Consider the following 72,089-nt stretch of genomic DNA (forward strand, 5'->3'; position numbering starts at 1 on the left):
GTGCCCTTTCATATAAGTCTTCCAAACTCTGCGATCTATTATCAGTAAATGAATAATGCACATGCTCATTTTGAACTCCATAATGAAGGCATCAATAGCTCATTGGTCCTCCAAATTCTTTGTGTTCAACATGGCTGCATGAAACCGTTTCACATAATCCTGAAAAGATTTTCCATCTCTTTGTTTTACTAAGATTAAACCTATTAAAGTGTTTATTATCATCCTATGAGCATGGAACCTACCCAAAAACATATGACCCAATTGTGAAAAGCTTTGAATGAAACCATGTGGTAAAGATAAATACTAATCTTTTGCGCTTCCCCTAAGAGTTGTCGAGAAAGCCTTACACTTCATCGCATCTGAGGCCCCTAACACATTCATATAATTTTTATATTACATGAGATGTGCTTTGGGATCATTTTTACCTTCAAACATCACTTTCGGTACTTTGAATTTAGATGGTAGATTCGTAGCTGCAATCTCTAGTGATAAATGATTATTAGAACAAAACAACCAGTCAATGTCTTGTATACCAGGGTGCAATGCCTGAACACCTCTATGCAAAGCATCCATCTCGCTTTGCTATGGCTTTGCATATGCTCCTACATCCTACTCCTGAAGAGGCGTGACATTGTTCTAAAATCAAAATGGTCGAATTACATCTTTCTTCTTAATTCCTCGTTCTGTCTTAGTAGCTCCTGGTGAAACAATTGTTGTTGTTCAAACCTAGTACTCTGTTGATTATTCTCTTTTATTAACCTTAGTTGTTCTTGTAAACCAAATAACTATTGCGGCGATGCTACCTGATCAAAAGGAAAGGATGGCTCTTGACCAGAAAGGACATTGAGATCAAAGGAATTAGAAGCACCTCCTTGGCTTGAGTTGCCCAAGTTTTTTGGCCGATCAACAAATTGACCAACGAAAAGATCCATCTCTCATGGTTGATTGTCGGTGTCAGAACCTCCTACTTGGTCTGATGGAAAGTTGTTAGGGAAATTCTCATTAAGGTAAGTTATCTTGATTTTCTGATTTTTTTTTATGGTCAGAAGTTTGTCCACACTCACCACACCAAAATGTTGAGTGTTTTATTTGTTTGTCCTTCAAGGAGGCTAATTTCTCTATTTATATGATACAGTTCCTAGATGTGACGTCCTAGGTAGGCTCACATGCATGCTAACACATACCCTATTCTAATATCTATACATGTTCTCTAGGTGTGAGTTCCCCTGCATGGTGATGGGAACCCATCTTGTGTGAGCTCATGAAAGGATTCGAACTCATCACGTGTGAACCCATGTAAGGATGTGAACGGGTTGCTCCTAGTCATATAATCGAGTAGCGGGTCGGTAATAGCGAACACCATAACATTATTCATAAAAAAAATGCTATAGCTTTTTTATTATAAGTTATTTATAAAATATAAATTTCTAAAGGTATGGAAAAAATATATATTACTTATAAGAATTATTATAAAAGTTTTGGACAATTTATAACTTTTTTATAAAAAAAGGTTGGATAGTACTAACATATGACATATTTCATAACTTCAATCATAAGTAGAATTGAGATAATCCATACTTCAGATATTACATGGAAGAATGAGATCTTGATAATTTTAATGATGTAGCTCAAATTCGATAATAACCCAACAAATATGCACTAGAACAATTAAATAAAATTGCATAAGATGTTTATTTTCCTTACTATTTTTATTAGTAATCGTGTTATCAAGCGCTTTTTAGGCTAACATGACACGTATGATGATTTGATTTTAATTTTTATTACTTATTTAGAAATTATTTTTTCATAACAATAATTTTATATTAATTAATATTTTTAAAAATATAAATGATATAATTGTGTACTTACAATTTGTACTACCAAATATAACATAAACAATTACGATATAATTATAATTTGTCACCAAACACGTTTAAAAATTACAATTTTTGTAATTAAAAAAACCGTTTTCATTCAATTATCTTTTATTATCCGAACAAACTCTTAGTAATTTCAAAAATTATGAGTTAAAAATTAGAATATATTAAAAACCTAAGTTTACATTTATGTATTACTGTTTAATTTTAGAATTTTGAAATTCAACCAGTTGTATGGCGTAAAGAATTTCGAAGCATGCATAGGACAATCGAAATACAAACTTCAGTTTCAAGGGAGATTGGAACCTGAATCACCTAAACAAAACTACCCAAATATGTCAAACATTTCAGCCCATAAAAGTGAAATTTTTTTAAACCAGTTACAACCAAACTATTAAAGGTGGTCGGCCTGAAGACTACTGTATATGAAAAATTCAAGAATTTGTGTGGAACTGATATTTAGCCCCAAAATTTTAAACACGGGCCTCATGATTTGTGAAACACTGTTGGGCCAAAATATCCAATTCTAAACATCAGCTTTAGAAGATGGGAAATGCCAAGAGATATGTTTGAAAAGATAGAAAATGGAGTTGAACGGGTATCCGTATTTACAATTGATGATGACTCAAAGTTAAGAGAATAACTTGATTGAACAACACTCTATTATTCAGTTAGATTTTTGTCAATGATTTCAAGAGGTAAAATGTTCTTTCAAGTAGGAACAGCATAATTTAAATTTAAATGTTTACAAATTTTTCGTTAAAAAAAAATTCAATTTGAACATCAACTTTTTTAAAAGAGAATAATTAATATTTTTTAACAGAAATACTGACTAAAACATTAATTTTTTAAACATGTCAGCTCAAATGATAATTCACGTGTATTTTTTTAATTTTTTGTGAATTTTTGAAATTTTTTTATAATTTTTAATTATTTGTTAACATAATATATAAGAAAAATAGTGTCATGCCAACATGAAGTGTACACGTGGGCTGTCACGCGGCTTACCACACCAACAGTGTTAAAAATTAGTGTTTTATTCATAATTTTCGTTAAAAAATTATTTGACTCTTTTTAAAAGATTAAATATCAAATTTAACTAAAAATAAATGTTAAATTGATAAAAGATGTAAATATTAAAAATTAAATTTATCATTATACCATTTTTTTTTATAACTATAAGTGAGACTAATCATATTTAAGTTGAATAATATTCAAATAAAACCTTCTTTAACGATAACAATATTAAAATTTAAACTAAACCGAAATACTTAATATATATATACACCAACTTCTACTTTTTCCATGCACTTAGCGGATGAAACAACTTCTAACATACTAGCGTCAGATAGGCATAATGAGGAAAAAGAAGAAGAAAAGTTTAGAAGTTGAAACGCAAGTGGAACATAACTACAAGTATAAGGAAGCAATAGTTAATAAAGTGGGGATTGGTGATTAGTTGTAAATAAATAACAAAATTCGGTGCACAATCTTCAATTCATCTTTGTCTGTTTCTTTCGCCTTTTTTAAAATGGAATAAAATAAAATAAAGACAGTGCGACAGCTAAAGAATCGGATCCAATTTGGCTATTTAATAGTATACACTTTTATATATGGTAATAGGGTGAGCATTCGATCGAATCGAATCGAATCGAATAAAAAATTTTCGAGTTAGTCGAGTTTTCGAATCTCATTTTATCATCCTAACTTTATTTGAAGTTTTCTCGAATCGAGTCGAGTGAGATGGAATTCGAATCGAATCGAATCGAATCGAATCGAATATATTTGTTCGAGTTAAATTTTTAAAAAATAATTTTGGGTCCTTATAACCGTTGTCACCTATCATAATAAAATTTGTCTACCTTAATCAAATTTTTTATTAACTTTCATCACCTCATAATTTATTTATTAATTTTTTATATACTGATTAGTTTATTTGCTTGCTTAGTTGTTTCAATTATCTTCAGATTCTTGTCACTATGTATTTTGGAATTAAAAAATATATTAAATGTAAAAATATGATTTTTTAATAAAAGTTATTTCAAAAATAAAATGTGAAATTGATACCAATATAAAATTTTAACACGAATATTTTATGGCATAATTAATAATTCAATTTTAATATAAATATTCAATATGACTAAACAATTCAATAATATAAATAATATAAAATGTGAAATTTAATTTAATAATATAAATAGTAAATATAAATAAAATTATTACTATTTATGTTTAGTGATTTTTGGATAATTTTGATTTTTATTTGAGAGTAAAGAGTGAGAAGTAAAAGTTTAGGGGAAAATAAAAGTTTTGGGGAATAAAAGTTTGAGGAAAAGTAAATAGGGGGGAGTAAAATTTTGGAGGGAAAATATTAAAAAAAAAATTGGAGGGGGGAGGGTTTGGGGTAGATGGGAGGTGGAAGGTGGGATGGAAAGGGAATAAAAGTTTTAGGGGAAAAGTGGGAAGGAGTAAAAATTTTGAGAGAAAATAAAAGGTTTTGAGGGTTTTTGGGAGTAAAATTTTGAGAAAAAGAAAATGGGAGAGTAAAATTTTGGTGGGAAATGTATTTTGGGTAGATTGGGGGGTTAGGAGGGGAGGGGAGTAAAAGTTCTAGGGGGAAAGTGGGAAGGAGTAAAAGTTTTGAGGGAAAAGTAAAAAAGTTTGGGAGTTTAGGGTAAAACTGTCAAATATTATAGCTTGAGATTCGAATTATTCGAATTATTCGAGTTATTCGAATTCGAAAACTTAACTCGATTCGAACTCGAAATTCGAAAAAAAAATTCGAGTTGATTCGAATAACTCGATTCGTTTAACTCGAAATTCAAATTTTTTTCGATTTTTTCGAGTCGAATCGAGTTTTGCTCACCCCTATATGGCAATGTTTGTTTGTTTGATATTTTTTAAGAATATATATGTCAATATTATTAAACATGATTTTAGGAAGAAATTTGGAAAATAAAATAATAAATCAAGTTGTTTTGTCGGTCCTTCCTTATCAAAAATAATATTCTTCACAAACTTGTGTTTACTTATTTTTTCATATTTTTTATATCCATTTTATGGTTTATGTTTGGGGTTTATTACTGTCTCTCCCAACAATATCGTTTTTAAAGTCCGAACTTACATCCATCTTTAAAAATGTAATGTGTCTTACCATTACACCCAATTATGAGTATTTATTTTTAACCCCAAATGAGTTTTTTTCCCTCCCTCCATGGAATGTTTATGCTTTTCGATTTTAAAAAAAAATAAATCTCTATCATTTCATGTATGTATATAAATATCAAGTATTTCACATATGTTGTGTAAATATTAATTCAACATTTATTTTGAATTTTAATAAAAAATAGTATTCCAATTCTACCGTCAAATTAAATCAATCCCCAATAAAAAATTCTAAATTTTAAGTTGGCTTAAGTACTTTTTCCTTTCATTTAACAACTATTTTTTTATTCAAGACATTTTTATTTACATCAAAATATCTATAACCAAAAATGCATTGCACTCATCGTCGGGGAGAATGTGTGTTGCAAGGCGGTGGACGACGGTCACATGCAGGATTCCTCCATGGAACCGGGCATACAACCTGAGGTTCAACAAAAGGTGCAACCGGAAGTGCCTCCGAAAGTACGGGCTTGTAGACTTCCTCCTCTTCGTCATAATCGCCTAAATATGAACCTCGCATGCCCCCTTTAGCAACTGTATCTTCCAGATCGGTAGCGTCATCATCTTCCTCCATGGTTGATTGTTGCGTCGTCCTCATCGCCTATTGTGTATTTTCCAGTCCCGTATCCAGTGGTTGCGACAATGAGTCACCTCGGTAAAACAGTGATGCGCGCAGTGTTTGGGTCACTATACGCATGTAACTATAAGGTGCCTTAAATTTCGGGTACATCGGCATCAACCCGAGCATTGACATAGACATCAATTGATGCATAGGCATCTCCATCGGTATCATCATCGTTGGTGGGGCATATGTCGATATTTGTCCTGATACGGGGTTCGGCATCGTTATCGGCACAATGGGGTAGTATATGGGAGATGTCATTGCCCCAAAATATGGACCTGCTGGAATAGAAGAACTGAACATGTGTGGAGATTGTCCGTAGTGCAGTGGTGCTTAAAAAATACATGGGGTTAGTGAATTGAAAGGGAAAAGGTTGAGAGAATTGACCCAGATGTTGCATAGCAACAGCCAGCGCATCTTGTGCCGGGGTCAATGACGAACCCGTGGTGCAACCGCATCCCCTCCTACACTACTGTGGTGATCGATGTTGCCTATTTGACTGAATTTGCTCACTCCTCGCCTCCAGTGGTAGTAGATACGACTTGTCAGCGGCTCTAAACCATGTATGGTAATCATCGGTTGTTGTCATGTCTATCGAGAAAAATGGTTCGCGGGCAAGTATAAATTTCATCCTATGATCCCAAGCTTGGATGTGCTCCTTATGCTTCTCCGCCTAGTCTTCGTTGTTTTTCCCCCATATGTCCACTTGGTGTAGTTCTTTCATGTCTCGCGATGGCGGTAGAATTCGTTGTCTATACCTGAACAACTGTAGAACCCAGTCCGATTCGTGCATTTCCAACGTCACATACAATATTAATGACACTTTCGCGTCCTACATTTCCCGATTGTCCAACACTTCCAGCTGGATGTAAGATATGATCTCAGGGTTGTTATACAACATTTATTCAAACTAAAAAGCATAATTGTAAATATTGTTACGTACTTATTTTTTAACAAATCATAGCGTTATTTATATAGGTTCAAAAAAGATAGGAAATTAATCTCAGTTTTCGAGTGTTGATCTAACAGTCGCCTAACGTCTTTCAACTCGTTGGGCAATCTGACGTAACTCGGTCCATGGTTCCACTTGTACAAGCTATATATTAGGCGAAACATATAATAAATAAAAATATTTATTACACAAACTACATATTTATTGATAAATGATGTTTTCCTCATCACCAACGTGAACATGTATGAGTAAGTAACTCTAGGACATAGAAACGATATTCACCACCAAGCTCACAACTGCAGCAGCAAGGAACCACCGATTGCGTTACCCGACAAAGCTCCTGGTATAACGTCGATAACACTGCAGATCCCCAACTTAATTTTGCGCATTTACTGAAGTCCATTAGATATATAAGCCACCTTATTGTACACCAAATTTCTAGATTTATCAGGCATTAAAATAACCCCGATTAACCTTATGATGAATATTCAGACGTATTGATGTATGACCTCCTCTATTGGGTCGTCATGAGGCTTATTGAAAAGTTTATCCAACCAATTAATCGATATCCAACCTGCTTTTAACATATTCGGGACCTTCCCCAACTTTGTCGTGTAGAGGTCCACTTTCCCCGGAACCACCGCTAATCTCGTGATGATTGGCCCATCCACTAGCAGACCGAGCTGTAATGCTACGTCCTCGAGTGTGATTGTACACTCGCCGCATGGAAGGTGGAAAGTGTGTGTTTTAGGCCTTCATTTTTCCACCAAAGTGTTGATTAATATGAGATTGAGTTTACAACCCTCTTGCATGTGAGGCGCTTGTAAGAATCCAACCTTTTGCAGGTACCCACAAATTTTAGGGATTGGAGGCTCCTTCATATTATGTATGAACGCCTCGAGTACACGATCGTTTGCCTATTTACAACATAAAAAATTATTTAGATTTATTGAAAAAAATTAACATAATTAAAAATAACGAAAATTTAATAATAATGATTACCATTATTAATTGGGTGGAGGAAATATGGTTGTTGTCGAAGCGGATTAGAGAGGCGTCCATTCTCGAGAAACTGATTCGAACGAATAAAATACGATATTATTAAAAAATAATTATTTTTAAATTAAAATATAAATAAAATTTTGAATAAAATGCTTGAGAGAGTTGAGAGCGTTTGAGAGAAGGATATGAATGAAGAAAATAAAATTTATGGGGTATTTATAAGGTTAAAAAATTTTATTGTTAGGGTTTTAAATTTTTTTTACCGTTTGGTGTGGCAACGGTCAAAAAGCCATTGAAGTTACTGTTGAGGGAAAGCATGACCAGCTGGGTGCATTTTCCTGCCATTTGTCAAAAAGCGCATACAGTTGGATGCGCTTTCAAATTTTTTCTCTTAAAACCAACCTATTTCTTTCATTAAAATTAAAATCGGCCTAAAGGCCCAAATAACAAATAAAAACAACCTAAAAGGCTTATTATTTTTCTTTTTTTTTGTAGAACAACGGTTGGGTTTTATTATTAAAAAATAGCCTAAAGCTGAAAAGGCCCAAAAACACATAAAGGAACAAAGTCCAACAACTAAGTTGATTCAAACACTCAGACAAACAAAATAAAACAATAAAAAATCAATCCAAATCTAAAAAAGATAAAATCAAACTGACAAAGCATTAAATAAATAAAAAAGTAAACTTCACAACCCAACCACCCAAGCAGATTTTTCGTTCCCTAAGCAACTTCAGTTGCTTTCATAGAAGTGTTGGAATCGTCCAAAAAATCTGCATAACACATTTCGAAGCTTCTGGAAGGGACCTTTTAGAATTGACAATGACGCTTTAGTGTTCTGCTTAACCATACCAAACCTGAAAAGACCCAAATAACTCTCTGATCTCGCTACTGATCTGCTTCCTCAATCCCAAATCATTAAATTGTTGACTAAGGTGTCATTAGGAGCTCGATTGTTGTCAATCTACTTTAACTACCTTATGTGGTTAAAAGGGAACCGCTCCAACAAAATAAGTTTCTACATTTATTTTTAGTCCCTTTGTTGCCAAGAGATGTGCAACACCATTTGCATGTTTTGACACATAATGAAAAACACAGTGTTGATACCATTCACTTGTTGTTCTTATGTTACAGACTATTACTGACCTTCCAACTTTCTTTTCTTTCACTTTCTGAATCATAGCCAAGGAGTCACCTTCGATTTCCACACTCGAGAAACCTAGTTGTAAGCCTGTCTTAGCCACTTAGAAACAAGCCATCGCCTCTACTACAAACGGTGAAGGTATGTTGACTTGCATTATAGTTTTTGAACAAAGAATAATACCTAAATTATCCCAAATAATAATCCCCAGACAAGATTTGTTATTTTGTTGACAAAATCCTGCATCAAAGTTTATTTTATTGAAATGTTCTTGTGGCAACTTTAAAGACACTATAGGTACTCTACATACTATTGATTTGTCTCTCTTACCATCAACCTCCTCGAAATAGTACTTGATGAAATATACTGTGTCTATTGCAGTAGAATGTTATCCTTCATGCAATAACTTATTATGCACAGTCCATATAGCCCACATCGCACAACAAAACACATGACAAAAGTACATGGAGTTATGTACAAAAAAAAAAAACTATTGAATCTAATCTTTCATTGGTGTCTCCGATGTTTCTATTTGTCGCATGATCCTTAACTGATGTCATATTTCTTTTGTCTGCAGACATTCTTGGAACACATGTTCCACCACTTCAACACCATTGTGACATCAAGAACAATTTGTTGAACCAACCAATTTCTTGTAATTAAAATTAGCATAAGTAGGTAGAAAATTGTTTGTAATCCTCCAATCAATCTCCTGTTGCTTCTTCACTCCAAGCTCGAAAATCCTCATGTGGAACATTATACAGAGGGATGGCTAAGATTCGCCTTGCATCCTCTTCTATAAAGGTGTAATGTATAAAATCCTCATTCCATTTCCTTGTTTCCAAATCAATTAAATTTGCTACTGTTTGAATTTTCATGTATGGGGGTTTGAATTTTTTTATTTGGGTTCTCAAGTATTCATGCATCCGTTCTCACCAAAACCTATGAGCTTGTACCAATTCTCCAACATAGGCCAGCCTCAAGAATACTTTTAGTGGCCCAAATGATCTTTCAAGTATAAGAAGGTAGTTACCTTAAAACTCGACTCCAAAAAATTCGTAGTCGGGACATATTTTTCCTTAAAAGTCCTTGCTAATAATGAATTCGGATAACTAAGCAAACGCCATCCTTGTTTAGCAGGTATGGCTAAATTGAATTTTGATAAAAAAAAAAAAGAAACCCCAAGCATCCATAATCATTTAATTCACATAAATGTTTCCAATTACATCAATGAATGTCATGTTTATTATTACTTTTACACCACCAAAACTGGCCAATAATACTCCCAAGTTCTGAGCACAAAGTATTTGATAATAAGAAAACATAGCATAGGATAAGTAGGAATACCTTGGAGGACAAATTTTATAAATACCTCATTTCCACCTTGCGAGAGGTGTTGAATACTCCATTCGCTAATTTTATCTTTCATTTTACCTTTAAACTTTGAAAAGCCTATCATTTTCCCCCAGTAATAATATTCGGTAGCCTCAAATATTTCTCTGATTCAGTGGACACCCTTACATTAAGCAGTTGAGAGACCAATTCATTTCCTTCATTCGAGGTGTTGAAGCTAAAAAACATTGTAGATTTATCAAAATTGGTACATTTCCTAGAGATGTCTTTATACTCATTTTGGGTACACTTTAAAACATTAGCTCCGTCTCTTGTTTCATCCCCAAATAGTATACAATCATCAACAAACATCAAATGGGTGATTTGTGGCCCCCCTTTGACAAATTCTCGCTCCTTGCACCAAAACCTCATGATTTGCAAGTCTCATAAGTGTTGAGAGCACTTCTAAACAAAATAATAATAAATAGGGGCTTAAGGGATCCCCCTATCCACAAACCCCATTCAGGCTTAAGAGTCTCACCCGATTCCCTATTTATAATGATTGAATAAGACACCTATTTGATAGAGCCCATAATGAGTTTCACCCATGATCTTGAAAAACCCATTTCTAGCACTATCATCTCAATAAAAGGTCATTCTGCCCGATCATAGGCATTCCTGATATCTAGTTTCAAAGCCATTTGCCTTTTTCTCTCCATCATCTTTTTTATAAAAGTATGCAACACCTTGTAAGCTAGTAGAACATTATCCGTAATAAGTCGACCATGTACAAAAGCAATTTGTGCCTCATCAATACAAGAGTCTAGGATTTTCTGTAATCAGTTCGTTGCCGTCTTCGCAGTAGTCCTGTACAACACCGAACAAAGACTAATGGGCTGAAAATCTTTCAAACCAGTGGGATTTCCAATCTTTAGGATCAATACAATATTAGTCTTATTTATCATCTCCATTAATGTTCCTCTCTTAAGAATATTCAAACAAAAATCACCAACATCCTTTCTTATAATGTGCCCAATATCTTTGATAAAATAGAGCTGGAAAACCATCCTCTCCTGGGGATTTTGTTAGGCCTATAATCTTTAAAGCTTCATACACCTCCTCCGCTTGAAATTCTACCGTCAAAGTACTATTCATACAATCAGCAACACACTTATTTACCCCTAACAGTAAATAGGATGTGTCCCCAATACCTTTAGTGGAAAATAGATTTGTAAAATAACCCCGCACCACACTCTCTAATTCAGCAGCTTCAGTGACCATACGACCTTTTTCATTCTGCAAGCCCATTATCCTTTTAAAATGTCACCTCTGAGAAGCAAACTTATGGGAAAATAAGGTTTTTTTATCATCTAATTTTAACCAGTTGTCTCATGCTCTTTGTTCTCAATAACGTTTTTCTTTCTCTGCCTCGAAATTAAAATTCACCTTAACATCAATTATCTCAGTTTACACTTCATTAGTTCTTTGGTTATCCAAATCCTCAAGATGTTGGTTAAGCTTTTTCGTCAAAGCACGCTTGTTTTATTTTACTTTATTCGCCCAATGTTGAAGACCCACCATTGTCGCATTCAATCTATCAGGTAATGACTAGGCTTTTTAATTTCCACCTCGTAAGAATCCTCCATACACCACCAAGCTTTGAATTTGAAAAGCTTTTACGCCTCCTAAAATTATCATGATCTATTTGAATTAGTAATGGGTAGTATTTAGAAAAAGAATGAGCTAGATGTCCCCACTCGACCATAGCAACACCTTTGTCAAGGCGCTCCCTTATGTTTGTCTCTGGAAAATTTCCATGTTCCCATGTAAACTAATGCCCTGTGTAGCCTATATCTTCCAATTCACAATCTTCCAACACATTATGGAACTCTTCCATTTGTCGTTCATCCCGTAGAATGCCTCCCTTCTTCTCATGGGAAAATAAAATCTTATTAAAGTCACCACTTACGAGCTAAGGTAAATTATGAGATTGTCCTAAACTTCTTAGCCTACTTCATGTCTTCTCTCTGTCTCCACTATGCAGAGATTTATAAAATCTCATCCATTTCCAAGTAGGACTTTCTGGATATTCTTGGGTTTCAACATCAATATGGTTATTTGAATAACTTCGAAGCATCACCGAACAAACTATTTTCCATCCTGAACTTAAACCATCTCTCGATCCTTCAGCCCCTCCATCAATACCACATAAATAACCACACTTCATTCTCACATTTTCCATCCTACTAGCAGAAATTTTTGTCTCCATAAAGAAAGCAGGTTAAGGGTTATATAATTTCAACATGTGCTGAAGACAATGAACATTTCGTGAATTCCTCAAACCGTGAACGTTTCAGCATATTAGTTTCATGGCGTCCAGTTGGCATGCCCCTTGGCAGCCACCGATATCTATTAGGCTTGTACATATTCACCATCATCAATGTTAGCTGAATGGGAACTCGATCCTTTCAAACTTAAATAGGTGGGCTTGAGTCGCTTCTTTTCCTCTCCAATTTGAAAAGGGTTGTCCTCTAAATCATGTTCCTAGAGACTAAGCCCAGCCCAACCCACTAGACAAACCACCTCTAACCAACTCATCTTTTTTAGAAAGTCTTTCTAAATTAAATCCTAAGATATGATTAATATGTTGCCGATTTTCTAGCCATTTGTCCCTTCCATAATCATTCCCTGAATCCCGTCTTGCCAAATTTGCATCGTAAAGCTCACCCTCCACTTTTTCCCGTAGCCAAATGTTGCTCCCCACTAACGCCCTCCTCGACGGCACCCTTAATGACAGATCCTATCCTAGTGGCATCTCCTCACCACCATTATTAAGGCGAACTGGGTAGAAACTATCACCATGACCTAATACACCACAAACAAAACAAAACATAGATAATTTCTCATATTTAAAATTGGCATAAGTATATCGTGTAGGAGAAATTATTAACTTTTTCCTTTTCAAGGGTTTTCACACGTGTAATTAAACACGAATTCTCATAAATTTCTTTTCACCGCCATTCCCCTGCTTTATATCATATTTAATTAAAGTATCGAGAATGCCACCAAATTGCTTCGCCATTCTGTCCAAGAAGAAATCCGGTGATAAGTTATGCACTTGAACTTAGAAGTTCGTAAATAGTAAGGGAATCAAAAATTGATCTTCCTTTTTTTTTTAACCGATGAAGAATCAATAAATGGTTATTGAAGGTCCATGAGGCACCATTTTCCACTCGCTCGATATCCGTTTTGTGGAAAATTTTGAACAAGTAGCACTTATCCCTTAAATTTGAGATTTGGGCCCCTCCTAAAGGGTGCCAAAGGTTTGCCATTATGGTCCGCAAAGCCGGAAAATGAACTACACTAGCAGTTAAGAAACATCCCACCAGACATAAATTGTATGTCGATTGTTGGGGGTTCTGATCTCCATTGTTATTCCAACTCACCTCCTTTTCATCGTCAATTCACAGATTTCCCATATCATTCTCCATATTAAAAACCCAAAAAAAGAGAGCAAAAACTCACTCAGAAGAAAACAAAAAGCAAACACTCAAATTGATTTGAACTAACAAAGGAAATAGACTTTTCTGGAAAAAAAACCTTAAAAAAAATAACATTTCAGAACAACAGAGAAGAGCATGTCAAGAGACAGATATTTAAATTTATCATTTAAATTAGCTCTTTGTTAGCTTGCTAACAGATCTCAACTTCATTTAATCAAACTTTAGTAGTAGATAGATTTTTGTTAATTTTAACTTGCTAAAAGCCTTATTTAGCAGTATATTATGAAAAATATCCCTTTAAGTTTTTAAAGAAAATTTCATTTTAATCAAACTTTCGTAGTAATTAAATTTTTGTTACACGTATGTAATATGTTTAGGCAATTATTATAAATAGTATACGATATTTAAGTGTAGTTGAAATATCTAATTACTTGTTCCATTTTTAGGAAAAAGGTTGGAAATTGAGAAAATTAGACGATAATATTAAACTTCCAGTTTTCTATTTTTAATATGTAAGTACAACTAAATACGATTTCTTATATTTATAAGAAAATATAATTAATAATTTAATATTACATTTACTTTTCAAAATGTCTAAAATAAAAAAATTAAAGTACTTAGTAGGTCACTTAATTATAAGGATAAGATTAAATTCGTCATTTTATTTCTAAAGGAATTAATTTAGTCCTTATACTATTAAAAATAAAGTTAATTAACCACTAAATTATGGGTAAGTTTTTATTTTGGTCATTTAACTAAAAAGTTACAATTTGATTACTAAACTATTCAAAAATTTTCATTTAATTAACTAGGGTGTTAAAATCAATGTTATATAGTTTTCTTTGTTTCCATTGCTTGTACCAATTAGAAGCTTTCTTTCTCTTTCTCTTCTACAATTCATTTATTTTCATTAAACAAATTTAGACGTCACGATCAAAATTCAAACAATTTTTTTCTCTGATCTTCGACACTTACCGACAGATCGACTTGGACCTAAGGTATGTTCTTCGATCGATGGGTATTGATCTATAGTATCAATCGTCGAATCGTCACTTGGAGCTTGCTAGCAGAATTAAAAAAAAAAAATTAACAGTCCAATGACTTAAATAAAAACATTTGAATAGTTCAGTGACTTAAATGAAAACTTTCAAATAGTTTAGTGACCAAATTGTAACTTTTTCATTAAATGATAACAATGAAAATTTACCCATATTTTAATGACTAGTGATATAGTTTACTCTAAATTTTAATAGAATTACCATTTATTGTATATAATGCCAACAATCTCTTAGCCTCTTGGCAAAAGTATTATGTTGTAGGTATAAGAGATTGAGTTCAATCCTTAGCAACCTCATTCTTTACCCTGGTTATCAAAAAAAAAATTATATAAAATATGGACGTTAAAATTATTAGCTTTTAAATAGTAAATGACATTTTTTAAGAGTAAATGTTAATTATGTTATTTTTAATAGTACATACTAAATTGACGTTAAAATTATTAGCTTTTTTGAAAAGTAAATGACATTTTTTAAGGCTAAATGTTAATTGTATTATTTTTAATAGTACATAATAAATTGTATTTAATTATAGAAAGATTAATTTGATAAGATCTCTATAATAAAGGTACCTGCAAGAGATTTTCACCGGAAACGAGTTTTCTACATGGCATGGCACGTTACCCAATACGACTTTTGGACGGGACCCACAAATGTTGCCGGTGACGCTTAATACTAAAAATTTCATCTATCTAAAATCCCAACCGTTGGTACAATCATTTTCGGTCATCCCTTACGTGGCATCCTCATATTGGTTTGTCACTTTGCCCAACTTGATCCTACCACATTACCCGTCCAACTGTCTCACCTATCCATTTCCAGACGATTAAAAGAAAAAACCCTAAATTTGTAAATTATTTTTAAAAAATTAATTCGAAAAAAATCAACGGTTTAATTGAACTGTAATTAGTGACATGGCATCAAATCACTTGCACTAATTTAGGACTCCCCTATTAAGTGGGGCCCACATCCAGACTGTGCTCATTGTTTCTTTGTTTTATAGTTGATGCTTGTGGGCCTTCCAATAGGTTTCATCCAATGGATATTACTGACCCATGTAAACGTGAGGCCCTATTTATTTTACAAACTAGATCTATCTAAAACCTGTCAGTTATTTTGATCACCAAGATATGTCTAACACCCCTAACCCGTATTCGTCTCCAGAATAGAGTTATGGAGTATTACCGAAATAAACAGATTAAATACATATATTTCATATTATTATTTAACATTCATGTTAGATATTATTCATAAAGTACCTTATGAAAGCCCTCAATGCCTAAAACAAACATTAGAAACAAACCGGGACTAAATCGGAGACTCAAAGAATTCTTTGTGAAACTTCAAAATTTTTTAAGGTGCAGGGGTCACACGCCCGTGTGGTCAGGCCGTGTGGTTCACACGGCTAAGTGACACACCCATGTCTTAGGTCGTGTGGTATTTGAAGTAGGGCACATGGTCGTGTCCCCAGCACGTGTAACTCTCTGACTTGCAATATTTTTAAACACAGGGGTCACACGGCTAAGCCACATGCCTGTGTGCCAGGCCGTGTGATCAATTCTGAGCATTCTGTTTTGAAATTTTAAGATGCAGGGGACACACGGCCAGAACACACGCCTATGTGCTAGGCCGTGTGTCACACACGGTTGAGACACACGTCCATGTCTCTGCCCGTGTGGACAAAATAAGGCTATTTCTAAGCCCTATTTCTCACCCAATCTTGTCTTCCACCTACATCAACACTTAAACACATTTCCAATCCAATACAAGACATTTAAATCAAGCCAAAACCAAGTCATATACATGATATTTTCATTACATCTATTCATAAACTCTATCTTACCTAATTGATCAAATTCACATATATGCATATTTTACCAAATATGCTATCTTGATCCATTCATTCATGTACTTATCAAACACATATCAAGTATATTAAGATTATTTACACATCAAAACATGCCAAACATAGCCCTTTAAATGGCTATTTACAACCAAAATATGTATATGCCATCAATGGCCAAGTTAACCTATACATGCCACTATAACCAAAATTAGTTTCATACTTGTACCGAAAATGGGCCAGTGGATAGTGTGAGTGATCTCTGCCAAGCTTCCAACCCAATGAGCCTCCGAGAACTATAAAACAGAGACAATACAACTGAATAAGCACTTAATGCTTAGTAAGTCCGTATAACGGAAAAATTAACTTACCATTTATTTACATTTATAGTAAACATACAAAAATACATCCAAAGCATTTTGGCCATTAGCCTAACACACATAACCTCAACAAACATTTTAGTCATGTATTTCATGTAAATATCAATATTAAGGATGAGCTCATCAAATATCGAGTTTTCAAGTCTTTCATGTATATACAGATAATGATTTCATTTTGATTTCATATGCTCTCATGTCAAAACTTCACCCGTTGAATCATTTGAAATCTCCATGGATACTTTGGTAGTACACACGAAGTGTACAATACTATAAATCCGTCAATTCACATTTGGGAGTGCTTTTACAGGCACATAAACAGAAAGCTCTCTCTCAAGCCTATATAATGTGAACATGTAATGGGAAGCTTATCCGGGCTTAATAACAGGAAGCTCATAAGAGTCATATTCAGAATGCTCATGCGAGCATATAACGGGTAGCTCCAAAGAGCACTTAACGAGTAGCTCCGAAGAGCACTTAATCAGGAAGCACAAGATATTCATATAACGGGAAGTTCAAGCGAGCAATAACATGAAGCTCACAAAGAGCCTATAATCGGGAAGCTTACAAAGAGCCTTATACGGGACGCTCATAAGAGCTGCGATGTGCCCACAACACATGTAGGGTCACGACTGATCGGAATGCTCCGAAGAGCTATTAACAGGAAGCTCGCAAGAACCATTTAAAGGGAAGCTTGAGAGGGCTTATAATGGGACACTCTTTCGAGCTATGGTATGTCCGCAACATATGCAGGACCACTACCATTTCGGGAAACAGAACCCTGTATCCAATCGAATTTCATTCATTCAAACGAGATTTAACATTTATCGAGTATTTTCTAGATATGTGATTAGATTTCATATACATGGCCAATACACAATTCACATAAAATCATTTAATTCAAGCATATAATTACACAATTTAGTTACACGAACTTACCTTGACAAATGTTCGTGAATCGTAATCTACTAATCTGATATTTTTACTTTACTCGATCCAATTTCATATTTTTTTGTTCCGAATCTATATGAGTAAATTTAACTTAATTTAATACAATTCATAATTAATTCAATTCATTTCACATCTTAGGAAAAATTACCATTTTGCCCCATACTTTTAATTAATGACGATTTCATCCTTAGGCTCTGAAAATGAAATTTCATACAATTTAGTCCTTATTCCAAGCCTAGCTGATTTTTACATATAACAATAACAATCCATGAATTTCTCAAAATCAAAATTTTTCCATAAATTTTACAACTTATCAATTTAGTCCTTAAATCATGTTTACATCAAAATTCCCTTAACAAAAGATGTTTATCTATCAACAGCCTTTCATTTTCTACCATAAAAATTCATAATTCAACTATATCATCCATTGAAAAATTCTAGAACTTTGATAACTTTGCAAATTAATCCCCAAAATAGCTAAATTAAGCTATTACGATCGCGGAAACATAAAAATTACAAAAAACGAGACAAGAATTCATACCTAATTAAACCAAGAAAACTTGCTTGAGCTCTTTTCTCTTAGCTAGGGTTTCCATAAAAAAATTGGGAAAGATGATGATAAATGATGATATTTTTGGTTATTTAATTATTTATCATCTTTTCATCTTTTTCTTTCCAACTTCATCATTTTCTTTAATTAAATTTCCATGGATGAATCATCATCCTTACCTACTAACTTCTCTTAATGGTCTATTTGCCATATAAGGACTCCAAACTTTTAATTCCATAGCTATTTGTTACATATAACTACTAGAACTCAACTTTTGCATTTCATGCAATTTGGTCCTTTTCATCTAATTAAGCATCAAATCGGTAAAATTTCCTTAACAAAATTTTCATTAAATTTTCCTATCATAATTCAGACCATGAAATAATATTAAAATAATTTTTTTTGGACTCTAATTTGTGGTCCCGAAACCACTGTTCCAATTCCATTGAAAACAAGCTATTACATTTCCTGTTACCATTTCAACCTCCATCTCAAACAAATAAACATCTGGAAGTTATTTTTGGAACAAAATGGATCATAGTAGCTCGTTTCCTATTGATTTGATCTACATTGTAGTTGCTGGTGTCGGTGGTCAATCACCAAGTGCCACTCCCACTAAAGCACCCCCGGCATCGACTACGCCTTCTACTACACCCGCTACTGCTCCTATGAGTAAATCTAAGTCACTAGCTCCCACTGTTGCTCCAACTGCTTCACCACCAACTTTTTCACCACCAGATGCTGCTCTGTCAAAGTCTGCGGCGATTCTAGCTCCATCAAAATCTTCTCCAGCTTCTTCCCCTCCGACTATTGCTCTAGTGAGTACTCCACCAGCTCCAATTCCTGTGAGCCCTCCTCCAGCCAAATCGCCACTGGCTGTTGCACCAACAACTCCTCCAAAGAGCTTGGCCTCTCCTCCTGCTCCTATTGCGGCTCCAACAACTGCCGAGGTTCCTGCACCAGCTCCAAGCAAGAGCAAGAGCAAGAAGAAGTCAAAGAAACACAGTGCTCCTGTTCCTTCACCTAATATGCTTAGACCTTCTGCTCCACCAACTAGCGCTCTAGGACCTAGCCTTGATGCGTTGTCTCCCGGTCCTTCTGTCACCACCGATGAGGTACATTCTGCTTTCTTTTCTCACATTTCAATCATTTCTTTAAGTTAACCGTACAATAAAACAATGCTGTTCCATATCTGAAATGTTGAGTAGTTACACGGCGTAAGTCAGCACACTTGACTTTATAGCTAGATTTGTGGACCATGAAAATTAGAGTTTAGAATGTGGATTGAGGATTTCAAATTGAGAACTTGTTTCGTTCAAGCGAGTCTGAGTGACGCGCCTCCGAGGAAAGAGGAGTTAGTTCCTTTAAATTTTAAGATAAGCAACGGATACGATGGAACAAAAATAATAATCAGAAGGTTCATATGACATTTTAGTTTAATACATTAATAGCGTGTTTGGTTCAGTGTAATAGGTAATCCATTACGCCTCGATTACACGTCTATTACATTACCGACCTATTCCGGTGTTTGGTTCGCTGCAATCGGTATTACGCGCCTATTACAATACCGACCTAATCCCCAAATTCTCTGATTTTCTATTCCCTTCCCAAATCGACGATTACCCTAGTACGTTCGGATTCCCTTCCCAAGTCTCTGTTTTACCCTCCCTCCCTACCCGAAATCAACCTCCACCCTCTCTTTTTTCTATCCTCATCATTTCTCCTCCCATTTCTTTACCGATTCTCTCATTCGGTCTCTTTTTTCATTTTATCCCTTTCATTTGTTGCAGCACGTTTGAAATCCACTGCTTCATTTTTTCTCTCGGTCTCGGCGTTTGGTTTTTGAATCTTGAGGTGTGGATCTTGAACTTTTCATTTCTTTATCTGTCTTTGCCTTGGATTGTGGCATGTTCATGTTGGTATTTCTAAAGATCAAGTTTTTGGGCTCTGGCATGATTAGAGAGGGTTATAAATCATCATTTTCATTGCATGGGAAGCATCGGTGTGCCCTTTACTTTTGATCTTGAAATATGAGAAAATAATTATATGAGAGGGGCCAACACAGAAGTAAAGAGAAATTACATGGAAAAAGAATAGTAGGAACTTAAGGAGCGGTCTCTGTTCATGCATTTTATGTCAAAAAGTGTGGTTTTCAACATCACGACATAGTTTTAGGATTTATATTTGATGTATTGACAGTCGAAAACTCCTTGACATATCGCAAAACAGCAAAGGCCATTGTGTGTAGTCTTCAACCGGATTCACCAACTGTATTATGTTTGATATGTGGTTTGAAACACTGAAAAAGATAGTAAAACCAAGCATAGGCTTAAACCATAAGCAAAATTGTTTCCAGAAAATCTAGTGGTATGTCAATTAAGATGTTTGGAAATATATACAATATTGCAGGCCATACCAATCATTAAGTTTTTAGGTCTCCTTCTATTTTGCCTCTTCTAATGGAATATATCATAATTTGATTCGGAATCCGACCCAAAAAAATTTCGTTTATGTATACTTCTAAAGACTCTTAAAAAGGGGGTCGGTTCTCTGAAAGCTCTATTTTTTTAGTCTGCTTCTTCACAAGCGAACCCCTTTCTTCTTAATCAGGAAGAAAATGAATTAGTCGATAGAGCTACCAACCAAATCATATGCACCAACACCTCTCTCCCTTGGCTGTACTTAACATATATATTACATGCTCATTTCATTATACTAATGTGACTCAACTACAAATTATAGTTAAATGTTTAAACTTTCACCTTTTTTTACTCTTTTCATAGACTCAATTTTAAGAGGTGACATCTAATTTCGATTTTGAATTTCAATACACACAATCTCTTTTCTTATATTCCCATTACAACTTTATCAGTTTATCAGTTTCCTGCTTCTCCTTATTGGTTGAGCAATTGTTTCGTCCTGCATAAGATTCAATCTTCAATTCTAGTACTTGTTATATGCTGATTATAGCAGATACGATTCCCCTGTCCTCTCTGAAACTAGAACAAAGAGTATAAACTTGTTATGATTAATGTTAATATATTGGATGATAAAAGGCTAATTTCTTCTGGGATTGTACCTATGCACTCAATTTTGTCTTTACACCTTCAATTATTTTTCTTTCAACTGAAAGATTAAAGTATATCAGGTAAAATTGTTAAAATGTGATCCTATTTTATATAAACACAACCACTTACAGCACATTTCTTCTATCATTAAACTGCAGTTAATGATTAGATTAGATATTAGCACACAGATGAAGGATAAGAAACTCTATATTCAATTTTAATTTTGAGCTTTCTTTTTGCCTGAGTTTTTGTGCATGCTGATTTGTGTTTCATGTTGGTACGAGTCCTTTTAATTTAATATTATGGAATGGCATGTTCATGTTGGTAGCCATTCTTCAGATAGACCAGCATTAGAACCAAGGGTAGTAGTTATCAAATCTTCTCTGAAGGCATATGTGAAATGTCTTTTTTCTGCATATAATGTAATGACCAGTTTGTTCTTGTGTGGCTTGAGAAACCACATAGGGTAGGGTACTTGACATTAATCTTTCTGTCTCTCAACACTTAATCGATTTCCCTTTTCTCATTACAGGTTCTTTGTTCCAACACTTCTTCATCGCAGTCGTCCCCGATTTGCTCATTACTGAGTTAGTTTTCCATTGGTATTCATGGTTTTGTTTGTATGTTTTCCCGATTGCATGTTTGTATTGTTGTAGCACTTCATTGTTTCCTTTGTATGGTTTTGTTTGTATGTTTGTATTGCTCATTCTGACTTTTGTTTGTATGGTTATGGTTATTGCATGTTTGTATGGTTTTGTTGGTAAATAAAAAAGCAACGTTTATCCGAAAAAAATCAAGTTCAGCTTTTGTTGCTCATTTGATACTAATATATAATTATGTTCAACCTTTAATTGATATTATTCAAATAATAATAAAATGAGTTTGAAAATGAAATTTAATACAAAAGAAAAATAACAACAGATGATAGATGAATTGATGAAACAAAGGCAAGGCTGTGTAGAAACTTAAGGGTAAGCTTAAGCTTTTGGGGTTTTCCTTTCTGTCGCCCAAAAACAACAAAATGCATTACTGTACGAAGTAAAATGAAAGAAGTGAAATAATAATAATAATAAAAGAAAAAATAAAAAGAGCGGGGAAAAAAGACTGAGGGGAGTAACTGGTTCTTCCCTTTTTATTTTGCTTTACAAATAATTTGAAAGAGGGTTAATTGATGAGTTTGGCGTCTCCCTCACTCATCCACATGCCTGCTTCCCCTACCCCCATCAGTCTCCCTCAAAATAGCTCACTACCTCTAATCCCATCCTTTTGCTTTATGTGACAAAGATTATTAATAATAAAAGTTAGATATGTACTCCGGCATGGATTATTGTAAGCAGGTTTTTGAAATCAATTCAGGTATATCATTAATTTTCAATTTGATTGGTGTTGGATTTAGTTTTAAGATAAATATTAAAACAATAAAAAGAAAAAGTTGAATTCAAGTATTGATAGACATTAATCGATCATTTTTGATTTAATAAGTCCAATGACTAATTCCAACAAATATAATAATAAGAAATTTGATATATTTAAGTAAGATTTTGGATTCGATTTAATATTACAAAAGCTTTATCAAGTAATAAAAGAATTAATTTTCTTTAAATAAGATTTTAAATTCTAATTAGTAGTTATATAGCATGGTATGTATGTGAAAAATGGCGCATTTAGAAGATATGTATGTTTTTTAAAATAATGGGCTTAAATCACAATTATTTGTACATTTAAATACAATACTACATTTCAATCTTTACCAATCATAATTGCAAATACAATACTACTTTTTAATAATTATTTGTACATGTAAATGAGATAAAAGTTATATATATTTTTACAAAATGAAATTTAAATTTAAAATGTTATAAAAGTTTTAAAACTTCAATTTCATTAGTAAACCAAATCCTCATTCTTTATTTTATTTGTTTTAAAATTAGGTCACCTTAATTAAACTAATCATCAATAAATAAACTAATCAATGTTCAAACTTTGAACATGCTTTATAATTTTAAATTATAATGAGTTTAGTTATAATCTAACAAATACCAACAATTAATTTTAGGTCAATTATACATATACCTTTAAATTTTAATATATTTAAAATGTATTTAAATATCTTTTCTTTCATTATTGTTTGGGTGATTGATAAAGAAATGAAATTAAAGTTGCAACAATATCATTTAATAGATACTTTTTTGCTTCGCGTGTTCTAAATTTATGCTGTTTATTTTTATTTGATAATGTGTAATTGCAACTTCAATTCTTTGATAGTGTGTTCTAATTTTAATATGTTACAGTAATGGCTCGTCTACCTTTAATTGCACAAAGTGTGAGGCGTAAAAGAATTGGTATTGCATTGACAATATGGTTGGAAATCTGTAGAATTGCGATTTGGTTCTTATTTAGAATGGGTGCCAGCCTTAGCCTACATACTTATAGACCAAGGATTAGGTCCTATACCTTAGATTTTTATGCAAAACGGGATTATGTGAAAAGGCTTGTATATGCTAGTGACGAGACCTGTATTGAACAAGTTAAGATGAATAGAACTGCCTTTTTTAAACTATGTGAGATGTTAGAATCGATAGGGGGATTGAAGTCGTCAAGGTTTATGCTTGTTGATGAGCAAGTAGCAATGTTTTTACATATCATCTCCCATCACCTGAAAAATCGAGTTATCAAGCATCACTTTAGAAGGTCCAGGGAAATTGTTAGCAGAGCATTCCATAGTGTTTTAAATGCTGTCATACGCTTACAAGATGTGTTATTTAAAAAGCCGGAGCCAATTACAGCCGATTCTTCTGACACAAGGTGGAAATGGTTTAAGGTATTGGACTGAGTTTTATGTATAGCTTGTACAACATTTAGTTTATTTAGATTTAAATTAGTATTCTAACTCAAGGTTTTATATCATGTGATATAGATTGCTTAGGTGCTCTTGATGGAACCCACATCAAGATTAGGGTTCAAATAGTTGATAAACCTAAATATCAAACGCGAAAAGGTGACATAGCAACAAATATGCTAGGTGTTTGTACACCTAAGATGCAATTTGTTTATGTTCTTCCTGGTTGGGAAGGTTCAGTTACCGATGGATGGGTTCTTCGAGATGCCATTAGTAGAAGACATGGACTAAAAGTTCCTCATGGTAAAGTGGATAGTTAGAGGACTTTGATATTGTTCATTAAGATCAAACTTTTTGTGCTGAATTAATCATTTTAAAAAAAAATATTTTATAGGTTGTTATTATCTAGTTGATGCTGGATACACAAATTGTGAGGGATTTCTTGCACCTTTTAGAGGACAACGATATTATTTGAACGAGTTGTGTCAGGGTTATTAGCCAAGTTCTCTGCAAGAGTTTTTTAATATGAAACATGCCTCAGCACGTAATGTTATTGAAATATGCTTTGGGTTATTAAAAGTTAGATGGGGAATACTTAGGAGTCCATCATTCTATCCTGTAAGGGTGCACAATAGAATTATTATTGCATGTTGTTTGCTCCATAATTTTATTTGAACCCATATGAGTATTGATCCTATTGAAGCGGATGTGGGAGAAGGATTACCTAGTAATGTGGTGGATGACGATGAACTGAATATCGCAAATATTCATCCATCGGATGCTTGGGCTACTTGGAGGATGGAACTAGCCAACCAAATGTTCAATGAATGGCAAGCATCTAGAAATTAGTTAGGTTTAGGGACAAATTGAGTTTGACTTAATTTGTTGATGTTATTTTATGTATCTAGTTTGTGCTACTTTGGTGGTGTTTGAATTGATTTCGGTATTGTACTAAACTTGTTGAATTATAATTTAATTTCTTTTCATTCAGCATGTGTTATAATTTTAAATTTAGTATTGAGCTTTTGATTCATGATATTGAACTAACGATATAATTTTATAAACTGTTCACCTTTTGATTCATGATATTAAAAATAGTAGATAATGTTAATTTGTTTTTTTTCTTAAGATAATTATGTCAGGTGTTCCACAATCACATACTTCTTCTCAAGCTTCTCGAGGAACAAAAAGAAAATGGGTTCTAGAAGAAGATGCAGCCTTGGTGTCTTGCATGGTAGGCTTGCACAATGTTGGAACATTTAATGCTGATACCGGGTTCAAAGCCGGTTATTTGAACGAGTTGGAAAAAATGCTAGAAAAGGCTTTACCAAATGCAATGTTGAAGGCAAAACCAAATATTGAATTGAGGATTAGGTTACTAAAAAGGGAATGGTCAATCGTCTATGACATGCTTAATGGCCAAAACAATAGCACTTTTGGTTAGACGAGCATAAATGACTCGTTGTTCTTTGAAGATGCGATTTGAGACTCCTATTTAAAGGTAAAATGTATTTCAAGTCTTTATTATCTTATTTTTACCAAACTTATAACTAATATGATTTCCTCATTTTTTTAGAGTCACAAAGAAGCTGGTCAATTCAGATATCGTACTTTCCCTTACTAGGACCAGCTTACTGCCATATACGCAAGAGATCGAGCGACTGGGAAAGATGCTCAAACAGCTGCTGATGTTCTTGAAGAAATAAATGCTGAGGATGTACCTACTACAGATATGAATGAAGAGAGAAACACATTCTATGACTGCGAGGCTGACGTACCTTTGGACGTCATGGATGTTTCTGATACGGAGCCGTGAGGAGATAGAGACCAAGGGGGTTCCTCATCTTCAAACAAGAAAAAGAAGAAATCTGATGCTCGTGATAATATGCCTTCTTCATTTAATGAGGCTGCCACTTTATTGGCCGAAAACATGTGGGCCATTGGCGATCAAATCAGTAGGAGTATTGCCTCCGATGTGGTAGTTCAGCAGAAGTATGAAGAATTCTAGATCATCCAATAGAAAGCTACAAATTTATATTCAACCTTATGGGAAACTGAAGGTTTAACCGATGATGAGCGATATCAAGCTTTGAGTAAAATCCAGATCATCCAACTCAAATGCTCGTTTTTTTACTTTACCTTATGCTGCGCAAATGGAATGGGTCAGAAGATTTCTTTCTGACCAATAAAAATCAATGTTCAAACTTTTTGATGTTGTAAAACTATATAACATATGGATTATGTTGTAGAATTTTATTTTCTTCTAACATTTTCTTAATATAAGTTAATTATGTTTATGCAGAATATAATTCTCAAGTTATATTATGATTTTAGTAAATTCATATAAGAATATTTATTATTAAGAATTTTATGAATTATATATCATTATTAAATTATATTTAATATTAATTATTTTAAATTATATAAATTCATATAAGAAAATTTATTATCAAGAATTTTATGAAATTATATATCATTATTAAATTATATTTAATATTAATTATTTTAAATTATATAAATTCATATAACAAAATTTATTATCAAGATTTTGATGAAGTTATATATTATTATTAAATTATATTTAATAATAATAATTATTTTAAATTTTATTAAATAATATATTTTAATTAAAATATATTTAATAATAATTATTTCAAATTATATTTTATACTATCATAAATTATGATTTTAGGAAATTCATATAATAATATTGATTATTAAGAATTTTATTAAATCATATATTTTAATTAAAATATATTTAATAATAATTATCTTAAATTATATTTTATAGTATCATATATTATGATTTGAGTAAATTCATATAACAATATTGATTATTAATAATTTTATTAAATTATATATTTTAATTAAAATATATTTAATAATAATTATGTTAAAATATGATTAAATTATTTATTACTGATTTTAATAATCTTATTAAAATTTAATAACAATAACAGTAATCATTTATCTAAACAAATTTCTGCTAAGGGCATTTTAGTCATTCTAGTTTTTTTCCTTATGCTATTACACCTCCATTCCATTCAACCAAACACAAGAATACTATTACGCATCTATTCCATTACATTCAACCAAACAATTGATTTGCTATTACGCCTCTATTCCATTACGCTTTTATTCCAATACAGCGAACCAAACATGCTGTAAGTTTATATACAACGCATTGAATATAGATGTCAGATCGTGCATACACAAGACATGGTATCAATAATTACAAGCTTACACCATGCATTTATGTATTTTTTTTTCTGATGAATTTACATGTATTTTCTATTTCATTATTTAATTAAATGGAATTCTAAAATAATGAAATTTGTGAAACAAATAATGCAGAGTAGAGCAGAGAGCATCAAGGGCTTGCAGAAGGTAATTGGTGGATTGGCTTTAAGATGGGCAGCCATTGGGTTGATCTTCTAGAGAAGAGATTTGGATTCAGTATTTATTATTATTATTTTATTTCCTCTATGTATCACATTTGGTTATCATCATATATTTATTTTACTCCATTTTGCTTCCTTATAAATACTACTACTACTTGCCTTAGTGGTGTGGTTTTTTTTAATCGTAGTTTGAGATTTACATCGTGTTTGCCTTTGTAATTCTTTTGCGAAATTAAGTTTGAGAGGGGAACACTTATTTTTTTAATCATTTTATTTTTCAGTTTTAGTGGAATCCAATGTATAACTAATGAAATTAGAGTTGAGTAGAGATTGATTGAGGCATATTTATGAGGCGTGCTGTGCGTGGGGATAAACGAGCAATGAGTATTGTATGCTTTTGTCTATGGGTCTCACTTTAAACAAATCCCCAAAAAATTACTGCCACAACCCCCCAACTAATAAAATCTCTCCCACACAGTCCCATTTGTTACAGAAAGAAAGAATCGTCAATCCCATTCCGTTCTTGTCATCCACATCTTTAGGAAATTAAGGAGTCCCGGGGATTTATCTGCTCCCATGCATCTTTTTCCCTGAGAAATCAGACACCTTTTTTTTATGTTTCTTTTATTTAATTTTATTTTTTAAGAGAACAAAAGGTTTGTCCAACGATTACAACAATATTCATTAATGGGAAGTGATTATTGTAATAACAGATTTTGCCAGGCCTTAAAAGGGCCCAAATTACAACGGGCCTATGTAGCCCAAAACCCGAAATAGGCAGAGGCCCTAAACAATGGCCCAACATAATATTAGAAACCCTAGGGTTTCTGTGACGAGTCTTACGCCGCAGCCACCTAGCCTCGCCCTCCGAATCTTAGCCCCCGAATCTTCATCTGTGCACAAAAAGGAAATAAACAATATATGGAAAACAAGATCGAAGATTCGCAAATCAAATCAATATAAGTAGATTAGTTTCTTTATATATCTTGAGAATGGCTATAAAAAGCCATTAAACATATTGTAACGGGGATCTGAAAAAAATTTGAAATCAATAAAAAAGGCACGATATTTTACAAACACAGAATCAACCAAAACTCAAAAAGGTTGATATTTTATTTTTGCATCGATTATTTCTTTGTTTTCTTTTATTTTTATTATTATTTTTACTTTACTAAAACATAATAAAACGGAGAAAGAACTTACTTTGGTTTGCTTCTGAATCGCCGTTGGAACGGCCGAGGTTCGTCTCCAAGGATAGACGATCGGAAGTTGAAAGGTTCCGAGGGCTTTTAGGGTATTTTTCGTAAATTTTCGGAGGATTTGGGCCCGGATTCGGTTTAAGGGAGGCCGAAAGAGCCGAATAGGAAGTTTTCCTTTTTCGCCACATGTGATACGGCCAACATGGTGGCAACGACCGGACCACTAATGGACGAAATGGAAGGAGAGAGCTTTTGAAAGTTTTTTTTGTTTTTTTTAAAAGGGGTTTCAAATGAATTTTTTTGGAGAATTGGGGGTATTTAAAGGGTACCAAACAGCGTCGTTTGAGAGCCCCTGACGCCCAAAAGCAGCGTCGTTTAGGAGGCCGACCAGCTCAACCCGACACAGCCTAGGATCGCGTGTTTTTAGCGGAGGGTAAATTGCGCTTTTAGCCCCTCCGCCTTTTAATGTCTTTTGCAATTAAGTTTTTATTTTATTAATTTACTTATTAATTTATTATTGTTTTCAATTTCGTTCTAATGTGAACGATGTCGTTTAGAGGAGAAGGGAAAATTGCCCTTCCAGCCCCTCTACATTATCTACGCGTTCAATGTGGTCCCTTTGGCTTTATTTATTTGCGGATTTGCCCCAAATATTTTATTTAATTCAATTTAGTTCTCTTTTATATCTTTCTTAAAATTGGTTGATTTTTAGGATGTAATTATTATTTTTATGTAATTATTTTTTAATTATATATGTATATTTATTGTTTCCTTATGAACATATTTATTTTCTTTCAGCTAATATTTTTTTATATATATATTCATACTTTTTATGTAAATATTAATTAATCCTTTTAATATATTTTACATGTATACATATATATATATTTGAATATTCTATTATATTTTCATATATCTACGTACATATTTTTTATTTTGAAAATACTAAAATACATGTTTATTTTTTACAAATATATTTATATATTTTTTTCTTTATTTTCATAAAAGCATTATATGAATTTTATAATTAAAATTTTATATGTAAATTATGTACTTTATTTCTCATAATTCCAATGTGTATATTATGTGCCGTTTATCCTTTATTGTTTCTTTCATTTGTTTATTGACTTATGTTTTTTTTCATTTATATTTTGTTTATTTATTTGATATTCTTGTATGTCAATGGTTATTTCTTTTATGTAAGTTAGTTTCATTCATTTATATGTTTACATTATTTCTATGCCATTGTAATATTTATTATTGCATTGTATATTTAATGTAGCATCACATCATTTTTTACTCGATTTCAAACTTTTCAAAATTGAGAGAATACTTGTATTTAGGATTTTCAAGGAAATTGAGCCCTAACGTATTGGGTTCCGATTTTCTTCGTTAAATCTAACAATCAAGCATTTCTCTTTAATCAAAAAAATAAGAACTCATTATTGGGAATTCAACACGTTGTGTCCTAAGATATTGGATGTGACGCATTGATTTCTCGAAATGAATATTTTTTCTAAAAAATAATAAAGGAAATATTCCGAGTTTGAGATTTTAGAGGAATTGTGCCCTAACATATTGGGCCGCGATTTCTTAAATCTTGAATAAATGAATATTCTTTTAAATTTTTATTGCACTAGTATTTTTGGCCTAATTCATTTTTGGGGAAATTTAAAATGTCGTGCCCTAACGCATTGGGTGTGGTATTTTCTTTCTCTGAAATGATAAGGGTCTTAATACGTAACGTTTTTAAGTTTTTGCTAAGGATTACGTTTTTTCAAATTTTCGACATTAAGACATTAATTAATTAACTAGGTACCAATTTTTGGGTGTAATGAGGGTGCTAATCCTTCCTCATAATAACAAACTCCCGCACTGCTTTTCTAAAATTAAGTAGACCAAAGTCATTTTTAGGTGACCCAATCACACCTTAATAGAAGATTGGTGGCGACTCCCAATTTTCATTTTTTAAAGTTGACAACCTAAAATTTTTGTTTTTAAAAAAAAAATCGGTTTCGACAGCTTGGCGACTCCACTGGGGACATTTTTTTAAGGAAAAGAGAGTCGAGCCACAAAGTTGATTAATTTTTATCTTATGGTCGAGAAAAGTATTTTTTTTAAAAAAACTCATGACATCCTTTCGCATTCATTATCTTATTACTTAAATATTGTTTGCATTATACATTTCATGAGTTGAACAATTTTACCCTTTTAAGTGGGAGTGAGAAGCTATGCCTTCGTGAGGTTTTCACCTCCGTGTAGGGTAGTGGATTGCTTCCGGGATACATTCGTACCTATATCTTCGTGAGATTTTCATCTCCGTGTAGCCATAGGGAAATGTATTCCCCTGAACCGAACTCGATCCATATGAGCCTATAATGGGTGAGGATTGAGGAATCTGCTGGTTCGGGTACCTTTACCCTAGAAGCCGAACTTCATATAGTGAACCTTAGGAATCCACCCTAAGTAGAACTATACTAAACCCTAGTAGATATCCAATTAGGAATTTTACTATTTCTTGATTATATCTTATGTTTTTATGTGATACTGACTTTTTGTGTTTTATTTTGATTACATGTCATGGCATTTCATTTCACCATAAAAGGCGTCAGTCTATATTCAGTTGCTAGATAGAAGGCTTATCATGGAAAGAGGGTTTCTTGATAAAGTGGAGGACAATGTGGCTGTCCGAACTTGGTCTGAAACAACGCAGCAAGAAAAGGGTAATAGTTTGGCTGACGGGTATGTATCGGAGTTATGGGACTTTACGCATATCAGTGTAACTCAAAATAATTTGCAAGAATTAAAGGAAATCTGGGGTCAGTGGAGTGATGAGGTTAGACAGTTATTTTATAATAATTATGGGGATTTGCCTTATTTGCTTGATGTAAAGGTAGACAATCATTTGTTTCAAGCCCTCGCCTAGTTCTGGAATCCTGCTTACAGCTGCTTTACGTTTGGGAAGGTTGATTTGGTGCCTACGATAGAGGAATATATGGGTTTACTCCGATGTTCAAAGTTTCAAGTGGACAGGGTCTATTCGAGAGCGGTAAATGTGTCAACCTTTTCAAAGAAGCTGATGAGTGTAACAGGAATGAGTGAGTAGTGGGTTGTCGCATGAATTAAGTAAAAGGGGGATAGTAAGTGCGTTTCTTGGTTAGATGTTTTTGCTTTAAGTATAAACGGTTTGGTTGTCTTCCCTAAAGCCTTAGGGTATGTGGATGAAGCGGTCACTGATTTATTCGACCGGCTCGATAAGAAGGTTACACCGATTCCAGCAATTTTGGAAGAAACTTTCAGGTCATTGAGTGCATGCCGGAAGACGGGCGAAGGTAGATTTATTGGATGTGCACAACTTCTACTCGCATGGTTTCATAGTCATTTTTGGAATGTGGATAAAGTTTCGTATCGGGTTTTTTCTAAAAATTATTCACCACTAAAAGAGATAGTTGCTACGCCAAGGAGAGACGACATTTCGAAGGAGAAGTGGATGGAAATTCTTCAAAATCTTCGAGAGGAGGACATTAAGTGGAGAGCTCCTTGGTTACTTCCAGATGAGATCCTGTATAGGTGTGGTAGTTTTGATTGGGTTCCCTTGCTGGGTATTTGGGGAGCTGCTAGATATGCCCCATTATTGGTACTAAGGCAATATAGGTCAAGGCAATTTATACCTGCGACCCAAGGGATAGTTGATTGTGAATTTTCGTACAATGATGATGGTTATAGAAAGAAGATTCAAGAGATGTCTAGTGCGTGGAAACAGACTCGCCGAATGAAGATGCTAGCTGTGGGTCCTATGACAACTCCTGAGTATCATGAATGGTGGGCTAGGAGGATTAATGATAATACACCTAAGTTAAATCAGGAAGACAACCAGTCAATAGAAGAGCATTTGCGAATCATTCCTTTTGAGTTGGAAATCATAAGGCAAGATTTTGAGAGGAGAAATGCGGATTTGGAGAAAAAGATAGAGCAAATGGAGGCGGAAAAGACGAACTTAAGATTGGATATAGACGTTCAGAAGCTTGAAAATAAGAAGTTAAAGAAAGAGAAAAACAAGGCTGAGGAGGAGCTGGGTAGTCTGAAGACGGATTATAAAAAAATGCGTTTGTCAATGAGAACTGCTGGGCCGGGAAAGACTTCGGAACAGTGGCGAGCAGAAATTCGAGAAGAAAAGGACAAAGACGATAGATGGCAACAGAAATTTCAGGAGATGTAGAGACGAAACGAAGTTTTAGAAAAGAGTTTGTCAGAAAGCCAAAAGGAAAAAGGCGAGCTAAAGGACATGGTGGATGTGTTGGAAGGATGTCTTCCCCAATATCGAAATCAAAATTTGGAAAAAGAGTTGAAAGTTAGCTTGAGCAAGATTGAAGAAATGAAGAAAAAGAATCGAAGAGCTAGAAACGAAGCTGCAAAATTGTGAGATCTAGATCAAGCACTTGAAAGCAAACGAGAGTCGTAATAATGAACAGCTTCACCACTTTCAGAGTCAAGTTAGAAGCAGAGATCATCTTATCGAGGAAACTGTGGTCCAGATTCGAGAAATAGCTGATCATATACAGACTTTAGCAGTACAGGCTGACACGCTGAGTGTGAAGTATGAATTAGAATTGGATCGGGGACAAGAATTAGCTTTGTTACTTAGAAAGATTAGAGTTCTGGGTACTAGGGCAAAGTCTTATTTGTAATTCACTTTATGTAAAGGAATTTAATTTCTAGTAAAGTTTTCTTATATGGAATTGAATCAAAATTGGCGCCTTTCTGCATTCATTTCATTCATTGCATTGTTTCATATGCATAAAGAAATACATCAAGGGATTCTAATTAATTTAAATCATTCATCAGTTAATTTGGAAACCAACCAACCTACCAAACACCACTACGGTACTCGATCGAAAACTAAGGATATGGATCAAAGGATGGAAAGACTAGAACAATCCCAAAAGGAAATGCAGGAGTAGCTTCAAAAGCAAATGAATGAGCAGCAAAAGATGATAGACAAAATGATGGAATCTCAAGGGAGTATGATGGCTCAGTTAACTCAATGGTTCAGCAAAGGAACTGATAAAGGAAAAGGCTCTGTGTTCAATATTGAAGAATGAGACAATGAGGGACCTGTCTATCCTCCGGACTTTACCCCCCAACAAGTTGAGATATACCCGCGTAGGTCCTCTGTTACCATTAATCCTCCGGGTGACGCTGCAATGCTAATGAATCTCCAGACAGGATCAGGCTCTAACCCCGAAGCCAACTTTGTTAATCCTGCTATTCCTGATTTCGATGAGATGGCTGGAAAGGAGAAAATGAATGATGAATTGCCAAAACAACTAGAGGAAAAGTACAAATGGCTGGAAGAGAAATTTAGAGTGATGGAATGTGCAGAAGGCTACTATGGGATGGATGCTAAAGAATTGAGTCTGGTTCCGGATTTAGTGCTCCCTTACAAATTCAAAATACCAGAGTTTGAGAAATATAATGGAACCAGTAGCTCCGAAGCTCATATTACCATGTTCTGCAGACGAATGACCGGTTATGTCAATAATGACCAACTCTTGATTCATTGCTTCTAGGATAGCCTCACAGGGGCAGCATCCAAGTGCTACAATTGATTGAACCGTACCCAGATTAATTCATGGAGAGATTTGGCACAGGCGTTCATAAAGCAGTACAACCATGTGACTGACATGGTACCTGATAGGATCACTCTGCAGAATATGGAAAAGAAACCAGGCGAAAGCTTTAGGCAATACGCGCAGAGATGGAGGGAGGTTCCCGTACAAGTTTAGTCGTCTCTTCTAGAAAGAGATATGACAATACATTTCGTCAACACATTGAAGGCATCATTTATTACACATATGTTAGGAAGTGCTACTAAAAGTTTTCCGACATAGTTATGAATGGCGAGATGATAGAAAATGCTATCAGAAGCAAGAAAATAGATGCTGGAGAAAGTAGCAGAAGGGTGGCCTCGAAGAAGAAAGAGAACGAGGTCAACAACACAAGTTCATATTCGAAGACGAGCACGATGAATCGGTAGGAAAAGTGGTCATTAACCGAAGGATCATCAAAGCAGAGATCTGATACAAGACAAAATACAGAGAAGATTCAATTTACGCCAATTCCAATGACGTATAGGGAGCTATATCAGAATCTATTCAATGCACACGTGGTTTCCCCTTTCTATTTGAAACCTCTGCAGCCTCCATTCCCTAAGTGGTACGATGCAAATGCACAGTGCGACTATCACGGGGGAATTGAGGGGCATTCTATAGAACATTGTACGGTATTCTATAGAACATTGTAAGACTTATAAGCATAGGTGTGGTTAAATTGCATGATTCGCCCAGTACAGAAAATCCGTTACCTAATCATAACGGAGTGAACATGATAGGTGGGAGCATGAGTAGAAAAATCAAGGAAGACATAGCAGAAGTGAAAATTCCTTTGAGGTGGGTCTGGAGAAATATGGTAAAAAGAGGATTGATTGTTCCGAATTCAGAGAGAAGTTTCGAAAGAATGGAAAATTACTGTGAGTTCCATCACGAGAAGGGACATGAAATCCAGGAATGCACTGAATTCAGAGCCCTGGTTCAAGGCCTGATGGATAATAAGGAAATGGAATTTTATTAGGAAGTTAGGGAGGAAAGGAGTATTTGCACATCCGAATCCTCGAAAGTTCCAAGAGTAGCGCAGCCTGTGGTCATCATCTCGCGACCAAAGAAGGATGAAGTGAGAACGACAGTGATGCCAAGAATCATAATAAAGAAACCTGCAACCTTTTCTTACCAGGACAGTAGGAAGGTTTCATGGAGTTACGAGTGCAATACAACTGTCCCTGGAAAAGAGACTACAAAGGACCAGTGTGTGAGTGCCAAACCAGGACCTATGAAAGGGGCCATAATAGGGGAGCAAAAAGGGAAAATAGTTGAGCTAGTGAATGAGGAACAAGCTGTGGAATTCCTTAAATTTCTGAAGCATAGTGAGTATAATGTCGTCGAGCAGTTGCATAAACAATCAGCTCGCATATCTGTACTAGCCTTACTCTTGAATTTAGAAGTACATCGAAATGCACTAATAAAGATGCTAAATGAGACATATGTGTCCAAGGATATTTCTGTCAGCAAACTAGATCGGTTGGTCAATAATATCAGTGCTGATAATTTCTTATTTTTCAATGATGATGAAATACCTCCTGGGGGCATGGGATCTACCAAAGCTTTGTATATCACTGCACGATGCAAGGGGCATATTTTGCTAGGAGTACTGATCGACAATGGATCAGCTTTGAATGTATTGCCATTATTCACACTTAACAGGCTACCCATAGACAGTTCGCACATGAAAACATGTCAAAATCTAGTGAGGGCGTTTGACGGTACAGAAATGAAAGTCATGGGAAGAATTGAAATACCCCTACTGATTGGCCCAACAGTTTATGAGGTAGATTTTATTGTAATGGACATCAAACCTTCCTATAATTGTTTATTAGGAAGACCATGGATACATTCGGCGGGGGCAGTACCGTCATCATTACATCAGATGTTGAAGTTAGTGTCAGATGGTTGGCTAGTGACAATAAAAGCCGAAGAGGATATAATAGCAGCTAGATCCAATGAGACGCCATACGTGGAGGCCAATGACGAGTCAATAGAATGCTCATTTCCATCTTTGGAGTTTGTAAATGCGGCATTTGTTCCTGAAGGGAGTAAAATTTTGGTGTCAAAATTATCTAAAACTACAGAGATGGGTTTACAATTGTTTGTGGGAAAAAGAACTTTACCCGGAAGAGGGCTAGGGAGATATCTTCAAGGGAGGATTGAGGTTCCAATGCTGAAAGAAAAGCAGGATCACTTTGGCTTAGGATACAAGCCAGATAGAGGACAGAGAAGGAAGGAGATAGAAAAAAGGCAGGAAAGGAGAAGGGCGCGTTTAAATGGGGAGGAAGCTAAGTGGGAGCCAATGATAATTCCCCACATATCCAAAACTTTCGTATCTGGAGGAGTTATTCATCATGAGAGAAATAAATCGGTTGAGGAAAGCATCAAGGACACGTTGGGAAATATGCACATTAATGCCATTCATGAGCATGTGAATGAAGAGAAGAGCTGGCTGGACATTCGTCCTTACGAGCCCGGGAATGTTCCAGATAATTGGACTGCGGAAGAAATACCTAAAGTCTTTAGAAATGTCTCAGAGTAATATTCAGAAAAAACTTCTTGTTTTAGCTTAGAAATAACAAGAATTCTTTTGTGAAATAGGCTTATGTTTAAACATCATTATTTTAATAAAATACATCTTTGCAATTGTTTTGAGTAAATATTCTTTCATTCTTTCCATACAAGTAAATATATTCTTTCATTGCACAAATAATGGTACATAAATTCATACATTCTTTTGTAACCATATTAGGTCCTTGTGTATCAACAACGTGAATGACACCACTACGAGCTCAGAGTGCCCTTTTGAACGAAACGTGTGTTTAGAGGGATCGCACGACTTTGAAGGTGACGAAGATAGTGGTTTAACTTTGGACTTGTTGAGGATGGTAGAACAAGAGGAAAAGCAAATCCTACCTCGCAAAGAATCAGTAGAAATAGTGAGCTTGGAAGAAGGAAAAGAGGTGAAAATTGGAACTGAGATTTCTATAAAGACAAAACGAGACCTCATTGAATTACTCTAAAAATTCAAAGATGTCTTCGCATGGTCATACCAGGATATGGCCCGATTGAGTCCTGACATTGTAGTGCATCGTCTACCTATAAAAGAGGATTGCAAACCAGTTCAACAGAAGCTCAGAAGAATGAGGCCTGATATAGTGCTCAAAATAAAAGAAGAGGTTAGGAAACAGTTTGATGCTGGGTTTTTGCAGGAGGTCAAATATTCTGAATGGGTGCCAATATCGTTCCAGTCCCTAAAAAAGATGGAAAAGTACGAATGTGCATGGATTACAGGGATTTGAATAAAGCAAGTCCAAAGGACAATTTCCCATTGCCACATATTGATACTCTGGTGGACAATACGGCAAGATTTTGGCTGTTTTCTTTTATGGATGGGTTCTCAGGATATAATCAGATAAAGATGCATCCAGAAGTTATGGGAAAAACTACGTTCATTACTTTGTGGGGAATATTTTGCTATAAGGTGATTCCATTCGGATTAAAGAATGCGGGGGCAACATATCAGAGAGCCATGGTAGCCTTGTTTCATGATATGATGCTCAAAGAAATTGAAGTATATGTTGATGATATGATTGTCAAATCCAGAACAGAGGATGAACATGTACAGGTCCTGAGAAAATTGTTCTTAAGATTAAGGAGGTTCCAGCTCAAGCTTAATCCGACAAAATGCACTTTTAGAGCCAGGTCAGGAAAGTTGTTAGGCTTCGTAGTCAGCGAAAAGGGAATTGAGATTGATCCAGACAAGTCAAGGCAATACGAGATTTATCGCCACCACGTACCCAAAAAGAAGTTCGAGGCTTCTTAGGAAGACTGAATTACATTGCTCGATTCATTTCACAGTTGACCGAGAAATGTGATCCCATATTTCGCCTTTTGAAGAAACATAATCCTGATGTCTGGAATGAACAATGCTAGAAAGCCTTTGAAAAGATAAAGCAATACTTATCCAATACTCCAGTTCTGTCACCACCTAGTCCAGATAGACCCTTGATTTTGTATTTAACTGTGTTCAACAACTCCATGGGATGCGTTCTGGGTCAACATGATGCGACTGGAAAGAAGGAAAAGGCGATTAACTATCTTAGTAAGAAATTCACTGATTGTGAGATGAGATATTCGCCTATCGAAAAATTGTGTTGCGCCCTGATTTGGATGACCAAGAGGTTGAGGCAATACTTACTCTATCATACGACTTGGCTAATTTCAAAATTAGACCCTTTGAAGTATATGATGGAGTCAACAGCATTGAATGGAAGAATGGCCAGATGGCAAATCTTGCTCTCTGAGTTTGATATCGTATATGTAAGTTAGAAGGCCATCAAGGGGAGTGCGATAGCAGATTTCTTGGCTAGCAGAGCTCTGGAAGATTATGAGCCTCTAGACTTTGATTTCCCGAATGAAGATTTGATGTATGTGGCAAATGCTGAAGAGGATCCCCAAGAAAATCATTCTTGGAGATTAAACTTTGACGGAGCATCGAATGCACTAGGCAATGGGATTGGGGCAGTCTTGGTGTCTCCGAATGGAGATTATCATCCTTTCACCAGTAAATTAGACTTTGATTGCACTAATAACATGGCTGAGTATGAAGCTTGCATCATGGGTATACAGGCAGCCATAGAGCAGAAAATTAAGACATTAGAGGTGTACGGAGACTCAGCATTGGTAATATACCAACTAAGAGGGGAATGGGAGACAAGAGACCCTAAATTGATCCGTTATCAGTGATTGGTTTTGGAATTGATCGAAGAGTTTGACAACATTACCTTCTGTTATCTCCCACGGGAAGAAAATCAGATGGCTGATACTCTTGCTACTTTAGCTTCCATGATTAAAATAAATCTGTTGGAGGACATGAAGCCCATTCAAATTATTATTTATGAGATCCCAACCCACTGTTACAGCATTGAAGAAGTGGAGAATGATAATCGTCCCTGGTACCAAGATATATTGCTATATGTGAAGAATTGCGAATATCCTGATCAGGCAACGGAGAATGATAAGAGGACATTGAGGAGAGTAGTTATTGACTATGTCTTAGATGGGGAGATCTTATACAAAAGGGGAAATGATCGAGTATTGTTGAGGTGCGTGGACGCTGTAGAGGCTAAGGAAATTTTAGAAGAAGTCCATGAGGGTGTTTGTGAAACGCACGCTAATGGATTTACCATGGCTAGACAGATTATGAGATTCGGATATTACTGGTCCACTATGGAAAGAGATTGCATCAATCATGCCAAGAAATGCCATAAATGACAAATTTATGGGGACAAAATGCACGCGCCTCCTTCTCCTCTTTATGTGATGACTTCTCCGTGGCCTTTCTCCATGTGGGGTATGGACGTCATTGGACTAATATCACCAAAGGATTCTAATGGACATCGTTTCATTTTTGTTGTTATTGACTACTTTACTAAATGGGTAGAAGAAGCCTCATATGCTAATGTCACGAAGTCAGCAGTTAGAAAGTTTTTGAAGAAAGAGATCATATGTCGATATGGAATGCATTGAATTTGAACAACAGCACAATAGCAGAAGTCTGTAATCAATTCAATATCAGACACCATAATTCGTCACCGTATCGCCCAAAAATGAATTGTGCAGTAGGGGCGATCAATAAAAACATTAAGAAAATTATGGCGAAAATGGCTGAAACTTACAAGGATTGGCATGAGAAGTTACCACTCGCTCTTTTGGCTTACCGAACATCTGTCAGGACTTCGACTGGGGCAACACCTTTTTCGTTGGTTTATGGAATGGAGGCAGTTTTACCCATTGAGGTTGAAATTCCTTCTCTTCGAGTTTTGGCTGAGTTAAAATTGGATGAGGCCGAATGGATCCAATCTCGGTATGATCAACTGAACCTGATTGAAGAGAAAAGATTAAAAGCCATTCGTCATGGTCAAATGTATCAGAAGCGAATGATGCGAGCTTATAATAAGAAGGTTCGTCCCAGAGAATTTCATGAAGGGGATTTGGTTTTGAAAAAGATCCTCCCTTTACAAAAGGATTTTAGAGGGAAATGGATGCCAAACTGGGAAGGACCTTACGTTGTGAAAAAGGCTTTTTCTAGAGGCGCTTTGATTTTGAGTGAAATGGATGGCAAAAATCTTCCGAATCCTGTAAATTTAGATTCGATCAAGAAATATTTCACTTGAAGGAAGAGAGGAATCAAAGTGAAAACCCGCAAAGGGCACTCTGATTTCCTAAAAAAAAAAAGGAGAGGCCAAGGTGAAAACCCGAAAAGGGCGTCTTGAGACCAAAGGGGGTTTGAGTTGAAAACCCAAAAAGGACGGCTCAAACATTGTCAGATTGGGGCATATGGTGATCTTGCTTCACTTAAGTCAACGATAAAAGGATATACGACGTCTTGGGGCATTGGCAAAGTACTGTAGATCCCCTAAACACATGTTAAATTCAGAATGGTTCTTGGCTTGTACGGAGAAGTTAAAGCGGCGATATCCAAAGCACCTAGTCTTCATATTATTTGTACCAAATTTGTTGGTTCTTGTAAATACTTCATTCTTTGCTGTTCTTGAATACTTTTTCTTTTCAGGACACTTACTATCAATAAACTCTTGAATTAATTCATCTCTTACTCAGTATTTTTTATCTTTGCGCAAGCATGTCGCATCAGAATAATGATTGATGGGCTAATAAAATTTCACAAAAGAAGTTTGGTATATTACTCTGGGAATTTCTAAATAATTTGGTAACCTGAAACATGACTATTGTTTAAAATACCCCGAGTTCAAAAGATAAAGAGCCTAAGAAGGAAAAAGTCTAAATTAAGACTGCTTTTTCGGATTTGGTTGTCTAAATAGTGAATGAGATAGTAAGAAGTCTTGATGGGGTAGGAAGAAGTCCCCTATGGAAAGAAAGCTCCTCATTTGGGCATGAGCATTTGATAGGACACCCTGAGAGTGGTGTAAACAAATTTCATAACTTGTATCCCTGAATTACGATAGGAGAAGATTGAGAAGAGTCAAATTTTCCTACTCTTAAGTCACGGTGGAAGGAATATAGTACAAATTATGTGTCCTAGAGGGTTGATTTTGGAACTGCACAATGGGAGGCAATTAGATTAAGTGTTTCTTCGGAGATATCAGCCAAGCAAAAGGAGCCAGTGTCAAAGCCTTAATAAACTTTAAGAAATGATAATTCTTGAAAAATAACATTCTGCATTCATTCAAACGTCATTTACACATGTCTAGTTAGGAGCATTTGATTCATTTAATGACATCTAATCATTAGGCATAATTAGGTTCATTATACAGGTCATGTTCCCCAGAGAGAAGATCAGTGAAGATAACAGATCGAGTCTTATCTCCTTGAAGTTGCAGTAGAGCGGACTAAGTAAGCAAGTCTTATCCTCCTGAAGTTGCAGTGAGGCAGACTGAAGATGGCAAATCTTAGCTCCCTGAAGTTGCAGTGGAGCAGATTAAAGTCGGTAATCCTATCCCGCTGAAGTTGCAGTGGATGATTAAAACCTTAGATCTTATCTCTCTGAAGTTACAGAGAGCAGATCCCATTTAGTCTTATCCTTCTGAAGTTGCAGTGAGGTAGACTGAAGATGGCAAATCTTATCTCCCTGAAGTTGCAGTGGAGCAGATTAAAGCCGGTAATCCTATCCCGCTAAAGTTACAGTGGGCGGATTAAAACCTTAGATCTTATCTCTCTGAAGTTGTAGAAAGCAGATCGCATCTAGTCTTATCTCTCTGAAGTTGCAGTGGAGCAGACTAAGTAAGCAAGTCTTATCCTCCTGAAGTTACAGTGAGGCAGACTGAAGATGGTAAATCTTATCTCCCTGAAGTTACAGTAGAGCAGATTAAAGCCGGTAATCCTATCCTGCTGAAGTTGCAGTGGGCGGATTAAAACCTTAGATCTTATCTCTCTGAAGTTGCAGAGAGCAGATCCCATTTAGTCTTTATCCTTCTGAAGTTGCAGTGAGGCAGACTGAAGATGACAAATCTTATCTCCCTGAAGTTGCAGTGGAGCAGATTAAAGCCGGTAATCCTATCCCGCTGAAGTTGCAGTGGGCAGATTAAAACCTTAGATCTTATCTCTCTGAAGTTGCAGAAAGCAGATCGCATCTAATCTTATCTCCCTGAAGTTGCAGTGGAACGGACTAAGTAAGCAAGTTTTATCCTCCTGAAGTTGCAGTGAGGCAGACTGAAGATGGCAAATCTTATCTCCCTGAAGTTTCAGTGGAGCAGATTAAAGCCGATAATCCTATCTTCCTGAAGTTGCAGTGGAGTGGATTAAAACCTTGGATCTTATCTCTTTAAAGTTGCAGAGGGCAGATCGTATTTAGTCTTATCTCCCTGAAGTTGCACCATGAGTGGACTAAATCAAGTTGAAGCTATAAAAGTTGCAGTAAAGTAGATTGAAGCATTAGTTCCTATACCTCTGAGGATGCGGTAGGAAGGAATGAGGCTACTTGAAGAAGAAGAAGAGTACCAAGATCCGGCAAGACAGGGCAAAATTGAGAGTTTTAAAGTCTTTGCTCTGTTCTTGTTACCCGACAACAAGCAAAGAGGGGCAGCTGTAATAACAGATTTTGCCCGGCCTTAAAAGGGCCCAAATTACAACGGGCTTATGTAGCCCAAAACCGAAATAAGCAGAGGCCCTAAACAATGGCCCAACACAATATCAGAAACCCTATGGTTTCTGTGACGAGTCTCGCACCGCAGCCACCTAGCCTCGCCCTCCGAATTTCAGCCCCCGAATCTTCATCTGTGCACAAAAAGGAAATAAACAGTATATGGAAAACAAGATCGAAGATTTGCAAATCAAATCAATATAAGCAGATTAGTTTCTTTATATATCTTGAGAATGGCTATAAAAAGCCATTAAACATATTGTAATGGGGATAAAAAAAATTCGAAATCAATAAAAAAGGCACGATATTTTACAAACACAGAATCAACCAAAACTCAAAAAGGTTGATATTTTATTTTTGCATCGATTATTTCTTTGTTTTCTTTTATTTTTTTATTATTATTTTTACTTTACTAAAACATAATAAAACGGAGAAAGAACTTACTTTGGTTTGCTTCTGAATCACTGTTGGAACGGCCGAGGTTCGTCTCCAAGGATAGACGATATGAAGTCGAAAGGTTTCGAGGGCTTTTAGGGTATTTTTCGTAAATTTTCGGAGGATTTGGGCCCAGATTCAGTTTAAGGGAGGTCGAAAGAGCCGAATAGGGAGTTTTCCCTTTTTCTGGCCATCGCATACGGAGGTGCCAGCGCCAGAGATCGGCGGCCAGCACGGTGGCCGATGACCGGACCTCTGGCCGGACGAGCTGGAAGGGGAGAGAGCTTTTGAAAGTTTTTTTTGTTTTTTTTAAAGAGGTTTCAAATGAATTTTTTTTGGAGAATTGGGGGTATTTAAAGGGTACCAAAACGGCGTCGTTTTGGAGAGCCCCCAAACGCCCAAAACGGCGTCGTTTTGGGGAGGCCGACCCTGCTCCGACCCGACCCGACCTAGGATCCGCGTGTTTTTTAGCGGAGGGGTAAATTGCGCTTTTAGCCCCTCCGCCTTTTAATGTCTTTTGCAATTAAGTTTTTATTTTATTAATTTACCCATTAATTTATTATTGTTTTCAATTTCGTCCTAATGTGAACGATGTCGTTTAAAAGAGAAGGGAAAATTGCCCTTCCACCCTCTACATTATCTCAAGCGTTCAATATGGTCCTTTGGCTTTATTTATTTTGGATTTGCCCCAAATATTTTATTTAATTCAATTTAGTTCTCTTTTATATCTTTCTTAAAATTGGTTGATTTTTAGGATGTAATTATTATTTTATGTAATTATTTTTAATTATATATGTATATTTATTGTTTCCTTATGAACATATTTATTTTCTTTCATCTAATATTTTTTATTTATATATTCATACTTTTTTATGTAAATATTAATTAATCCTTTTGATATATTTTACATGTATATATATATATTTTTTTTTGAATATTCTATTATATTTTCATATATCTACGTACATATTTTTTATTTTTGAAAATACTAAAATACATGTTTATTTTTACACATATATTTATATTTTTTCTTTATTTTCATAAAAGCATTATATGAATTTTATAATTAAAATTTTATATGTAAATTATGTACTTTATTTCTCATAATTCCAACGTGTATATTATGTGTTGTTTATCCTTTATTGTTTCTTTTATTTGTTTATTGACTTATGTTTTTTTTCATTTATATTTTGTTCATTTATTTGATATTCTTGTATGTCAATGGTTATTTCTTTTATGTAAGTTAGTTTCATTCATTTATATGTTTACATTATTTCTATGCCATTGTAATATTTATTATTGCATTGTATATTTAATGTAGCATCACATCATTTTTTACTCGATTTCAAACTTTTCAAAATTGAGAGAATGCTTGTATTTAGGATTTTCAAGGAAATTAAGCCCTAACGTATTGGGTTCCGATTTTCTTCGTTAAATCTAACAATCGAGCATTTCTCTTTAATCAAAAAAATAAGAACTCATTATTGGGAATTCAACACGTTGTGTCCTAACGTATGGGATGTGACGCATTGATTTCTCGAAATGAATATTTTTTCTAAAAATAATAAAGGAAATATTCCGAGTTCGGGATTTTAGAGGAATTGTGCCCTAACGTATTGGGCCGTGATTTCTTAAATCTTGAATAAATGGATATTCTTTTAAATTTTTATTGCACTAGTATTTTGGCCTAATTCATTTTTGGGGAAAATTAGAATGTCGTGCCCTAACGCATTTGGTGTAGTATTTTCTTTCTCTGAAATGATAAGGGTCATAATACGTAACGTTTTTAAGTTTTTGCTAGGGATTACGTTTTTTCAAATTTTCGACATTAAGACATTAATTAATTAACTAGGTACCAATTTTTGGGCGTAATGAGGGTACTAATCCTTCCTCATACGTAATCGACTCCCAGACCCGTTTTTGTAAAATTCGTAGACCAAAGTCATTTTTAGGTGACCCAATCACACCTTAATAGAAGTTGGTGGCGACTCCCAATTTTCATTTTTTAAAGTTGACAACCTAAAATTTTTGTTTTTAAAAAAAAAATCGGTTTTGACAATTATTAATCTCGAAACCAAAAGCGAAAGGGCATTTTTTTTTTATTGTGAATTCCAAATGGATTTGTTAAGGTTTTTTGAGAATAATGGAGAGTTTGAGCTGGTTTTTGGACTAGTATGTGATTCAGTGATACAAGATAGAGGAAAAAGATATGAGGTGTGTCGGACTAGTTAGCGAAAGGAATGCTGATGATAACTTGGGAGAATAACAATATAGGTAAGTAGTTTAACAAAGTGACGGGGCTCATCGCGTCCTCAAGAGGTTGATTGCATGAGAATGTATATAAGGTGATAAGCGCTTCTTACACTTTTTTTTTCTTTTTCAATTTGCATCTTCTTACATTCGATTAATTGGGAGTTGGGACTCGTGATATATTTTTTCTAGTTTGTCACCCATCCATTATTTTTATATACATTGTTATTTAATATAATTTTAATCAATTATAGCTTCCACAATTCATAAATGGAGCTTCACATTTCAATAGTGATGATTAATGTATTTGAAAAGGGTTAATATATATATAAATATTTAAATTTCGTAATTTATACTTAAATTCTTTTTAAATTAAAAGTCGACTTGATATTTTTTTAGGTACTTGATTAATATTGTTAAAATATGCTGACATTATGCTGATGTGGCATTAATGACCAATTGCATGGTGACACATGATAATCTTACATTGACATATGACAAAAATAAATAAAAAAATTATAAAATTTTGTCGCATGTCAAAATATGAGACTACCATATGTTACCATGATATTGGTCTTCAATGTCATGTTGATGTATTTTAAGCTGACTGACGATTTTTAAGTTTAGATACAAAGTAAGTCTAAAAAAAATTTGAAGTACCAACTAAATACAAGTTGTTAAATTGAAGTAACTCTGTATATATTAATTCATTGGAAAACAAGATCTCAAATTTTTTTTTTTAGTACCGGTTGGGTATAATAAGATTAAATTTAAATGAATATGTAAAATAGAGACAAAGTTGGTAAAACTTAAATCAATTTCAAAGTTTGGAAAAGAAAAAGAAAACAATGGGTATCAGCATTATTGAAATCAGCTGTGAATGGTAGGATACGGGATTGCCCACGAAATCAAAGTTATTTCCTAAAAGAAAAACGAAAGCTTGTTTCTCTTAGTGCAGAAACTGAATGTATCTCTGTTTCAGCTGCAAGTCATCCTTTTTTTATTTTATTCAGAGAAATGGAGTTCCTTATCTTTTAGGAAGCTTATCAACCAATGCTGAAAAAGACCCTGCTCCTTTTATTTTTTCTGTAAAATTAATACACAGCACTGACCATATATATATTGAATGAGACTGTGGATAGATAGGTTATAGTAGATATATAGTATTTTCTAGGGGTGAGCATTCGATCGAATCGAATCGAATCGAAAATTTTCGAGTTAATCGAGTTTTCGAATCACATTTTATCATCCTAACTTTATTTGAAGTTTTCTCGAATCGAGTCGAGTGAGATGGAATTCGAATCGAATCGAATCGAATATATTTGTTCGAGTTAAATTTTAAAAAATAATTTTAGGTCCTTGTAACCATTGTCACCCATCGTAATAAAATTTGTCCACCTTAATCAAATTTTTTATTAACTTTCATCACTTCATAATTTATTTATTAATTTTTTATATATTGGTTAGCTTCTTTGCTTGCTTAGTTGTTTCAATTATCTTGATTCATGTCACTATGTATTTTAGAATTAAAAATATATTAAATGTAAAAATATGATTTTTAATAAAAGTTACTTTAAAAATAAAATGTGAAATTGATACCAATATAAAATTTTAACACGAATATTTTATGGCATAATTAATAATTCAATTTTAATATAAATATTCAATATGACTAAACAATTCAATAATATAAACAATATAAAATGTGAAATTTAATTTAATAATATAAATAGTAGATATAAATAAAATTATTACTATTTATGTTTAGTAATTTTTTTTGGATAATTTTGATTTTTATTTGAGAGTAAAGGGTGAGAAGTAAAAGTTTAGGGGAAAAATACAAAAAGTTTTGGGAATAAAAGTTTGAGGGAAAGTAAATAAGGGGAGTAAAATTTTGGAGGAAAAATATTTAAAATAAATTGGAGGGGGAGGGTTTGGGATAGATGAGAGGTGAGATGGGAAGGGAATAAAAGTTTTAGGGGAAAAGTGGGAGGGAGTAAAAATTTGGGGGGAAAATAAAAGGTTTTGAGAGTTTTTGGGAGTAAAATTTTGAGAAAAAATAAATGGGAGAGTAAAATTTTGGTGAGAAATGGATTTTGGGTAGATTGGGGGGTTGGGAGGGGAGGGGAGTAAAAGTTTTGGGGGGAAAGTGGGAAGGAGTAAAAGTTTTGAGAGAAAAGTAAAAATGTTTGAGAGTTTGGGGTAAAAATGTAAAATATTATAGTTTAATATTAGAATTATTCGAATTATTCGAGTTATTCGAATTCGAAAACTCAACTCGATTCGAACTCGAAATTCGAAAAAAATTCGAGTTGATTCGAATAACTCGATTAACTCGAATAACTCAATTCGTTTAACTCGAAATTCGAATTTTTTTTCGATTTTTTCGAGTCGAATCGAGTTTTGCTCACCCCTAGTATTTTCTTAAACGTAAAGGACAGTCCTTAATGAGGATTTGATTATGATTTCATAATGATTAACATTTTTACTAAAGCCAGGATTCAATAATTACATTTGATGACGCGAGTTAAAATGAGTTCTAAAAAGTCTTTCCTACCAAAAACAAAACATAGCCACATACACAATTTTAGCTCTTAAGGGAAAAAAAACTTATATAACCCTTCTTTAATACCATATTGTTGTATGCAATTTTATATGTTTAATTTTTATATTTATTATTTGTTAAATATACTTAAAATATATTAATTTATTTAATAATTCAAATATAATAAAAGGAAATTTTCAAATGTTGATATTTTATAGATCAATAAACTTTTTAACAATATTAAAAAATTAAATCATAATTAAAATATTTGTACTATTTTTCAACATACAATATAATTTTTACTTCATGTAAACATTATTTAAAATGGTAACTAATAAATATTATTAAAATGTATTATTTTTAATAATTCAAATATATTTCTCATAAAAATTTCTTTTATTAAAGCATTTGCACAAATAAAAAAATGATATACTTCACTATTCAATTTTTATTTTTATTTTCTTAATAGTTAATAAATTGACTATAATAATTTGTAATTAATATGTAAAAATAATAATATCAAGAAAAAAATAAACCAAACTTTTTAAATGATTGTAATTGTAAAATTTTTTGTCAGCTTTTACTTCATTTATAATTATTTTAACTAATTATTTTAAATAATAACTATAATATTTTAATTATTTTTGAATGCGTAATTATCACAATTTCTATTAAACAATAATTATTTTGAAATTATCGCAAATTGTATTTTATGTCAACTTTTTAATTAGCATTTTTAAATTAAATATTATGATTATTTTAAATACCAATTTAGTAATATGATGAAAAATATAGGGTATTTTTGTCGATTCAAACAGTTTTACATTAATTTTACATCAATAAAATTAGTACAAATTAAAAAAAAGTAGCACGACTTTTTATATATAAAAAATTAATTTATTTAGTAATTTTAATTTTAATTATAATTACTGCAAATTTTTCCTATATTTTATGCTTAGAGTTTTATTCAAGTAATATGTCTATTTTAAAATTAGCACCATTTTTTACTAATAGTTGTGAATTAAAATTAAAATTATCTTTAAATGTGTAATTATCAAAACTTCTATTAAACTATAATTATTTTTAAAAGTATACTTATCACAACTTCCATTTTACTTCAAAATTTTTTTAAAGATAAATTTAGTAATATGATAAAAAAATAAAGGAGATTCTTGTCATTTCAAAAGTTTTTCCAAATTCATAGTTATACATGTTTGGTTTAATAGGTATATTATCTTTTAATATCAAAATAAAAATAAATTAATTTCACCTGATAATTCTTAGTGAATGTTTGACTTGTTTTCAATAAAGAAAAAGAATTTTTTTAATTTATTTTGAAAATGTCTTATCTTTTACTAGAGTTTTGCTCATTCTTACAATTTCAAGTTTAAATTTATATTAATTATTTTTATATTATGTAAATTATTTTAATACTTACGTAATAATTAAATTTTCGTTTGTGTTCTTTTAAAGGAAATTGTGTTTGTGTTAAAACACTGTATAATTAAACGAGACATAAGTTCAATGTAATTAGTGTAGTTTCTTTAATTTCATCTAAGTCCAAAATATATTTGAATTTTATCTTTTCTGATATTAATTATTCTGCTGGTGAGGTCAGGGGTGAAGCCAATTTTTTTTTTAGAAGCTGGAATTAAGTTGTTAATCTTTATGATAGTAAAATATAATTTTACTATTTTAATAACCTATATTTTATAATTTTTAAAAGAATAAATAAAAATTTATTATTTTAAAGAGTCAAAGTACAATTTTATCATTACTAATTTAAAATTTTATAAATTATAAAAATATAAATAGAAAATTTTCCATTTTACCTTTCGGCTTCGGCAATTGTGAAGGTATAAGATTTAGGCTTCTTTTGGTTTGCTTCAGTACATCAGTGAGGTGCAGTTAAGGGTGCCAACCTCACTGCCATGGTGTTTGGAAAAGCAAATCAGTCCGGTGAGAATTCAATTCCACCTTTGGACAACTAAATTTCTATTTGGAGGTTTCAAGATCAATTGAAACCCTTAGGTCTGTTGGTATTTTAAGAGACAAAATACCATTACTTTTATTTATTATTTTACCATTTTATCCTTGAAAGTTAAATTAATTTCTTTCCCAAATTTGATCCAAGTATAATGTTACTATTTGTGAAAATAATATTTATCATTGTTATAAAAATATTTAACTATAAAAATAAAAATAATTATCATTTTATCTAATAAATAATTTAAATTAATTATAAAAATCATTAAAATCTTGGAAGATACATTTTAATATTTTATTAAATGAATTTATAAATTCACATATTTTAATAATTTTAAAAAGTAAAATAATTAAAAAACTTCTATTATATATCAATTCTAATATGATGTCCTTAATAGTCATTTTTATTCTCACTCACTGCTACAATTGCGTTTGAATCCAAACACACACTCCACAATTGTTTCTAATCTCACCGTTACAGTATCCAATCTCACCGCTACAATAACTAATCTCACCGCCACCACTGTTTTTAATCTCACCGGAGGTGTCCCATCCAAACTATAGCCCTTAGAGTTAAACTTTGCATTTCATATACTTATCAACTACTGTAAAATTGTTTTATTTTATATACTTATGGGAGAAAGTTTGATTTTTAATTATATTTTAAAGATACATGTCATTATATCTTAAATCTATTGAAATTTTTAATATTTAGGGATAATATATATAATTTATAAAAGGATATATTCAAGTATTTGTGGAGTCATATGCTTAATATTTTTACTATGCCCTCAAATGTCACTTTTTTGAATTTTACTATTAGTAACGTATCAAATAATTTCTTTAAAAATTTAGATGATTCTATATTTTTTTTCATTGACGGAGAAGTAGGAAGAGCACTCATGTAATACAAGAAAAGTATTCAAAACCATTTGCCAACACAGTAATAAAACCTGGTATCTTTAATGATTCCTCGACCTCTTCAAAAGTTGCAATCAATGCACTTGTCACCTTCCCTACCCATTTTATATTGTTTACTTAATTTTCAGTACAATATTAAACAGGACCTTCTTTTTGTAAGGCTTTGTTAATTTTTTATGGTGGTGAACCCAATTCTCACATGGATGTGTAGGGCTAATCATGTGAAAGAGATGCATATGGGTTCCACATCTACACATTTTAGTTCCCTTTATTTTTTTTTTGTCGTACCAAACTATTCAGCATGATTATACAGTAGCAGTAGTCAGTAAAATTGAAACCAAAAATTAATAATAATAATAATAATAATAATAATAATAATAATAATAATGAAAGACCAAAAGAAGTGCACAGTTTGGTTGCGGGACATTTAAGCAACGACGGAATCAAGAGTTACTTTCTTAAAATTTATCTAAACTCGTATAAAAAGTACATGTTATATTATATGAAAAATAATTTTTTTTAATACATGATTTTCTTCCTAACAATTTGTCTTATATATATATATATATATATATTTAATTTTAATTTTTTCTAAAATATAATACGATAATAAAACAGAAGAATGATATTAGCAAGAAAAAAGGGCGGAATGAAGAATGTTAATGATTTGGGGGGTCGTCCATTTGAAGGCATCTTCGTACCAATTACCAAGTGCCTACAAATGAGATTCCTATGGTTGGTGCCGCTGCAAAATCAAGTAGCTACACCTACGCTTACTTTATGTACAAGTCCTATTTATTTCACAATTATTTTGTGGACCATAATCAAACAAATTGGCAAATATACTCGGTAAAAATTTTAGTGATAGGATTATAATGATGATGACTTGCGTCTTCAGAAGATTATCTTTAAAAAAAGATATATCATTATGCTAACACTGCTTATGAATAAGCATCAACAAAGATGGGAGTTCAACCTCAAACCCTTGACTGTTGAACGCGTGGATACCTTAAACCATAAGCTGCTGTAGTGCTTCAAAATGGGTTATTCCTCATTCAACTTTAATTAGAGTACATGTTCAACAAGTAGTGTGGGTCAGGCTGCAGCCTGCGTCGGGAAATTAGTCAAAATGGTAAGCCCAAAGCTTAACCCAAAAGCGGAAATGTTGGACCCATTTTCAGCAGAGTCCAGAGGTGTCAGAAATTAGACCCATTTTCAATCATATCTGTTTTTGCTATATTTAGAGTTGTTTTTGATATAACATCAGCAGTACACATATGACATGAGCTGCTTGGTTTTGCTTCTTTTTGCGTTTGAGTTAGGATTGATGAGATGATCCTGGGTCGAGCCCTTAGCTCCTAGCTGTATTTGAAAATGGGTTACTTAATTACGATGATGGGAGCTTCCCACGATCTTCAAGACATTCATCACTCCCCTGCTCATGGAACTTAATCTTTGGATCTCTATGATGTTTATTTTTACGCATGTTTGCTGTGTGTCCAATAAATGAGTCCTCATTACTCATTTAGAGCTACTCATCTATTAAAACTATTCAAATTAAAATTAATTTATATTAAAAATATAATTAATCTGTTTATGAAGACTATAAATGAAATAAACTCATATTCTACTAAATTTGAGTTCTAAATATGATTTCATAAACGATATGATTTAGTATCCTAAAACACCTATCTTAAAGATAATATCGTTTTAGGCGTGTTTGATAAACCATTAAAATTTTCATTTCATTGAAGATGAAAATTTTCAACATTTAATATTTTCAATGTGTTTGATAAATATTTTAATTTTTACTTTATATAAAGTTTTCAACAAAAAATATTGAATAAGATAAGTAGGTGAAAATATTAATTTGATTTTATTTTATTAAAATTGAAATAAATTATCCTTTTTGTTAAAAAATTAGATATTCAAATTACAATATTTATTTTCCATCCAAAATTATCTAAAATAATATATTAATAAGATTAAATATAAAAATAAACAATCTTTTAAATATCAATATTTACTTTTAGTAAACAACATAATTATATTCGGTACTTATATTTACTAATTTACCAAATAAATTTCTAATATAAATTCAACACTAATAAAATTTAGCTGTAAAAATTCAACCGCATTTAAATTTTTAATTTATCAAACACACTCTTAGTTTTATACCACTTAGGTTGGGTCTTAAGTTTATTATTTATTATTCTAAAAATATGTTAACCTAGAACTTCATTATTAAGTCTTCATCCAATTGATACAAAATCAATCCAATTAGGCGAAATGTTAATTTTGAGCTTAAGTCACAAATTAGTACCTAAACTATACTCTTTTACATAAATTGGTATCTAAATTTTTTGTGGCACGTGATATTTAAATTATTCTTATGTTACCTATTTTACACCAAAATATTATATAAGTAAAAAAGAATTCTAGCCAATAACAAACTACCACATCATATAAACTTTAAAAATCAATTTTTAAATTCTTTTATTTTATTTTTTCATTATTTCTCTATATTTATTTGATTCCTTTTTTTTTCTTCATTTGTAATGTTTGGCAATGGTGACAATACTTGAAATTCGCTCTCCTGAGGTCGAGCTGGAGACTAATTCTATTTTCGAACTTCACCATTTTCTTATTCAACTTGACAGAATAAAAATTTAATTAAAATCACCAAACCCAAAATGTTTGCCCGTGTCCAAAAAAAAAGAGAAAGGAAGAAAGAAAATTATCTAAAGTAAAAAGGAAAACATATATAAAGAGAAAATAACAAGATGTACCAACTTGAAAAATCAAAATGAAAACAGAATTTTATAGGTTAAGCCAATTTTTATTATAACAAAGTTGAAAATTAATGATTTCACAATAAAATAAAATAACTTTGTTAGAAGCATATAGCAGATTGTTAAATAAACATAATATCATGTAGATTGCAATTACAATTGATCAAACGCACATATGTTCTCAAATTGGTTTGGCTAATGACTGAACAACCATGTATCAGGAATATATATTTATATATTAATTAAAATAAGACAACATTGGAGATTGTTAGATAGTGGCTTTGGTAAACATTTGACTTGCTAAAACAGAGCCTATTATATTTTTAAAATTAAGTTGGGAGTTCAATTGATATTTTACATGGCTGCAGAACTTAAAAAGTTAAAACCACTTCATTCATTAAACATCAAGTTCCCTTAAACAAACAAACAAACCAAAGTAACTCAATGCAACTTTGACGCAACATGAGCAGACATGAGAATAAAGAACTACAATGGCAGACTACTGATTCTCCAAGTAACTCAAAGAGAGAGTGGTTTAGACATTTACATCACGCTTGGTTTACTGGAATGGAATATGGTTATAATGGAATACAACTGTAATCAATAATTTAATTGTTATTAAGTTGATGATTATTGTTATTGTTTTTAAATTTTAATAGGATTTTTATTAAATATAATTTAATAAAAATAAAAATATTTAATTTATTAACATTATTAATATGATTATTATTAAAATATGAATTAATAAAATAAAAATATATAATTTAATTACATTAGTAATATAATTATTATTAAAATATGAATTAATAAAATAATAATTAATAATATTAGAAAAATAATATATAACCTACTTTATTATTTTTAAACTGCAACGCATATTTAATGTTCTAGAATACTATTAGCAAAACAAATAATTTAATTATCCTCTAAACTAAAAATCAAAAGTTTAGAAATAATAAATAACTTGAGAATTATATTTTACATCCAAACAAAATGTTCACACATTAACAAAAGTTACGTGATGTTATTAACTTATATGTCATAATTTATATGTTAAATTTTACAATATTAAAAAGTTGCAACATTCTATGGCATTCTATCATGTCATTATATGATCTAAATATTACATATACAAAAAGTTACCAAAACATCACCAACACAACCATGATTTTTAATGGGTAGAAATAAATCTTCTCACCTATTCCAATCGCACAGAAGAATGTAGATTTAAGAAAATGAGCATTTGTGTTGGATAGTCTGATATTTTGCTCAATGCAAGAAAACACTTATCCTTAGTTAATCCTTCTACTTCACATAAGGTCAGAAATGCTTTTTTGGCATTTTCTTGAATGGGCTTTTTTGACTTCTCTTCAATTAGCACTTTGGAGGCAATGCTCCTACTTAATTCAAGGCCAATAGTCCGTATGTTTTCTCCCAATAACGTGGCAGCACCAATAAGTGAAGTAGAAGAAATTTGTTCACTTACATCAGAAATCTTTTTTTTTTCTTCTTTGAAAATGTAGAATCATCTTGGTTTGACTTTGACAGTTGCGCTTGTATAGCCAATATATGCATCTTATCCAAGGAAACATTAGCTTCACATCTATGGTCATTGCTTAATTCTTCAGGATTCTTTGCAGTAGCTACATTCTCAACATCTATTTCTTCAACAATATCAATAGTTGTTTGAGCATCTTTCCCAATGGCTCGATCTTTTGCGTATATGGAAGTAAGTTGGTTAGAATAAGAGAAACTATGATGTCTAAATTGACCAGCTTTTTTATGACTATAAAAAAATAAGGAATCCACATTAGATATAAGTTTGGTCAAAACAATATAATAATGTCAGGAAATAATTCTTACACTTATATGTGAGTTCCACACAACATCTTCAGCAACAACCATCTGCATATGCTCATCCCAACCAAAGCTACTATTGTCTTTTCCTTTGAGCATGTCGTAAACAATTGCTTATTCCTTTTTCAATGTCTTAATCCTCTATTCAAGATTAGGTTTAACCTTTAGTGTAACACCTTAATTTGATGAACTGGGTCAGATTGGGAAGACTACGCTAGTAAAGGACACCTAGGTTGCTAGACTTAGCCCAATGAAGGTTGGTGATTGTATGACGAAATACTTTATAGAACTTCGCCAATACGGCGGGGTATATTGGTGAGTAATGGTGGGGTAGAGATTAGGGCGAGACCTTATTAAGGGGATATTTTTGCTAATAAATTCGCCACCCGTGTTTTTACATAATGGCTAGAGTAAGTAAAATAGATTTGTGACATATTTAAGTCATTTAACGTCCTAGTGGAGACAATGTGTAGGTAATTAGGACACTTGGATTGCCTCATATAATGTGATTAATTAGTAAAAGTGTGCGAAAACTAGTAATGATTGGAGATAATCCTTATTAGGATTTGCCCGTGAGTTAGCTATAAATAGGATAGTGTAGTAGCAGAGAGAAGACTTCTAAATCATCTTCTCCATTAGACCTTATTATCATCGAAGAAATCAGAAAAGTATTTCCTTGCTAACGAAGGTGTTAACTATTAAAGGTTAGTAGAGCTTCTATGATAGTTGTTTTCTGGTAAATTCTTAAACCTTTCTTTAAGTTTTACCAAATAGATAGATAGATGTTAACAGAAGAAATGTGGTAGTATATTTTGAATATTGGGTATGAAAGAAACTTCTACCAAAAAATTGTTTGCATGTCTATAGATTCTTGCTATCATACTATTTTGGTAGTTCTTGATGATTAAAGGAGTTATTTCATTGTTTAGCTAAAGACACGGGAGAAAGCACTAGTATAAAATACAATGAACCAATAGAGTAGATAAATCTCTAAAGTAAAGTATTCTGGTGAGTTCCTCCGTATCTAAAGTTATAGTTTGTGTTATTTCGTTTAATAGTTTCCATCGTTCAATAAGGTAAGTGCCATTGTCCCTTATCATTGGTGTTCATGTTTAGAGAAATATGTTCCCAGAGTGAGATGCATGCATGGTCAAACAAAATAAAAATGACTTAAAAACCTAGTATATATAAAGTATGAGTACTCTTTCCTTTGTGCATAAGCTCTGTATCCAGACTGAAGTAAGGAGGTATTAGTGGGATGATATGTACATTGATATTAAAGATCTAGGACGAACTGTTCACCTTTAGTATGGAACATAGATGCAAACCGTGATTGATAAAACCAAACATTGTGGGGGAACACTTATGTGTCCAAATAAGGAGGGGAGTGAGAAGGATGCATAATGTTTGTGTGTGACTCAAATGAGAAGTTATGAATATCCAGGAAACAATGGGTTCTCCGGGAATTGGGATCAGAAGCTAGCACAAAGAAAAGAGTATGAGAGAAAAAGAAAAAGGTGCATAAGTTGATGCATGTTGCATGAAAAGTATAAACAATAAACCTACTATTCATAAAGAGGTTAGACCACGTAAGTAACAAGTCCGCGAAGCAGATGTGCCCACAATTTTCATGTATGAGAACTGACCAGTTGCGCGGGTGCGTATTACAACATTAAATTTATGAAACTATTTTAAAGCCCAATTTTACTACAAACATACAGGTCAATTGTAATATTTATAGTGTTACAAGAGAACACCGAAATATTCCAAGGATTGAACCCGAAAGAAGAGGCGATTAAGCAATAACTAACACACACAATAGAGTTTTAGTGGCTACTAATACGATTTTATAGTACGAAAATTCATAAAAAGATGAGTTTGCAAGAAAATTAAATATGCTACTCTAAAGACTAAATTGCAAGAAATGTAAACTAGAGGAACTATTTAGCAACTAACTAATCTGGGTTGGTTGACTTCGATGTGGTTCACCAAATCTTAGACTAGGAACATAAATTGCGTAAATTACCAAGTGGCTCCATTTAGCTTTCAATCTTAATTTTACCGACTTAGATAAATTAGGTCTGGTTTATCTTTCGATCTTGTTGGTTAATCCGGGGACTAACAAATGGGTGCTCGACAGGATTACCTTCCGGTCTTGCTTTATCTTGATATTCCCTTAAAGGTGTCACTACCTAAGTTCTTAGTTCTATTTAAACTAGTCCAATTTGTTACAATTTAGCCCTTTGTCCAAAGATTTTATTTTACCTACATCTCCATCAACCAACATCCTTAAAGGCTTAGCTACACATGCTCAAAGTCAAGAAAATAAACATAACGATGGAAAGCAAAGCAACCATGGAAGGAAAGTTTAAGAAAAAGATGAAAGTTAAGATTTTTATTCAAGAAAACTTAAATAGCATGAAACTAAAAGTATTTAACAAAAAAATATAAGGTAAGAAACATAAAAGGAACAAACTTTAACAGATTAAAAGCAAAATAAACTTGAAATTCATTAGATGATATATTTACCATAATAAAATTAATTAAAATTTAAATTATTATAATAACAAGTTATTTCAATAGGTGGAACCATGGGTCGAGTTACACTGGATTACCGAATAAGCTTCGAGATATACGGCTTTTGTTAGACCAACGATCGAAAGTGAACGTATGTATTTATTTAAATTTGAATCATATAATATTAATGTAGTTGATTTGAGATTTAGTAATATATATAACTAAAGTTTTTATTATTATTTTAATATAGTTTGAATGAACACTATATGGGGATCTGACAATTAGAGAATACATCTTTGAGGAATTCTTTGTGAATCCAAACATTTGCCACGTGAAAATGCCATTGGTACCGTACGTTACCGTCAATATGCACGAGTCGGATAGAGTGTTCTGCAAACTCCTTCTCCACTTCCAAATCTCCCAAATTCAACGAAGAACTCACGTGGCCCAGCCTTTTGTGTAGTAGTTCTGCAAACTCCATCCCATCATTTGTCAATAGGTCCACATTATGCATGTGGATTGGAGGTGAGTATGCCCTGAACCGTGGATATTCATTGGGATCTTCATCTCTTTCATCATCTTTTGGTTCAGTTGGAATCAGCAATGGTTCAAAAAATAATGTAATTTCTGAACCACGGACACCAGGCTCCCGGATTGGACTATTTTCATTATCAGAACCACCAGCATCTGCTGTGTTGGGTGTCCCCTTGTTGGTGGACATTGTAGGGAGTACATCACCCCTTCTTGTGTAGTTCCCGAAATGTCTAAAATCATTTGTCGATAGCCAACTGCTAGAAGTTGATGTCATTCCCCTGTAAGACTTGTAACATCCCGATTTTGGGTTTAGTCGGAACAGTGTTTTTGGGACCACAAATCTGATGAGGAAAATCATTTTAATATTATTTTTGGTATTTACAGCATGTGATTATATATGTTTGAAAGTTACGTAAAAAAATTTTACTGTTTGAATACTTAATTCAGTAAAAAGGACTAAATCGTGTAAATCATAAAAGTTGAGTTCTAATAGCTAAAGGTATTAAATAACAATAGAAATTTAAAGTAGAGGTCCTTATATAGCACTTAGACCATTAATATGTTAGTGGATGATAATGGCTTGGCATTTGTGTAAATTTTAATGTTTTTAAAGGTTAAATTAGTAAATAGATAAATAATGATAAATTAAGTAAAATAAAATATGGTTGTCATCTTTTTCCCTCATCCACCACCGAAATTAGACCTAGAAAACTCCATGGAAGGAGCTTGAACATTCGGCCATCTCTTTCCCTTGCATGTAAGTGCAATTTTGCTCGGTTTTTAATAATTTCTATGTTTTTGTGATCGTTGCAACTAGTACTAGTTAGCCAGTGTCTTCAATTTCAAAACTGTTAAAGATTTTGATAGTTTCCATTGATGAGATTATATGTTCTTTGATGTTTAATGGTGAAATATGAATATTTGATGTTAGATTTTCATATTTTATAAAGTGATTTTTTTGATGAAAATGTCAAATAGGGATTAAATTGTGAAATATGCAAATTGAGTGGTTGAAATGTGAAATAATGAAAGTTTTGGACTGCTAGGGGAATTATAGTAATTCGGCTAAGCTTGGGTTATATTGAATTGTGTGAATTTTATGTATTTGTGAAATAGGGACTAAATTGAATAAATGTGAAACTTTAGGGGATAAAGTGAAAAAATGTCCAAATAGGTATTTTTGGATGAAATTGAATGAATAGGTGATTAAATGAGTTAAATTTGAATTCATATAGATCAAGAAAGAAAGAAACCGGATTTAGATCGGGGGAAATTGAAAGTTGACGAGTAGTTGATTCGATCCGTTCGTTTCTATACGAGGTAAGTTCATAAGTAAATAAATATTTTTGAATTTAAATGTATATGTTTTATACATTACCGAATTGATTTGTATGTAGATATATATTGCCGAATTTGATTCGTATATGGATATATATTGCCGGATTGATTTGAGCATTGGATGACTGGTTTTGTGCATGAATTGATTTAATTATGAAGTCGAAAGCTCCGAATGAACCTTAGTAAATGTATTGGATATTGATGTCATGATATTAGGACTTCTGAGGTGAGATTTCGTGTAAGACCATAGCTGGGCTATTGACATCGATTTGAGATTTCATGTAAGACCATAGCTGGGCTATTGGCATCTATACGAGATTTCCATGTAAGACCATGTCTGGATGTACTGTCAGCAAAAGTACTGAAAGCAAGCATTATCTCTCTACAAATTTCAGCCCGCACTTGGGATAAAAGCCCATCATATATCTTGATATTCTCGGGATATATTTTTAGAACTCATCTCGTCAATAATAATGCACTGGGGTAAATAATTTACTAAATATCGGATCAAACTAGTATTAAAAATGTGCAAAAAATTAAAATCTAATATTTCATCCCAAGCGAGTACTCTGAGTTTCAATGAAAATACAATGTTCTTAAATTTCAAATACAATAATAATTATTTAACATTTCAAAAACCCTAAACCCTAAACAACTCTACTTCAAAAACCCGAATCTCAAGTCTTAAAATACAAAACCCTAACACCAAAAAAATATAGGAGGAAAACGCTTCTAGCTAAAAGCTTTTTCAGTTGATTTATCAGAAAACACATCCACCTGAAAGTGTTCTCCTGACAACACGCTGAAAACGCTTCCCGTTGGAAGCTTTTTCAGTTGATTAGTCAAAAAATGCGTCTATTTGAAAGCATTTTTCTGTATTTCACCTGAAAACACGTCCACCTAAAAGTGTTTTTGTAAAATTGACATATTCTCGTAGTTTTTTCATAAAACGGTCTAATTAAGTAGATTTTTAATTTTTCGACATTTATTGATAATTTAGCCGAAATCTTGCACCGTTCCAAGATTTATTTTCTTTTTATCTGTACCTGGAGATAAACATGGGAGTAGTTGAAACGGGACAGTCAGAAAAGAATAGTTGGTAATAATAATTTGATAATAATAGATTTCCTTAACGACCTAACAATGAAGGTTGGATATGGAGATATGTATTAAGTATTAACTAAGGTCCTTTTCAGTAATTATATTTCTTTAAATGCTGAGATCCAGCTGGTTATAGCTAGTCATTGGAGGTCAGAAAAACTAGGAATGTGCATAATTTATTCTAGTGCAATTATAAGTCAAACACTTGTTGACAAAGGATTTTCATTTTTAATTTATAGTCTCACTGAATTTATTCACCCTCTCGGGGAGACATAAGCTTCATTGCATATGGACTGAGGTGATGTACCATTGGCCAAACGAGGGCAATGTACAAAGATTGGATGTGGATTCGACAGCCGGTTGTTTTCCACTATCATAATTTTCATTTTATGGGGATCTTTCATGTTTCTGGCTTGACTCTTTTTTTGTTTTTATGGATTATATGATGATATTATTCCCAAGCTGTAAAGAAAATTTTAGTGCAAATTGGGCCAGTTGATGGACTCGGACAGCCTGGAGTCCTCGAAGAACAAGACGTAATGGATTATGGATGGGATATTGACTTGATTTAATTCATAAACAGGGTAAATGGGTTTTTAATGCATGGCTTACTTGGAAAACGATTGATTGACTTGCCCGGTGATCCACAAATGGTAGAAAAAAGACGAACATCCAAATAAAAAAATATCACTTATATCAACGTTTTCAAAATTATACACCTCTCTTAAATTATCAAATTTCGATTTCTTCGATTTGCGATTGAATTATTAGAATTAAATAATAGTTTTTGAACCGTTAGGACAAGTGTCTATTAGCAAATAACATTTTTTAATGTCCGTTAATCTAATTTTAATTAAATAAATAATAGAAAAAAATTAATCAATCCTGCATCAAAATCGATTTAATTCCCGTTCAATTGACTGTTTTCATTCCAACAACTATGGAGGCCATTATAACATAAAAATTTAAATTGGGTTAGGTGGATATCTTAAATTTCCTTTAAAAAAGAATTAGGGTTTCATTATATAAGAAAAGAAAATTGTTTTCTCTCTTACACAAGTAGTGAAAGGTTTGTCAAGCAAATCATTTATTATACCTTTTAGGTATAAATCCTATTCCTATTTATAACACTAAATTCATAAATTATGCTTGAGATATTTGAACACCGAAATATAGTCCAGAAAGTTATGTTAGGGAATATACACTACACCAGAACAGATTTTTAGTGACGTTTTTTTAGGCCTTTAGCGGCGCTTTTTAACGCCACTAAAGGCATTTGCGGCGCTTTAAGAAGCGCCACAAAAAATGCCGCTAACGACAACGTCGCTAACTTTTGGGGCGCTTACAAAAAAAAAGCCGCTAAAGATCATGTTCTTTAGCGGCGCTTAGGAAAAACGCCGCTAAAGATCATGTTCTTTAGCGGCGCTTAGGAGGAAAACGCCGCTAAAGATCATGTTCTTTAGTGGCGCTTGGGAAGAAAACGCCGCTAAAAGTAGTGTTCTTTAGCGGCGCTTATTTCACAAACGCCACTATTTGATATGACTTTTAGCGGCGCTTTTTTAAAAAACGCCACTAATTTTGAGATTTTTTTAAAATAAAATTTTCTGTTTTTTTCAGCCTTCCTGCAACAACAAATCAAAAGCAACCAGATCTAAAGCAACCAAAAACAATAAATTTATATAATATTTCAAATTAAATGACTAAAATAATATTAATTGATATAAATAAAAGTGAATTCATACTTTTCTTTACAAAAATGTTAAAAGTTAAAATGATAAAAATATTTATGCAATATACACTATAACGGCGGAAGTTGCGACTGCTGAAACATCTTCATCATAATCTGAAGCTGCTGTTGAAGTTCGTCGTACTTTTTGCTCTGCTCTGCTTCTCTCGATGCCGCATCTTTTTGAAGTCGTAGCTGTAGTTCTTCATATTTCTTTTGAACCTCTGCTTCTATCGCTGCTTCTCTCGTTGTAGCCTCTGCTTCCCTCGCTGCTGCCTCTGCTTTAAGTTGTTGCTGAAGTTCTTCATATTTCATTTGAACCTCAAATGTGGTCGCTTGCATCTGAGTCATCTGGTCTTTTAACCTCTGAACTTCAGCTTGAGATTGACTCCCCGAAGCCATGTATTGGTGCGAGCTGGATCCAAAATATTGGGTTGGGCTGATAAAAGATCCTTGAAATCGAACCCGACCATACTTTTCAGGACCCAAAACTTCAGTAATAATCCGGTTATCAATGTCTTCAAGATGAACAGAACTATCACTAGAAGCAATCGCTTCGTTACTAAAATCTTTTTTCCTTTAGTTTTCCTAATAAATAAATCACATAGTTAGGAACGTAATACATATTAAAAAAAACAAATGCAATATAACAATAGTCGCATTACAAGCAATGAATTAAACCATTAGAAAATAAACATTATAAATAACTAAAATAAGTCAAATCGTATTAAGTAAACGTACCATAATTTCACCAGCTTCAGAAGTCATAGCAGATCCATCTTTCTTCTTATGTGTAATTTCAAAAAGTTGAAGGCGTCCAACTTTTTGACCGGATGACCGTTCCTACAATATAGTAGTAAAAATATTATTTAATAGAAATTTATACATAATTGAGAATATTAAAAAATTAAAAATACCTCCGTCTCAGCTACACATGCAAAACTTCTCGACCCGGCTGTGTGAGTGAATTTTTGTTGCTGTCGGCTGCTTTTTCCAACTCGTTCACGATCCTACGTTATAAAATTTTTAGTACGTAAATATTAAATACTATAAATCAAAATAATTACAATAGTTTGGAAGTACGTCGTACCTTGCATTTCTGAGAATGCCAAAATCTAACCGCATCTTCCCATTGGTACCTCAACATACCCGGCGGGACATTTTGCAATTTCTCATCAAGGGTTGTTTTTGTCTTATAATAATTTTTCTTCAAAGTACTTTTATTGTCTCTCCATCTTTTTCCCAATGCCTTTTTTACATAAGCATCCGAGACCTCTAAAGCAAACCTCGCTTACAAAAAACACAAGTTAATAAAGTAAATATAAATGAAACTATTTCCCAAGCATTACAGATGACATTAACATTTTGTTACCTTAATATTATCGAGGGCTTGATTTTTGTTGCTATCGGGCATTTGACGCCATGACTCGTAGTTGATAGGTAACATATTCGCATTTCGTGCTAAAATGCCCATGTATCCTGCTAAAAGTCGAGCTTCTGATCCAACAGTGACCAAAGCATTTACGCATACCTTGACACGCTCATTGGATCTAACTCGTATAACTCTCTAAGTAGCGTACGTCCTCGACCTCTGCGTGTCCCACCATTTTCAGGTACAAATGGTATATTATAATATAAGAATTTGAAAAATAAATCAATTATAAGTCAACACGCATATTAAATGTAAAATTACTTTGAACTTCCGTAGGATCCTCAGGTGTAATCGGAACATTCGAAGATCCATTTGCTGTCTATTGTTCAGTACTATTTGTTTCTGTCGAGTTTGGATCGTTTTGAACAATGCTTTCCCTTATAATTTTTCTTCTAGGCATTTTATCTGCAATACACAAAAAATGTAATTAAACTTAATAACTAATTACAACAATAACAGTACATATAAAATAGTTGAAATATATAATAAGACCAAGATTTAATACTAATGTAAGTTACATATAATTAAACAATCGTAAAATCTTACTACATCATTATTCGTAAATATCTTCATCCGTATCCTGACGAACCCATTGAAATTGTGCACTAGTACTAGGGATATTATCGTTTAAGTTTTGTTCTGGAAATGGCAAAGTTTCTGATCCGTCGTCGATGTTATCTCTACTTCCACTGCCCATGTTAAACAAGTCTCTAGGGATGTTACGGAGTACAACGTACCAACCCTCATCAGTTGGATCTTTTGAGTAAAAAACTTGTTTGCCTTGAGATGAGAATACATACGGCTCATCTATCAGTTGTTGTCCTGTGTGAATCAATCGGTCAAAGTTCACCATTGTAAAACCAAATTGATCTTGCTTGATTCCACGAGCTGTATTAACATCGGCCCAATCACCTCGAAACAAGACAACTTTCCATTTGCCGTAGTAATCCAACTCAATTATGTCAGTAAGATGTCCGAAATATTCCACATTTCCCTCGACAGGATTATTGTCCCTAGCACTAGCATAACTTGTAATTGCAGAATTAATAATTATTCCACAATTTTGCGTTCTCCTCAACCTCTCCCGATATTTTGTATGAAATCTGAATCCTTTGATGAGGAACGCACTATATCTTTTAACCACTCGATTTGGACCTTGGGAGAGCCATTTAACTTCGTCGTCTACGTTCTTCACACTCCAAACCTATTGAATGGAAAGTAAACTGAGTAATTAAAAATGTTATGAAAAAACATTATTATTTGTAAGCGGAAGCTCCAACTGCATACCGTTTGGCTTAACCATTCATAAAAAGATTCTGTAAACAACTTATTGATATCTCGATGTTGTGTTCTTCGGGAGCGCGAACGAGATCTTAATATTTGTTTCTACTCACTGTGTTAAAAAAATGTTCACTTTGTTAGAAGATAAACAATTATTAGTTTGATAAATATTTATCAAATTAAGTAGAACTTACTTAGTAAAGGTTCCAATGATTCGTGGTGAAAGCAGAACATATCGATGTGCTTGTACCCACGATAAATTATCTAATTCTGCAATTTCAACTTTGCCGATTGGTTCTCCAAAACTTTGGAACAAATAAGTATCGGCTAAGTTATGGTCCATGAGTCCAACATTCCTATTTGGTCATTCAACCTTGTTTCAACATCTTCCAAATATCTTGAGCGAAGGTCATACATTCCCTCGCTAAGTAGCCTTCAAAGAATCGATCCTTCGGATATCGCATTGCGGCGATGAAGACTTTAATTTGGATAGGAACCTAAACACAATATACAACATTATCAAAAGTTGTAACTAAAAGCATAGAGGTGAATGAAGGAAAATTTTAAAAATTTTAACAAACACCTTTCTATGGGATACATCCATCGATAGAAAATGGGTCCGCCAAGAATTGCTTCGTGCGGGAGATGAATTATCAAGTGAACCATAATGGTGAAGAAGGAAGGTGGGAAGATTTTCTCCATGTTGCATAAAGTTAAAGCGGCTCGATCCTGTACCTTCTGAAGTTCTTGAACATCCAAAACTTTGCCACAAATGGCTTTCATTATGTTGGATAGTTCAATCATACAAGACGTCACCTTCTTGGACATACAACATCGTAGAGCAACTGGCAGTAAATCTTGCATCAAGATGTGATAGTCATGTGATTTCAACGAATATAATCTTCGATCTTTAACACTAACACATCGAGATATATTTGATGCATACGCATCTGGAACCTTCATATCCTTCAGCACCATACAAAACAGTTCTTTCTCCGTCTTGGACATTGAGAAAATAGAAGGCGGCAACCGATATTTCCCGTTCGGAAGTGGATTGGGATGAAGATCAGGCCGAATTCCCATTTGGACTAAATCAAGTCGACTCTGAAGATTGTCTTTTGATTTTTCGTCGACATTCAAAATTGTACCCACAATGTTCTCGCAGACATTTTTCTCAATGTGCATAACATCAAGATTGTGTCGTAAAAAGTGATGCTCCCAATAAGGCAACTCAAAAAAAATACTTCTTTTTTTCCACAAGTCCGCCTGATTAGGATCGTCCTCTTCGTCGGAGTCATCATCAGCTTCATCATTTGATCTTCTGTTTCTTTGTGTGTTTGGCGGTTGGTTCATCTTCCCATAAATGAAATCATACCTTCCAACATGAACAAGATTTCAGAGCCACTGGTCTGCGAAGGAGCTTCTCTGAACTCTTCAGTGCCGTCAAATACAGAACTCTGAAATCTAAATCTATGATTTTCCGGTAACCACCGACGATGCCCTATGTAAGAAAACTTCTTCCCATTGTACAACCATTGCGAACATGTTTGTACAGCACAATAATGACACGCGTAACGACCCTTGGTACTCCAACTGGATAAATTGGCATAAGCGGGAAAGTCATTAATGGTCCACATCAAAGCTGCACGTAAATTAAAGTTCTCCTTTCTCAGAACATCGTATGTCTCGACACTAGCCCATAATTGTTTTAACTCTTCAATAAGTGGCTGTAAATAAATGTTGATATCATTCCCGGGCCCTTTCTTTCCAGGGATAATCATAGATAAGATAAGGGAAGATTACTTCATGCAAATCCACGGAGGGAGATTATAAGGAACAGGCACTACTGGCCAAGTACTGTACACAGTGCTCATGATCTTGAAGGGATTAAATCCATCAGATGCTAGCCCAAGCCTCACACTCCTAGGATCGCTTGCAAAGCCTGGAAATTTATTGTCAAATAATTTCCAAGCTAAAGAATCTGACGGATGCCTTAGTAATCCATCATCGGTTCGTCCATCATGGTGCCACGTCATTGACTCCGCTGTCTTCGACGACATGAAAAGCCTTTGAAGCCTTGGTATCAGGGGAAAATACCGCAAAATCTTGATTGGCTTCTTTCTCCTCTGTGCATCATTTTCATCATCGTTCCCATCTTCTGCGTTGCTACTAATCCAACGGGATTGGCCGCATACATGACAGCATTGTTGGTTTTTTCGATCGCCCCAATATAACATGCAGTCATTTGGGAAACTATGGATTTTGTTGTACCCAAGGCCTAAATCTTTTATCATTTTCTTCATATCTTTGCATGACTGAGGGATTTTTGCAAACGAAAACATTTCTCTCAAAAACTCTAACAGCATTGTCAACGAGTTTCCGGTCCACCCTCCCAAACATTTTAACTGGAAGAGATGAACACAGAATGACATTTTTGAAAAATTTGATCCCTCATATAGTTCTTCGTTCATGTCGTTAAGTAGGGCGTAGAACTTTGCCGCTTCTCCATTCGGCTTTTCATGAGGTACACTACTGCCCGGTTCGGTAAATGCAGTTCCACCAATATTACAATCATCAGACACCACAAAATCTGCCGTGAACGATTACACACCATGATTGTGCATATTAAATGCATCCCGCAACATACCTTCCATGTCATCCCCTCTTTCAGACTGATGGTAATTAGCAGTACCAGGATAAGATAGATTCATCCTTGAAGAGGAAGTACTAGAAGGGCATTCTCCATGAAAATGCCATTGCTTATAACCCCGAACAAACCCATCAACAATTAGATGCTCGTATACAACCTCACGATAATGCCAGTTTATGTTGACACACTTCTTACACGGGAAAAGAATCATGTTCTCTTGGCTTGCATATTGAAATGCAAAATTTAAAAAACTCAGCACTCCATTTCGATAGCCGTCACTAACTCTTGACAAATTCATCCAAGAACGGTCCATTTCTTAATCCTTGAAGTCTGACATTGACAATAAATTGCACGGGTTTAGGATTTAGGAATAAGTTATGTATTATGTAAGTTATGTAAGTTGTGTAAGTTGTGTAAGTTGTGTATTATGAAACTTATGTAAGTTATGTCTTATGTAAGTTATGTAAATTATGTATTATGTAAGTCATTATATATGTAAGATATTATGTAAGTTATGTAAGTTTTGTTTTTGTGTATTATGTAACTTATTTAATTTATATACGGTATGTATTATTATGTAAGTTATTATGTAAGATATTATGTAAGTTACACTACGTTTTGTTTTTGTATATTATGTAACTTATTTAATTTATGTAGGGTACGCATTATTATGTAAGTTATTATGTAAGATATTATGTAAGTTATTATGTAAGATATTATATAAGTTATGTAAGTTTTGTTTTGTGTATTCGTAACTTATTTAATTTATGTACGGTATGTATTATTATGTAAGTTATGCAAGTTGTGATATGATTACTAATTATGTATGTAAGTTGTGATATGATTGCTAAATTTAAGTTATATAAGTTATGTATTATATGTAAGCTTATGTATGTAGGCTATGTAAGTTATGTAATGTATCAATTTTTAAAAATATATATAAATTTTAAATATATATATTAAAACTATATATAAATATTAATAAGTTATGTATTATAAATTTAAATTATGTAAGTTATGAATTATGTAAGTTATGTAAATTACGTAAGTTGTGAAATTTGAACTTTAAAAAAATTAAATATTTAAAAATATTCGTGATTAAAATAAAAAAATATTTAAAAAATTCGTGATTAACATAAAATAAAATATTAATATAACTTTAAATACAATTTATTTAATTAGGTAAATTAAAAATAAAATAGAATAAAACAAAATATATTTTTCGTGATTAAAATAGCATAAAATTAAAATAAAAGATAATGAAAAGGAAAACATATAAATATTTGTATAGTTTGGACCAATTTATTTATCCATGTTAATATTATTTACACATTTCAAATGGGATTTTGGAAATGAATTACTTGAGAAATGAAAGAAGATTTAGTTATTTATTAATGAAAGTTAAATGTGAGAAGAAAGTAGATTGAAAAGGATACTTTCAATTTTATCTAATTATGTAATTTACGAGCTGTATAATATTTGGGTCCTTAGAATCCTATGCAGTAACTTATGCTGTAATTAACGGCAATGGTGATGGCAGGACACATGAGAACATATTTAGATTCCTTTAGTCAAAGTATCATCAATTAGTCCTTAAACATTAATATACCGTCTTTGATTTGTGAAGGACCAAAATAATTTAATACCAAAACATGGCAAACTGGATGCCAGATTAAAGCAGAAAATATAAGGCAGAAAACTAGATGGCAATTTTAAGTAAGTAAAATCATCCAATATTTGAAAGGAAAACCAGCAAAAAATGTATACAAAATCGAGCCCCAAAAGACCAAATTTTCGATACCAACCGCAAATACATAATCAGCCCATTCACATTTTTATACCACATTTACGCCAAATATGTTCTTAACAAATTCAATTCTAAGCAATACTACTTTATTCATAATCGTACAAATACCATACATCATTACCATTCAATACAGAGGCTCATTTCATAGTAATCCATTCACAACATTTAGCATATGTGAATACTCAAACAAATCTTAACATGACAACATTTTCAAGCAATTAGGTAAATTATGACATACTCAATTTCATGATCTGTTAATTTCGACAATTCTAAATTACCAATTTTAGCTTCAATTTCTGTAACTTATCACACATCATACTAAAAATTTATTTAACCTAAGTACATGTAATAATTTAATAAAAATAAAATAGATTAAATCTAGGCTCTGTTGCTAGATACTTCATGTTTCTGCATACTTTAAGATTTCTACAGTTTACACATCGATAGAAACAGTAACAGACCAGTATGCCTAAAAAACGCAGAAAAACAGTAACACATCAAAAGACAACAACAATGGTCTGTGAAACGTTGCCTAAAACTAGTTAAATGAAATGAAATGAAGCCACCCACTGAAACCATTTCGAGAAAAACAATTTCAGACAGAAAGAAAAACAGTGTACCTGTAGGACGATGAGGAAAACCACTTTCAACGGCGAAATGAAGTAACCTAAAAACTATCACTGAAACAACATAACATTAGATGCATACCCAATAATGAAACCATTCCCAAATAGAAGTAAAAACAAACAAGCACAGTACCTGTAGGACGATGAACTGAAACGAACGAAAACCCTATATAGATCAGAGAAGAGAAATTTTTTAAAGTAAGGAACATCAAAATAAAATTCACGAATAAAAAACAAAATAAAATTAATAAACACTAGAAAACCCAAAGATTACATACGCAGAATCGGAACAAAATCGAACCTTTGAAGGCCTATTGTGTGACGTTCATCTTCTCTGGAAGGAGGAAGGAGGCGATTTAGGGATTTGGGATTTCAAGAAATTCGGCAAGAAGGAGGCGATTTACGGATTTGGGAATTCAAGAAATTGGGCAAGAAGGACGCAAGAATTTCAAAGAGAAGGCGATTTAGGGATTTGGGGGCGACGAATTTGAAATTTGGGGAAGACGCGCCGGGGTATACCACAAAATTATTTTCGATGTTTAAACGACAACGTTTTATTTGTGTTTTCAGCGTTTTATAATAAATGCCACTATTGGAATTTTGAAGCTCACAAACAGCGCCGCATTGGCGAAAAGTATATATAATTGCGGCGCTTTATAACAAAACACCACTATTAAATTATTTTCCAGTACAGAAACGGCGCCGAATCCGGAAATTTAATTAATTATTGCGGCATTTCCCTTCAAAAACGCCACTATAAAATTTTTGCCAACACTGAAACGGCGCCGCATTCCGAAAAGTTAATCGATCATTGCTATGAAAACGATATCGTTTTATATTATAATGTTTGTGGCGCTTACAAATAAACGCCACTACTTTCACAACTTTTGCGGCGTTTTCACAAAAAATGCCACTAACCTGCAACTCGTCAACGAAAAGGTGTCGTACTACTTCATTTTTATATATTTTTGCGGCTGCTAATATTTAGCTTTTTATAAATTATTTACATTGTTGTAGACATTATTTTTAATTCATACATTAAAATTTAAATATTATCAATATTTAAAATTATAAATTATAAATTATTTATATTATTAAATTAATGTATTATAATTTTAAAATTATATATACTAT

The 72,089-nt window shown here is 33.2% G+C and overlaps 1 protein-coding gene across 1 annotated transcript; it reads left to right on the forward strand.

The window, feature by feature from the left end:
- Positions 1–18,900: 18,900 nt before the first annotated feature.
- Positions 18,901–27,841, forward strand: LOC105803989 (lysine-rich arabinogalactan protein 18). Its single transcript, XM_012636467.2, has 2 exons — positions 18,901–19,485; positions 27,632–27,841. Exons 1-2 carry the CDS (start codon positions 18,901–18,903, stop codon positions 27,713–27,715), a joined length of 669 nt encoding a protein of 222 aa, XP_012491921.1. The 3' UTR covers positions 27,716–27,841.
- The last annotated feature ends 44,248 nt before the right edge of the window (positions 27,842–72,089 follow it).

The sequence above is a fragment of the Gossypium raimondii genome, chromosome 11, assembly GCF_025698545.1.
Source record: "Gossypium raimondii isolate GPD5lz chromosome 11, ASM2569854v1, whole genome shotgun sequence".
Classification (NCBI taxonomy): domain Eukaryota; kingdom Viridiplantae; phylum Streptophyta; class Magnoliopsida; order Malvales; family Malvaceae; genus Gossypium; species Gossypium raimondii.

Bases quoted from the DNA above. Each gene is read 5' to 3' on its own strand.
- LOC105803989 (XM_012636467.2), top strand. From the start codon at position 18,901: ATGGATCATAGTAGCTCGTTTCCTATTGATTTGATCTACATTGTAGTT. The intron at 19,486-27,631 runs GTACATTCTGCT...CAAATAATGCAG, and splicing joins CTTCTGTCACCACCGATGAG to AGTAGAGCAGAGAGCATCAA.